Source organism: Sylvia atricapilla, chromosome 4, assembly GCF_009819655.1.
Source record: "Sylvia atricapilla isolate bSylAtr1 chromosome 4, bSylAtr1.pri, whole genome shotgun sequence".
Lineage (NCBI taxonomy): Eukaryota > Metazoa > Chordata > Aves > Passeriformes > Sylviidae > Sylvia > Sylvia atricapilla.
The window spans coordinates 39,875,061-39,944,117 of record NC_089143.1 but is presented as its reverse complement, the minus strand read 5'-3'; the positions used below and the strand labels follow the sequence as shown (position 1 = coordinate 39,944,117).

General features: G+C 37.2%; 1 long non-coding RNA gene across 1 annotated transcript; it reads left to right on the top strand.

Annotated features, from left to right (window-relative positions):
- Positions 1-8,494: 8,494 nt before the first annotated feature.
- LOC136359945 (uncharacterized) lies at positions 8,495-31,888 on the top strand. Its single transcript, XR_010743385.1, has 3 exons — positions 8,495-8,806; positions 9,330-9,369; positions 31,819-31,888. It is a non-coding gene; the product is annotated as an uncharacterized lncRNA (long non-coding RNA).
- The last annotated feature ends 37,169 nt before the right edge of the window (positions 31,889-69,057 follow it).

The window sequence follows — 69,057 nt, the reverse complement described above, 5'->3', positions numbered from 1 at the left end:
AGCAGTATAAAAATGAGATACTTAGAAACAACTGCTGTTTGCTTTTATTAACTGTGATAATAAGAGTATATTAATTGAGTTAAATGGGCTCACAATACTGATCTTTCTTCATCCCTCCTTATTTTACCTCTCCACCCCAGGCACTCTGTTTCAGCAATGACTTAAACACATCCAAATTAATGGTTAATAATCCATGTTATTTTATCTTGGTTCTCCTTTCATATTCAGTTAAGCCACTACAGATTTTTGTAATCACACATCCCCGTGCAAAGTGGAAATTTTCAAAGAGAGAAGCTGAAAAATTTGGCTGCTGCATTGGGAATGTAGAGGGAATTTGACATCTGGAAATGCATTGGAAGCAGTCTGGTGTTGTGAAATAAGTGGATTTTACAAGCCTTTTTTCTAATTATTCTTTAGTAAAGGCTGAATAGGGTTACATGGCTGTGAGATTCTAGGAGTGCAGTATGTCCATGCCTTTAGTGCTAAGGTAAAGCTACTCTGGAATGGTTCCTGTTATTACCAGACCTTCAAACCTAGAATCTGAGTAATCAGAACTATCTGCTGTCAGGGCTGCTCATTCTGCTTTAGCAGTTGTTTTCATCTTTTGTTGGAGAAAGATGTAAAATAATAAACAAGAAATGAAGTCTACTTTCACAATGTGAAAATTGGTTATGGAACAAAAGATTCATTGCAAGACACAAAGTAGAAATCATGGAGATGAGCTGGACCAGTCGCAACCTACAGCTCACTTAAGCCTTTGAACTGCTACTCAGTGAAACATAGGAAGGTAAATCTGGGTGCCTTTTTGCTACATTCATCCACTGAGAATGTGATCAGGGCCCTAATTTAGACACAAAACACAGAGCTAGATCGGCATCTCACCTGCCAGTAGCATGGCAGCAATACAGGGGTCCACACTGTAGCAACAGCATGCTGCAGTGGGAGATTCTAGTTCATGAGCTTAGCAGAGCATGAGCTCTGCAGTGTGCTGTGGTGCATGTGATGGTATCCAAGGGTGTAGATCCAACATCCTTCCACCATATTCTAGCACTCCTTGCACAAAAGGTAAATTAAACACATTTCAGAAACTATGGACAACACTCAAGAGAGGATTTGGTTGCCAGGAGCAGTACAAAATTATAATCTGACTTCCCTCCCTTCAGTTCACTAAATATCCGTTCACGTGGCTTTTCTTGGCTGCTTCCAATTCTCTCGCAGGGTGTGTCAAAAACTAGCCCAGCCTGTGAAGCTCAAGGATCACTTGTGCCAAGACCCATCAGGAGTGGATTACAGGGCTTTCTGGTGTCTACAAAAATCCCAAGTTTGCACTTAGAATTACAAAATCAAAAGGGTTTGTGTTGGAAGGACCTCAAAGATAGTGTAATTCCAACCCGTCTGCAATGGGCAGGGAACCTTCCACTCGACCAGGTTTCTCCAAGCCACATCCAGCCTGGCTTTGAACACTTCCAGAGGTGGGGCATTCAGCACTTCCTGTCTACTGTCTGCACCATAATTGGCACAACTATGAGTTTATTGGGGTGCTGCAGCTTGCTGTTCAGTCATGTGCCCTGGCGTGGCCTGGAATATTGGATCTTCTGGAATCCAGAACAGGGAACCCCCAGGAGCTTGCTTTTGGCCTGTGTGCTTGGGCTTCTTTCAGCAGAACACAGCTGCTACACTTTCCTGGTGGTATAAAAGGGATGAGCTGGCCCATGCCTGACTCCACACCAGAGTGTGGGAGGCATACATTAAGACTTGGAAGCTGGGAATTGTTCCTGGATTCCATAGGTTAGACATGATCAAGACATGGTTTCTGAGAAGTGTCTGAAGAAACTCAAATCTGAAAAGGAATATCAGCATATGTCATACCACCTATTTTCCCCGTCAGATTCAGGTAATATATTTGGAGGTTTATCATGTTACTCATATTTATCCCTGTATATGCATATATCAGCATATCTGCTTTGTTTCCTCTGGGGGAGGGAATGCTTTTCAGTTTAAAGAAGTTTTGGATAAAATACAGAGGCAGCTGCACACCATTTATTATGTGTGTTAATGTGTGGGAATGGAGGGCATTCACTCCAGTCCCAGTGCTACTAGGTTTCAATAGACATAAATAAAAGTTTTAGAGGTCCATTTTTGCACATATTTAATGCATAAAATCTTAAGACCCAGAAAGGTCTTACTGCAAAGGAAAGCAGTACTGCAAAGTACTTTATCTTTTGGATTCACTGTGTGCATGCATACATAAGTCTGTGTGAGAGCAGCACAAGAATGTACATCATCTTCCCTGGGCTATTTTAGTCATTTGACTGCCCAGAAATCCTTGAAGGCGCCTACTCGTTTGCCATAAAGGGCATGCAGGCTCCTTATTTTATGAATCGTGTTTAAATTAGACACCTATGGCAGGCAAGTGAACCCCAGGCTGACCCTTGTGTTAGGGGGCTGGGTGCTCCCAGAGGGCAAAGGAGGTGCTCCTGATTTGGGAGAGCCAGGCAGCCACCTCAGAAAAGGGGCTACAGAAGCCTGGGATCCAGCTAGTGCTTGCAGGAATGTTTTAAAATGGGTATCATAGAGCTCTGCTGTAGCCATGGCCATGTCAAAGTGTGTGGCTGCCCTGCATTGCCTCTGAGGCACCAGGTGCCTGTAATGCTCTGTGCTGATGCCTGTAGAGATGAATCTTCTACTGCATTTCGACCTAGAAATCTTACCAGCCGTTTTAGCAGGGTTTTTGCAAAAGAAACTTCTAAAAGAACTGCTTTCTTTTGCCTTCTGGAAACCGAAACACTACATGAAACTTCTTGTTATACCAGGACATGATAAATGCCCTTCCAAATAAATACAGATTCTGCCTTCAGCTTTTTATTTCCATGTATGTCTGACAGGACTCAGCATCAGATGCTTGTTAACGTATGTGTAACATGCAAGATGTTAAACATCTGCAAAATCTTCTGATCATTTTTGTAATGTCTGAAAAGTTAGACATAGCTTGCAGGGAATTTCCACTGAAAAGAAACAAAATTTGGAGGACATCCCAAGTTAAGTCATTCAATATTTGTTTGCCAATGCACTGGATGGTATTATAAGATGCCAAGATAAATTCAAATTAACATGAAAAATATGCAGTCATATTGGATGTGGGTTTACATAAGTCATTGGCACATTATGTTAAGAATTCACAGATAAATAGTTGCCAGGAAAACAAAGTTCAAATTAAAAAAATAACAATTATATATAATAGACTTGAACAAGTGGCACAGAAGAATGAAATTTTTCTTCAGTGGAATTTTTCTTCAACAAAGCACTTAAATATGGAGATGTATTCACACACTGTTCCAAAGCAATTAATCTCAAATCCCTTACTTAAAATTTAAGTAAATTTGGGCCAAAAATAGAAAACATTATGAATTCCAAAATAAAAATACAACAAATGCAAAATTTTTAAAATAGAAAAATATTGCAATGAATATTTATGTACCAAAATAATTCATTTATGATAAAGCCTCCTGTGCCTAGACTTCATAGATGCCTTTGGAAACTGGGTTGAAAAATAGTTTCAAAAAGAGTTATTGAAACATAAAGAGTAAAATTTTGAAAAACATACTATTTTGCTTCAACTTGATTCTTGCATTTATAAAAATGAAAATTCAGATTTTCTATATTTTACAGTATAATATTTACACTTAAAAGCATTTTTACTAGTTTCGTTTTTTTTAACGTAGCCACATAATTGAAACCACAGTCTAGCAAAGAAAGACTGAACAAGATCAAATAGTTGGCAGCTGAAACTAGGCAAACTTAGAAGCAGAACTAATGTTCAGTATTTTCTCAGTGAGGCTGATTTACCTTTGAGATAGCTCATGTTGCTGCGCAGTAGATTTTTCATCACAATAACTTTTTTTTTTAAAATCAGACCGTTGTCCTTTTAAAAAGCTGTTTAAATGCTTTTGTGTTCCTTGGCTGAGCTACTTTATTCTTCATGGAGTACACCCTTTCACTTGATTGTCCCACCTGGTTTAGTTGTTTCCTGAGACTTTAGATAATCACACATCCCTTTGAGCTTCTGCTTCATCAATCTAAGAACATTTTTGGATTCACTAATTACAGGGTTCTGAAAATTCAGGCTTGGATTCCATGGGCAATATCTGTATGCTGTTAAAAATATCTGGGTATTGATTTTCCGTGCTTGCTTTTGAGTTACTTCCCTTACTATCTATGATCTGAATGAAGCTGAGTGAGATTTTTTTAGCTTTGATTCTGAACTGAATTTTCAAACACAACAGAACCTGCTGAAGTGTTACAGAAATGTGCTTGATTTTCAGATCAATCAAAATGCTCCAAAGGGCTTTCTCTCCTCCTTCAGTCTTACATGTTTCTTGGTTTTCTTGGAATTACACTATCCTAGAATTTACTAATTAAAGACTGGCTTGCTGGCATGATATTTTTAATGTTAGCAGCTTCACTCCGGTAATATCCAAGAAAATATTTTATACTGCAAGTCTGCATTCCTCAGAACACATCTACTTCCATGGGGAGGGATGAGATGTCAAAGACATACTTATTTTTTTGCCCCACTTCAGTAGTTTGTATTTTTTATTTCTCCATACCCTCATTTTTTCACACTAAGACTCCCCCGAGATGGATGCTAAAATACTTATAAGACCTATGCACTGCAGAACGTGCTGATTTCCAAGCCAGGAAATGTGAAAAAGGTTTTGATACAAGGAAATCTATTACCTAAAAGGTGAAACTGCTTCTGGTAATAGAAAGTCATGGAGTCACAGAACATGCACAGCTTTATTACGTCTGTTGAACAACATCATTATTCTGGGCTTTTAGACAGAAATTGTTGAAGGCAATGAGTTCATATTCTATCAGATTTTCACTCAGGAATTATTCCTCTTGAAGATGAGACTAGAAAGGTGTGATCATAGAACATAGTTCAGTTCCTCATATTGTTAAGTCTCTTATATTAGACCAAACTATTCTACAACAACTTAAAATTTCTTTTAGACAAATGGCTCCTTAGATGGATGCTGTGCAAACCATGAAAAAGCAATCACAAAAAGGAAACAAGGACTTTTAAAGGGGTGCAAGACCCAGCAGTTTTCTTGGCACATGTTACAGTAACTTGTAGTTGATTCTCATGGCTTTATTCAATTTCTCATTTTGCCTTGCAAGGCATATTTTTTCTCCAAGAGAGGATGATCCATGAAATGACTTTGCTTGACCTACCCTAATCCCCACCACAACAATTTCAATACTTAATAAAATTACTCTTCCAAATAGTTGGAACTGCTGCTTTATTGTTTTACAGTCTTGGATTACGACCTGGATAGTCTTAATCTTAGAATCAAAACCATGCTTGGTAATGAGAGGAAGTATCAGGATAAGCTTCATTAACTGTAGGCGAGCAGCTATGAACACAAACATCCAGGAGCACGTCCTGTGAAACTCTTTCTTGCCTACAGCTGGAGCTGAGAACTGGAAGGCTGTGTGTTTTTGGAGACACTGAACGTACAGTGAAGGAGAAAAACAAAGTCACACCACACTTTATATTTTAAGCCATATAATTTTGTGCTGCTTCTTTGGGCACAATTGTACTGTAGATTTTCTCACCTGACTAGATAATAGGTGGGGAGGAAGGGAAGCTTAAAAAGGGGAGTCTGTTTGATTTACTCTTCTTTACACTTCTCTGTCATCAACTAAATAACTAAAACTCCTTAGCAGTATTTCCTGTAATAGCAGAGTCACTGCTTCTGTTACTTAGATTCTGCCAATCTCAGGCACATATTTTCATTTGAAGTTTTCCAGATATTTCTTCTAGAAATGAGATTGAAACCTTAAAACTTGATTATGCATTGGAATTTCAGAATACTGAGATTAGGCTGAAGGTCCACAATGGCCACCAGTGCTGTGAGGATGGTAGCAGTGATGTTCCAATATGTACCAGCCATGAGTCTGTGTTCTGTGCAGCCAAGCAGGAGCTTGCTGGAGTATTTTGAAGCAATAGTTCACATTCATTTTGCTTATACCAACAGTATAATTTCTACCTCTGTGTAATGTATATGCCCATAATATTTTGTTTACAATGAGGGTTTGAAGAGGCACCACGAAGAGATGCAATGGGAAATAGCTGTGGGGAGATGACAGGCCTTACCCGTAGAGTCTTTCAGCTCTCAGCTGTGTTCAAGTCCAAGGAATGTATCTCAATTATTTTCCTGTCATACTTTTCTAAAGAATGTTTTCCCTGTAGAAAGCTGCTGATCAAAATAACCAAAAGATAAAAATCAAATTGTGCAAACATTTCCTGTTACAGTTTCTTTTTCCCCCAAAGTCTTTAATATTTGAAAACCTTACTTTGAAAAACTAAAGCCAAACAAACTAAAGCTACAAACTCCCTTGGAACTTGGATTAAAAGTATGTGGAATATCTAATCATAAAATTAAGAACCATGTAAATCCCTAAATACCTCTTAATTATTAGTCGAAGAGCAGAACTAAAAGAGAATCTGGATATCTATGCTATTACGTTTCCACCTTGAAATTCTGAAGGGAGAAATGTGTTGTGTCCTCACCTGCTGTGCAGCATCCTGTGCTAGAGAGATGGGACAAATACAACTGGATGATACGATTATTCTCTGTATCACCCAAATTTAATGTTTGCAAGTCATCAAATCCAAGTATTTAAGCACCTGTTTGGCCCTTACCTTATCCTAGGTCTCCCTAGAGAGGAGGAGGGACTAAATATGTGCTGAACTGACTGTCTGCCTCCCATTGTGATTAAAAGGATGTAGCTGCCAGAGTCCATTTTACACTCTGGTTTTAAAACCATTGAGTTCAGTGGAATCACTCTGGATTATAAATGTCATCCTTGGGAGTAGAAAACGACCTTGTGCCCCTTTTCTTTCCACTACAAAGATCCTCTTTCCAGCTTTCCCGTATGGAGCAAGGACAGATTGGCACATGCTACTACTGCACATTTCCCTCCCAATTACCCATTTCCTCTCCTCTGTGCATTTTTGGAACAATGTGTCATGTTCTGAAACCTCACATACCTGAAGCATTTGGAAACACTGAGTTCTGGACACATCTGGTTATTAGATCGAGATGGCTGCCCCTTCTGTGAATAAAACCCTCTCAATTGCCATAGGAAATTCCATCAATTTTTTCCCTTCTATGTAAAAATTTTGCCTCAAATATTTTACTGCTTCACTTGTTAATAAATAAATTTAATAGTAATAATGAAAAACACAGCAGAAGCTTAAATGAAAAATGCTATTTTTAGGACAAGGATCTAAAATCCTCTTCCAGGTGAGAACATATATCACCCACAGCTAAATTCAGTGGTAGAGTTTGCCATCCACTGTGGCAAATGCTCAGTGACAGGCTATGGCCTTTGGGAAACATAACCATCTGCAGATGGAAAGAAATAATGTTTTTCTGTATACTTTTACTGCAAAAATTTGTGTGTGGCCATATGATTGGCAAACACTTTCTTGTAAAGTTATAGTGTGAACAGCTTGAGAAAGCTGTTGTTTGACTTCAGCCTGCTGATGTTTGACATCATACTGGCACACAGAAAGGCTCTTAGTACAAGCCTCATCCCCTCTTCTCAGGAATTAGCAGAATAGTGTCTTTAGAAATGTCTTGATTCTCCTTTGCTTGCTTAGAGTCACATTTTTCCCATGCCAGCAGCGTGTAAATGAGAGGCTGGCTGCAAACTTAAGTGCTGAGTAGCCTTGCTAGGGCTAGCAAACGTATTGAGGCTCATCAATTGTATGCCATTGAATTATCTGTGATCTTAGGCTTCTATCAAGAGGAGTTGTTTCTTCTCTGAATTTTAAACACCTGCTATTTCCACTTTGGATAAAAACCTCAACCAACTCATTAAATGTTATTAGAAAATGATCAAGCATCCACTTATATATAATCTCTTCTGTTAATAATAATATTTTTTGATTCCATTAACAGAATTTACTTTAAAAAAAATTAGGCAGATACTACAACTTATTATAAAAAGAATTACCTTCTTTTTACATCTTGCTCTCTGAAGAAAGTCTCTGTTTATTTTATTAATTCATTACGTAGTAAGCTGGTGATCAGGTAATAATTTGTATGTGCTTTTATTTCTGGTAAATGGGTGAGGAACTGAAGTCCTGTGACAGCAATGACAGCTTTTACTAACTACAAGTCAAAAGGCTAAGGGCATGTCTGAACTAACTTGGATGGTACTGTGTCTGCCTATGGCAAGATGCAAATTCACGGCTGAAATAAATTTAAGGATAGTGATAGAATGAGGAAAACAATCCACAGGAGGGGATGGAAGAGTTGGACTAAAATCTACTACTTCTGTACCTATAGATTATTACAGACTTTAATACTAAGACTTAGCTGAGTTTCTGTCCTGTTGAAGAGAATAGAAATATTTACATGGTTGGTGATTGTACAGTATCAGTATCTTGCTGAATTAGTGTTCAGCATATTTAGGAAAAAAAAGGAATTATTATCACCCTGGAAGTCTATTTACACTTGCTACCTTTTCTCATGGCCTAATGCCCAACAGCTGTACTAACAAGAGACATTATCAGCCCTAATTGTCCTTCACCTCCCCCCCTGCTGGAAGGGACCAATCTGCTGACAGAGGCAGTGTAGTGTTTCATTTTAAAGGGCATTGGTTAGCTAAAACAGTGGGGTTTTGCTAACTTGACTCTTTCAGGCTGAAATTAATTAGGGTGCTTGCCAACCTCCACCCTTTAGGCCAGCTGCTTCTGGGCTCCATGTGTGTTCACATCCCAGAGCACAAAGTAAGTAATATCTGTGGGTCAATAACAAACAAAAATTGAATTTGATAAAGGATATATTTTTTATTAAATATTTTTATTAAAGTAACAACAAATATAAGTGAGTAACACAGTGGCCAAAAAAAAGGCTAGAGTCTATTAAATGTGTTTTTTGTTTCTACACCCCCATGTGAAGTATCATGATAAGACCAGTAAAGTGAGCAAACATGTTAACAGGGAGTGCCAGTAATTTAAGCTCCAACAGCTAGCAAAAAAGAGGGTAAAATCTGATTTATTTATGCATAAATTATTATGTATTGAAATATCTTTATTTATGCATAAAATTAGGCCCTTGCTATATTGTTAAAATGGCAAGACATTGAAAAATACCAGCTGTAGTGAGTTCTCCTGTAACTTGATATTTGTAACTGGTATTGGGGCTTGAAGGAGCTTCCTCAGTTCCACAATGTGGAAGCTGGATTTTGAAAGCAGAGGCCACTTCCTTTTCTGCTAATAGTAAGAATTTTTTCCTGTTCTTTCTTTCTAGTGAAGAGCCTGTTTCTCTCTCGGGTGCATTGACAGATGGGGTGAGTGTGAAGCCATTTTTTCTTTATTTTGCACTTGGCAGTCACTGCAGCACACGGCAGCCAAGGGAGGAATGGGTGGAAGGTGACAGTGCTCGGTGGCCTCCTGGAGAGCTTGGTGGCCACGGCCTCTCATTTACTGTGCCAGAGCAATTTGTAGCTTTTCTTTGTAGCTTTCTCAGTCTTATAAGTTGTTAACCTTTGCATCCCGGACCTGGGTCAGTTTGTGTCTTGAAAGAACTCTTCCAGAAAAGATAACTCTTACCATAAATACTAGGGAAATGTGCTTCAGACGTCTAGGTCTGGGTGTCAAAGCTCAGACCCTTAAACTAGAGTGAGGCTGGAGTGTTCAAAGTTGCGGGGCATTGCTCAGCACTCAGTCGTTGTGACACTTCAAGATGGCCAAGCACCTAAATGTCTCCTGCTCTTAACCTCTCCTATACCACAAACAGAATGACTCACTCATTTGGTCTTAAGTGGAACTTGATAACCAAAAATCAGTTTGTTAAACTGATTATTAAACTGATTCTCCTGAATAGCCTGAAATTTATCTTCATACATTTGCTATGTACATACAAGCTGCTTGAAACTAGTAGTCAGGAAGAAATGGAAAAATCCATAGAATTTAAATCTGGTATTTTCTGTGTTTTATAATTTGGAAGCCTGATCTCTGCAGCTGTGAATAAATTTCTGTAGTATACTTTGGTAGCTTGTCTCTTCACAGGCCAAAAAATAGGTGGTATTCTTTTCCAGTAACCAAAAAGCTTGATCGTTTTGTGGTGCCGCTTCTGCATAACATGGTGTTACCTTCATGCAACACAACATGTGCCTCCAGCAGCAGTGTTCACAGCTGGGGAATTCAGCGACCATTACCAAGTAATGGAGGGAAGGATAGTGCTCAAAGTGGGAAATGTAGCTGCTAAAAGCTCACACAGAGTGGTGAGCTGCGGGAAACTCCAGTCTCCCAAACTTTGTCTCTTAGAACAGGACTGGGAAGCTGCCACGTGTCTGCCTGGAGCAGTGACTCGTGGCTTGGGGTGCATGGTAGGAACACCCTGCGACTGTGGGGTGCAACAGTGCTTTGCTTGCACCAAGTGGACTCTGCCATCCAAGGGCTTGTCAGTGCAGTTTAGCCCCTGTGCTTGTGTCGATAACAGTTTAATTAGTACTGAAAGTGGCATCAGAAAGACTGGCATTGTTCCCCTCTCCTCCTCACAGTGTTGCTCCAGAGCGGGGTAGCTGCGTTGCTGTCAGGGATGAGAGTCTATGTCCCCTCCAAGGGAGGACAATTGAATCCAAATCACCTGTTCCTGCATGAGAACGGTTGAAATTTCACTGTCAGTGGACGCACCTGCCAAAGACACTGTGATTCAGCAAGTGGCTGCTTCTGGAATAGTGCTTTTTAAAATGGTGCTGAATCTCTCATTGACACCAGTCGCAGGTTTCCTGGGATTGAGTAGTCTGGAGAAAATCTGTTCTGTTTCAAGATGAAATGCATTGAGGAAAGCCAGCTAAGGGGAAAATTCAGGTTCTTTATGTGATGTAAACCCTGGTAAAGTTACAATATATACTGCATACACTAGATGGCAATGTAATACCTGCATAAAGAGGTTACCCCCAAATTCAATAAAAAGTGCTTTCAGGTAGGTCTTAGGAGATCTTTCAAAGTAATAGCTTTACCTTAACACTTTTACAGTGAGCAAATATTCTAACAAGGAATAAAACACAGGACCAATTTAGATCAGTAAAAGAGCACTGCATTAGTGTCTTGCTTGTTCTCATTTGTTTAATACTTTTCAGGAGAGTGCATTTATTTATCACAGAGCTTAGTTATCATTTCAGAATGTAAACTCTGTCTACATGTAGTTAAACATGTAGTTTAACCTTTGTTAGGTTTTTCATCTCCTATCCCTGTTTGACCCTAGCTCAAATAGCTTTGAAACATCCTTCCCGTATATTCCCTATAGAATACTTTAGACATTGCAGATGTTCCCTTTTCATTTCCTCTTTTTTCGTCCGATGAACAAAAGCCTGTGTAATAACTTGATAATGTTTCTGGGACAAAAGGAAGCTCTGTTACATATATACCTCAGGTTCACCTCTTTGTCAGACTTTGCTGTGTCTTTCTGGATTTAACCCAGGCGTGGATAAACCTGTGATAGTATTTGGTTTAACATGTACTATTTTGTAGCTTTTCATGTCTTTAGGTGATTGCCTCATTCATGTAGAACCGGTGCTGAATATTCAGTAAGACTTTGTACTACAGGGAGAAGCTTTTTTCCAACTGTTTTGTGGGTTTGTTTGGGTTATTTGTTTAGTTTTCAAATGTTACTATTTATTTGTGTACTATTTAAATAAAATGTAAGGGGGAGAACTGTTCTCCTGATTCTAATTGATTCTTTTGTAGCACTGCTGTCATTAAAAATCGAACAAGGAAATTGTGTTGCAGCAAATATCGTTCATTATTTGAATGATAACAGAAAAAGCTGATATTGCAGTTCTAACACGTTGACCTTTTAATCTAAATTTAGATTCAGTTCATACCCTTTGCAGCTAGCTTTGTTGTGCAATCATGATTAAATGCTTCTTAGTAAAATTCTCAGTGTTACTTTCAGTCAATGAAATACTAGTGGGACACACCACGTGCTTTTCTTCGGTATTTGTGGTGTCTGTGCATGAAGAGCTCAGTAACAGAAGGCAACCATCAGTAATCCCATATCTCAAGAATCAACCATGTCAAAGATTAGTCTATATCCCAAATAGCTGCTCAACTTTGTTTTCCAGATTTTCATTTTCTATCTTCCCATGAATTCTAGTATTTCTCCCCAGAACAGTCCCTCTCTCTTTCTGCTTATTATTTCCATTATATCCACCCATTTGGCTTTTTTAGTTACCTTTTGCTTCCTCCTGTCTCACTGTATAGAATATACAGAGAACAGGGACTTGATATATTGGCTTAAAGGGAAGTAACAGAAATATTTAGGTTTGTTTTTTTAATCCTGTGATGGCATTGTTTGGTATTACTATTTCTTTATACAAATGCTTTGACCCTGTCACACCTTCAATTGTTTGTTTTCTCCACAGAGCAGATGAATGTAAACATACCCATTAAAATACAGAAATGTACGACACTGCATTTCATGCATGACTAATCGTTGTCTTGTATTTATCCTGACTGTACCTGTCATACCATCAAACAATGACTTGGGTTGGAAGGGGCCTTAAAGATCATTTAGTTCCAACCCTCCTGCTATGAGCAGGCACACCTGCCACTGGACTGTTTGCTTAAAGCTATGTTCAACCTGGCCTTGAAAGCTTCCAGGGATGGGGCATCTTCCTTCTTGTTGTCTAATGTGATGGAAGCTCCTGTGCAACGCTTCCTTCCTTAGCCACTTTTCCAGCAAAGACCTGCTCTCAAAGTCAAGGCTGACAATGGACCAATCTTTGAGCAGGGACCTCTAGTACAAACCAGAATGAGTTTGTGTTGTGCTGCAGCATTTCTTGCCTCAGGGTTTTCTTTTAGGGTGAAACAGAAAGCGAAAGTGAAAACTAAATTAATTCATTAATTTATGGAAAATGCCTTCCCTAGATTGGTAGTATGGCCTTAGATAAAAGTCAGTTGAAAATTCTCCATGAAATCCTTTTGGTGCTTTTGATTGCTGAAGGGGCCACAGAATAAATTCCTCGCTTCCTAATGCTGTGCATAGCATTGGGACTCTTTCATTGGAGACATTTTATTACTATCATATTGTCAGCAAGTGAAAAATACTAATTTTTAAAGCCTATTATGCATATGTTAAAAAATATTTGCTTTAACCACAGCTGGTTAAAGAATGTATTTTAGTGTCTGTTTTTCAATTTATGTTTTGATGTGACTCTGACACAAAGTTGTTTGTCCTTTTGGTTTCTGAGAGAGACATTCCTTTGGGGTATAATGTTAACAGCCTTGGGTAAAATAAATCTTCATACCTGCATATAGAGCAGAAGATTACTATATTAATGGGATTAATTTTACACAATTAAGTTTTTTACACAACTGAACAGCAGCCTTGGCTTAAGTGTAGAAAAGCAAGGCAACCTATACAAACTGATGGTTTCACTCTATAATTTTGGACCTATAATCTTAAGTCATCACAATATTCTATATCAGATAAATTTCCTTGCCTTATAAATTACTGCACAGTTTCAGGTGTTGAAAAAGAGCAGAAGCCATCCCATATGTTATTATATTTGAACATATAAAGAAGGTGTATTAGGTAACGACGTAAAGGTCAGTGTGATTGGTTTAGCCTCCAGACACAAATCTTATATATAACTAATTTTCACAGTTCTTACTAGCAAATTCTGCAAAGTGGTTTTCTTAAGGAAAAGGGGAAAAATTGCTTCACTAGTAAACTGATTTGATTCCAGAATTACTGACTTACTGAGATAAAAATGAAAACTTGTATATGTTGCTCTTTGATCAAACATTCTCAAGATAAATATAAATGAAATGCTAAATAACTCTTTTGCAGTGGAATGTCATCCTGTCTCTGTGGCACTTACGGAATCTCATCCCACTTAGTGCTTTACAATTTCCAGCTGAATTATTGTTTTCATTTTGCTGTTATTTACAGTTCTTTATGCGAAACATAATGAATGCAGCGTGATTTGTGTCCTTGTCTTTGTTGTTCAATTAGATAGTTAGACTCTGGTGATGATTGCAGGACCACGTATTTTTTTTCTGTTTAGATTGGATTTACATTGGCCCGTGAAATGTTAGGGTTGGTTGGTGATGTATTTTCCTTCCTTTAAGTTCAAAGCTTTCCCTATAATAGTTTTTATTTAATTATGAGGTCCTATTTCCTAAAATGAATATAGTTATAGAGATAATTCCCATTGCAAAACTTGTGCATCTTTGAGTTACAATACTCAGATTGGACAGCTTTCCCACCTGACTTTGTTTTCCAGAATAAAATGCATTAACTGTGGAGTGAGTTAAAAAACTAATCCTGACCAATTTAGCAAGAAATGCCCACAGTACTTACGGTGCTCTGCAGAGCTCTTAAATTGAGCTGATGCAGCAGCTGACTGAAATTCCTGGAGAGAAAAGCCACATGACTATTACCTTAAGAGCAAGACACGTTCCAAAAAAATCTAAGCAGTAATCATTTTCGTGTTCACATTTCCAATTATTTGACCTGTGTGTTTTGGAAAAAATCCTGCAACCCTTTGTTGAGCAATTGTTTTTTCAAGCATTTGCATTTGCCTTGACGTCTTGGCTTATTCAGGGAGCCTGCTTTGTGAATGAGCTCATCAAAAGCTAAGGTATCTGGAAGCCAGACTGCCATTAAATGTGCCTGAGGATACCACGTGGGCTGTGAAAAAGTATGCGGTTTCTTGAAGCTTTTTCCAAAACGATTCTTCAAAACCCACCTTATTGAGCCAATGGTGGTAATGCTCATGCTCTCAAACCGAAAGAGGCATTCAGGATTATCTTAAAAATCTCACTGAACAATCTTTGATCTTTATGCAGTAAACACTGGAGAGAAAAGGATGAAACAAAACAAACAACAACAACAAAAAAACCCCTCCTGCCCACCAACACAGAGAGAATACCTTTCTTTTTCTTCAGTGTACAAATATATGGCTATTTTCTTCAGTATAAAAATTCTTTAATGTTTCTGTATTTGTACCACATGGATATGTAGAAAAAAAAGTTTATTGAAAGTACATCATGTCTGTGTTGGCTGCTGAATTCCCTCTCCCTCATCCTAAGCAATGGCTGTTTATGCTGCACAAAAAAGGTCAGCTGGTCTCGTTCTGAAGAGGCACAGTCAGCGTGCGTGCTAATTCTGTCAGTGGAAGGAAATCAAAATGCAAAGGCAAAGGAGCAGAGGTGGAAAAAAATAAACAATAAAATATTTAATGTTGCTCAAATTATGATGTGCTGTGGATGTATTAAGTGAAAAGAGCAATTTTATCTTGCCTGCTTGTTTTCTTTTTGCTGTCTAAGAAGCCATATTTTGTGTTTGCTGGTAGCTGAAATATCTGTAGGATTATGAAAAATTTGAGAAAAAGTGGCAGAGATAATTTGAGTATTTGTAAAGCTCTAGGTAATTAAACTAGTTTCAGTCTGGTGAAAAAAGAGTAGTGAGTACTCAAACATTTCTCACTGCATTTCAGAACTGTCTTCTGGTACCTTGTACAGATTCATTGCAATAATTGGATGAGAAAGAAGCATTTGCCACCGCAGCCAACTACTGTTGAGAAATGAAACCAAAATCTGGGGAAGATGAAATGAAGGAGGACACTTGGGAAGGCAGCTCGGGTTTAGGAGGAAGTTTCTGGTGGGTCATAAGGGAGTGTTACTGCAGCTCAAGGAGAAGAAAAAAAAAAGTGTATGTTTAAGTTGGCAATGGATTATTACACGGGAAGGCTAAAGGCTAGGAGATAGTGAGAAGGGAACAGCAGTGATAGTGAGTTTAGCGGTGGAGGAGGTACTAGCTGAGGAGGGAAAATGGAGAGCGGCTTTTCAAGGCAGAGAGAGAACTTGGAAACATAGACCAAGAATCAATTCAAGATGAGTGGCAGCAGTGTTAGCGCAGCTCGGACAAGATGATGAAGGAAGAAAGGGGCAGCCTGTGCTCATTCTTTGTGCTGAGCTCTGCTGGCAAAACTGCCAGGCTGGTTTGGGAAGCAAAGCATGGTACATCGAGGGTTTAGGGATGGGGAGGTGTCAGCTCCTGGTACCCTGCTACCCCAAAGAATGCAGTCACGATTTTAGCTTATAACTTCTGTAATTCTGAAGGTCTGTATGCGGCAGGCAAACTCGGGAAGAAGCCAGGGTGGCAAAGCCCCTCAGGCAGCAAAGTGCAGAGCCGCCTAACTCAAGCAAAGACATCTTCAGTCAGGTCTTGTTTGCACTTCAGCTGGTTTCTGATGCTGCTCGAGGCTGTATGCTGCTGAACCTGAGTGGCATAAGGCAAAAAAGTGGAAAATCTCCCATTCAGAGTGCAGAGAGAGCGTTTACAGGAAGCGGTTAATGGGAGAGCAAGGTCTGGTGATTAAAAAGCTTGCTGCAGCCTCCTGTCTTTGATCTTACCACGGTGCTTGTCCCATCGATCATTCCAATTTATTGCCCTATCTATGCACATTTGCTCTTTGTGGGACTATTTACACAGTCCATCCTCATCAGATTATCAGGTGATTTACTCCCTGTCTACATAAAACCGATTCACAATGGGTGATCCCATTGATGTGCAAGTGGGTTTTATACAATTCAGTTGACACTGAAGTAATTGCACTGCCATAAACTCACAGGTTTATAGTGTGTGTATGTGCACAAATGTGGATTAAGGGGTTGGCAGATATCAATTAGACTGATGTTGATTGCTGTACAGAACAAACTTTTAAAATAGAAGGAAACTTAGATAAGAAATATTCCAAGTATTATTTTGCAGCATGGTGACCCAGATTAAAACCTACCCTGAAGCAGATCATTGCATGGTTTAAAAACATCTAAATCTGAATCTTTTTGAGTTGTTAAAAAAGAAAAGGGGAGGGAGCAGGGAATAAAAAGCTAAGAAAGCTGTTTAACATTTGAAGTACTGACTTTCTCCCAACTTATAAATAGGGGGAAAAACACCTAAAAATATATTCTTTTTCTATAAAGGAATTATTTGAATGAAACAGCACAGTAAAAACATGGTTCCTACTCTCTGTACCCATAAAATAACTTGAATACTGCTAACATACTTCTAAATTTCCCAAGAGCTTAAACTACTATTCAATTTTAAGCATATTGGTTACTGAAAAGAATCAAGGCCTAAGAGAGGACTGAAAAGAGGAATTGCTGATAGAAATAAGATGAGAAAATAAAAAAAAAACAACCCACAGACCAACCCATGTAGTCACCTCCGGGCATCTGCAGTGAATTTTGCCCCAGTCTGGACTTTGAGGAATGAATAGCAGCTCTGGAGGCCAGAGAGTGGTGATGGGAATCACTGTGGAAGCAGTAGTATCTCTTTTGTCTCTCTAGTGTGTTTGTGCTGCTCAGGAGAAAATTTTATTTTCTGTGATTGAGGGAGGTGCTTCTATACTTTGTGTTTATATCTATCTGGAAGTTGAAAAGAATCTCCCGACCTGATTTTCTGTTTATATGGATAATGCTGTTTAAACCTTGGGCTCTGGTTCAAGTGTTTTAAAGCTACTTTGATTCTTTTAATCTTGAGTCTTATCTTCAAAAGAAGGAGAAATAATGATTAAAAACAAATTATAGTACACTGAAAGCAGCAAGATTGGAGGGTGATTTCTTTGACAGAAGGGCTCAGGTTACTTTAGCAGACACCCCAGCAACCTGGTGCTGATGTTGGGTTGGACTAATCTGATTGATTCTGTATTTAGGAATTAATGATAAAGATGTATAAATCAGCTCCAATGGTACTATTATGAAATATTCTCTGTCATTACCTCCCTTAGGCACTGTCCTGACTGCTTAAAAAAGCAGGGAGTGAGCTACAGGCATTTAACAGTTGCACTCTGAACTGCGTGTGTTTACCTAGATTTTGAATGAAAGTACAATATTTTGCTCTTTACTTAGTACTGTAGCTGCTCATTTTTTTCCCCAGAAAAATATGAGAGGGTAAAAAACCAGCATCTTAGAAACTACCAGGGGTAGAAGCTTGGCTTTCACAGAGCAGTTTCCAGTAGGAGAAAATAAATTTTCTGATAATGGCATTGCACTTTGTTTCTGTAGACAGCGAATTCAAAGACCACTTAGAGTAAATATCTAGCCATACAATATATCTCTTGGGGTAGACATTAATTTGATTCCTGAATGATGTATCACTCTAATAAAGTCAAAGTCAGACAGAACTGAATAAAGGATGTCCTTCACCTGCTGCTTGGCCTGTCGCACATGTTGGAGATCAAGTAGTGGATTACATTCACACAGCTAGAGAAAGGTCTTAACAAATGAGAGAATATGCTAAAGAGACTGGGCAATAGGTCTTGCTTCAATAAGAAACCAGCTGTTCCCAAAGTGCTATTTTTTTTTGTCCCTTCCCCCCATGAATAAGCTGTATTTGAAACTGTTGACCCGAGTGATCATTCCCAAATGATCGTCTTTGCCTCCCCTCTGCTTAGTCACTATTATTCTAAAGCTGAGGCTCTGTGCTTTCCTAAGACTGTTCCACTTGTTCTGCTTGTCTCAATAGGTGTTTTTAGAAGACATGTGTTTAATTAAGCTCTAGAGGAGCTAAACTAAAAATTCCAGGAAGGGATTTAACACAAAGAATGAAGAACTGCTAAAGTTTAAATGTTGAAACATTTTGGCAGAAGTAATAAAGTATGTTCATTACATTTGCTAGGAAGGGGAGACTGGAATTCCACACGCTGAACAATTGCAAAGGTTTAACACTTGGGTATAAGAACATTTTAGAAATAAATGTATAGGGTGGTGATTTTCCAAGTGGGACTGAAAGTTAAATTAAAATCAGATCAAGATGCATGAAAAGGTATTGCATACCATTTTACATGGGTGTTCTGTGATACACTGACATTATTTTGGCAATATGAAAAGTAGCACTTTTATAAGTGAGTTCACACTGCCCTAGTAATTTCAGCCACAGAGCTACAACAACATAACTGGTGAAGAAAGATGAATGTGATTGATTGGATAGAGTGCATGGATTAATAAGTGTCAGAGCAGAGAAAAAATGTGCAATGAAGAGAAATGGGGCATGGGAGGAGAAGGAAAACAGGTGTTGTGGCTTACTAGAAAGTTTATGGAATTTGGCACAGAGTATTATCCCATATTTAGTGAAGCTGATGGCAAAGCTCCCATTAACTTTAATCATGCAGAATCCAGACATTTCCCAGGGTATCCAGAAAAAAAAAAAAAAGAAAAAAAGATTGTGGAGGGGTAAAATAATAATGAAAATATGGGAACTTGGACAACAGCAACAATGAACAATACAAGCTTGTCAGGAGCTGGCCAACAGGAAGCAGTGATATATTAATAATAATCTTATTCTATCTTATTGACCAACTGAATGCAACTACAAATGGAGGTAGAACTGCTTTAAAGAATTCCTGTTGTGTCCTCTGCACCAATCTAAAAAAAAGTCCAAATTTTACCTCTTGTGAGTTACCATGGCTCAGAGCAGTATGTCTGTTACTTGTCAGTTGACTGTGATGGTTGAGAAAACTCTCAGTTATTCCGTGTAGATGCTTCCAGCAATGATGAATGTGAGACAGTAGTCACTTCTTCCTCCTCAGGGAAGAATAGCTCATGAGACAGATGCACACTCTGATTTTTTTCTCTTCAGCCTATTTGTGTCCTCAAATTTAGTTAATACACTTTCCTCTAAAGATGGTCTTTTAAAGCTCTTTAGAAGGACATCTAAAGAGAATTTGTGGAGTTTACTACAGCATATCTATTTTGAGTGCTACCATTTCAGTAGGAGAATAACTTCAGTTTTCATGCTCAAACCACAGTTCTCTGTCTGCTCATGGAGTCTATCTTAAGCTGTTCAATTTGCCACATATTGGTGAATAGGTCTTCAAGATAGTTTCAGCCTCTGAGGTATGTTTGAGATAAGTGTCTGTAAATAAGCTATGTACATTATGCAGAAGGGAGGAAATATCAAAAACAGGTTCAAAAGGAGCCAACCTGATTGGTACTTGAATTATCACTCTAGTTTTTTTTAGTAGAAAAATCTGGATCACAATAAAAATGGAAATAAAAAGTGTTCTGATTTGGAGGTTATGAAACAAGTTGCTAGATGTCATCTTGAGATATGGGACTACTTAAATGAAGGCTTTATTATAGTGAAGGGAGTGGTGTGGTCTTTATTGTTATTATGTAGTATAATCATATTTGTGGTATATACCATTTTCTTTATTGGATTGTATGATTCTGGATTCAGTGATCTATGGTCAGAAAAGGTCTTGGATTAGCTTACTTCTGAAATTCAACTGTCCATAGTCACAATACTATGAACTGTTTATAATTATATTTAAGAAGTGCTTGGACATAGGAAACAAGAATTTTTTACTGAATGGATTTTTAATTCTGAGCAGCAGCTCCCAGGGTTATTTTCATGGGCTGCAGCTAACAGTCTGGATTTTGAATAAGGGCCTTATAATAAAAATAATTTGTGCCATAGTAACTTTTTGTTCCGAGTCCATTACAGGTTGTTTGTATGCAAGGGAGAATCCAGCACCATTACTGAATAAATCATTGAGAGGGACTAATGCAGCTGAGTTTTCTAACAATTATTTCAGGCAATGTAACTTTCTGTCTCTGGCACCTGGTTTTGCTCTCCATCAGAGCAGTCAGATGCCAGGCCTAGTCAGTAAATCCTGTTTCAGAATACATGTGGGAAGAACTTTCCTGTGCAGTTACTGTCACAGCTAGACACTGCTGTCTGGGATGGCATCAACAGCCCTGGCCTCCCTCTTTTTAGTCAGAGAGATGGCCACTGGGCTGTCTTGACTGGCTGTTCTTGGTTTGCAGGTCATGCATCAGGCAGAATATCTGTTATCTCTGTTAGCAGCCCTGGGAGGGAATTGGTGGCTGCAGCAGCTGTGGTAAGCAGCAGGTTCTGCTGACGTCCACCACAACTGAAAAGTTCATGTACAAACACCATAACAAGAATTTGAAGGTTGCAGTTATGGCAACCTCGGCTTTCCAGTAGCATTTCAGTAGAGACTGTTGAGTGTTAATTATGATTTATTTTTTTCTTAGAGCTTTCAGTGTAGTAAGATGACTTGAGCCAGCTTGAGGAGCAAGAAAACTGCAGTATTAATCATTATACAAGTGCATATATTTTGCATTAATATGTGTTCAGGATCAACGATTATATATGCTTGTCTAATTATAATAGTTACTATCCAGTTATTTCTCTGCGTCTCGAGAACTGGTACCTTTTGGCTTAGGTGTTGAAAGTCAAAATTCTCCAGTTACCATGGCCTTTAAAATGGGTTAATTGCATATGCTTCTGTCTTGGTCTCTCCTTGGCTTTTACATGCCCATCCACATAAATTCTTTATGTTAAATGCTCATTATTAGGCATAGATTTTATAGGCTCTTTTCATATAGGGAGATGATGTATTTATGCAACAAAGGAGCAATGAAAAGCAAAGGATGTAAGCAGCTGCCCACATGAAGCTTGTTGAAGTTGTATTTGCAAAGAGGATGACAAGCTCTGGGAATGGGAGGATCTGCTGGTAGCCAAGCAGAGCACTGAGTTTGTGAGAAAGTGGGCACTGGAGTAGAGTGATATCCTGAAGAGCAAACTTGTTAACAGAGATGATTATTTTTACATTAATGAAAGTCTTATTTGGTGCTATTCTATTAATTTCTCAGAACTTTTCTCTTTTTCCAATTCAATATGAACAACATAGGTCTACAATTTAGATAGATACTTCTGTCTTTAAATGTCCTTAAATGTTACGTTCCTGTCTGTTACGTTTGTTAAGAACTTGACTTCATTAATGCTGACAGAGACTTGAGCTAGCTGAGTGTATGCCAGAACTGACAAGAGATGGATCATGAACTTTCCTGGGATTTGAATGAGACCTAAATCATGGATCATAAAGGCATGGATCTTATTGTCAGTGTCTGAGATTGTATGTCTGGATGTCTGATTATAAAGCTGACTGTCCTCAGCATATTCTATGGTCTAGCACTGGAAAGCTCAACATGAAGAATAAGACAGTTGCAGAATTCTGCAAAATCCAATCAAGTATGGATTATGAGTTTAATTCCATGTTCCATTTTAACTGTGTCTGATTTAAATACGTACGTCTGTAGCACTTAACTTATGAAAGTTTCTGTGATGAAATATCATTAATCTGCAGCACCCAGAATAGGTATGTGAATATAGGTTTTAATTTAGTGCTGGGAGGAAAAGTCTTTTGAATGTAGTGGAGCAGTGACTTTCATGGGATTTTAAATAACGCTTTCAAGTATTTCTGAATAACTTACTGACAAAATTGATAAAAAAGCTTCAGAAAGTTTGTCTCATTCTAAAATGTCACATGGATATTGATGTCTACACATATGGAACCAAAGTAGTTTTCTCTCTCTCTAGTAAATAAAAAGGTTAAACACTGACATAACACTCTTTTAAAAATGGCTTAATAAAGATGCTTCTGACATAAAGCATGTAAGTGATTTGGGGCAGTGTACTATCTTCCCTTGCTCATTAACACATTTGAAAATGTGCTGATGGCAGGTGTAACAATCTGCTATTTACGAAGTGCTGCTCAAACACTGTCTTGTCTCTACTTCTCTATTTCTGAGCAAATGTGCTGTTCCTTCTCTGCTTGCCTCAGACCTCATTTAGCTGATCATAGTTGAAAAACAGCATCCAATAGCCTAAAATGGCATTAAAGGGTGATACCTGTTGCTCTGAAGTGGCAGTAATTGTACCTTGTACATGCCAGGGCAAACTTGTTCATCAACCTCAAATTCAGGGAACTATTTAAATCTTTGGTATGAATGTCTATAATCGAAAAACATTTTTGTTTTATGTTACCTACAATGCCTCGTTTCATCCTGTTGTAAGGATAAACATGTAACATCTGCATTCAGGGAATTATTTAATGAAATTGCAGGTTGTTCCGTGTGGAATTACCAGTGTTCATATAGAAATGTTAAATATGGGTCCCTGTGTGTTGTAATTGTGCTCAACTCTGAGCTCTTTTTCTTTTGCTGTACAACTATCTGCTAGCAAATGATAGGTTTAAAAACATGTTAGAATTATGATTCCTAAAGTCTTCAGTTTAGATATAGGATCTTTTATTCTAGGAGAAGCCAGTATAGCAGAAAATGCAGTCTTCAAGGGAGTGAAATACACAAGTCACCAAAAAGCAGAAGGGTGAAAGTAATATTATTCTAATCTCAGTATTAAGTACATAAAGAACCAATCTACTGAACCTGAATGACTTGCCTCAATGTAATGCAAATTTCTTTGCAATAAAGCCAAGAAGATAATTTTGATTTCCCTAATGCTTAACCCCACCCTTCCTTCACAATATTCATTATTTTAAAGCAATCCCTAAATCCTGTTCGTATCAAGTGAGAACAAAAGAAATCTTTGCCTCTTGACAGGGACGTGCTATTAGTTTGCAAAGAATGCCCAAAGGCTTGACAGTATAAATCCTGCAATACCTGGTAGCATATTGATGTGTTCCTTGCCCCCAGGGTCTTTGATACAGGGATTAAAGTTGGGGTTTTTTTAATTCTTCTTTTACCTACATGTAGAATGCTATCTATATGTTAAAATGTTCAATCTGCTTACTCATTATTGGCAAGAGAAACTTCTTCTGGCACATCTCCATCCCTAAATCTGCTGCACATAGCTCTTCTAACGTTTCCTTTTTCCTCCAGTCACTCTTTGTCCTCTACAGAGCAGATCAGTGCACAGGGAAATCTCATCTCAGCTCCAGTACAACTTGGCTCCTGTGGTGTTTCAGTACTTTATTCTGGCCATCTGTGTCTTACTGCTTTAGCAAGTTTCCTCTTAGTATTGTCATTAAGCATTTTCTGCACGCAGACTTTGCACTTGGAAATGAGCAATGTTGTGTTAATCTAATTCTAGTGAATCAGCTAGACTGTGTAAATTTGCAGGGACATGTTGTTAGGACCAAAATACATATTCCCCCCCCAATATTTCCCATTTTCCTTTCTTTTTTTCTTCTTGCTACTAATATCCTAGTCACTTTCTATCCAGATATCTGTCCTACTGCCCATTACTAGTTACTTTTCTCTGAAAAGAAACCCTGCCTTCCTCAGGAATATAGTGCCTCTTTATAATTGAAAATTGTTCGTCAGGCCTTCTTGATGTGAAGGCATGATGCAAAGACATTTAGGCAGAAGGAAAGGTTCACAAAGCAGTTCAATTTTTGGTGTTGATCTTGGTTTTCTGTCACCTGCTGAATATTATATACATAATGTCCAGTGATGTAAGAATATAAATGTGCTCTTGAAGAAGATAAGGGAGTTTCTTTTCTAGAGACTTTTCTACTGCCATTCTGCAAAGGTGTGCTGTTTTTCTCATTAGAGATCTTTTAAACAAAACACAAAAGCAACACAAACTGAAGGAAAAGCCAGCAATATATTCTCTATTTAAAAAAAAAGGAGAGCCACGTTTCATCTTTCTAATTAATAGTGAGTAACAATCACATCTGTTAGTGATGGGATGCCTGTTTCATTAGCTATTCTTCACAGCAAACAGATGCTTCCTACCATAAAACATTTAACATCTAAATAGATGATGAAAAATGAGCAGATATGGTAGTCAGAAAACACAAAAACTTTTTGAGCAGCTGTAAAAGTGGAGAAAGATGAAGTGCATAGTTCAGTAAAGACAACTGACAGCTTCTGCACAGACTGAAGTATCAACTGGATCAGGCTGACAAGTGCAACTGATAACAGAGGGCTTTTGGGCACAGTACCTTTACGTTTGCAGTGCTAGAGGGTCCTGGAACTTGCTCCAAATGCAAAATACACCCACTTCTGGAAAGCCAATGTTCCATTTTCATATTATACAAAATGTTTTCCTCTGTTTATTGCCTTTGAGGGGGCCTTAACAATTCAGGAACCATAAATCCATCTCTTTTTGAGCTTGTGAAGCCTGGTTCAAGGAAAAGCACCATAATGAATGGGTTCAGACATTTTTTTTCCCCTTGGCTCTGGAGCACACTGTATTTTGCAGGATGACTGCAGAAAAGCAGAGCAAGTGGCCCACTGCCACTTGCTGCAAGGACAGGTGGAGTCATCCCAGAGATGATCATGATGGTTGCTGTCGTAGAGTCCTGCTGTTACATGGGTGTTCCCAGCAGCTGGCTGGGCTGCCAGCTGTAGTTTTGTGTCTGTTTATCACTAATACAGTTCCAGATGCTTGTTTCATGGTTACTTAAGAAAAAAGGTTTTGTTGCTATCTGTTGTCTTTTCTTGTCTTACTGACAGCTTTCCACTGCTCAGTTGTATGGATAGGTTTGTCAGCTGCACACTTTTTATTTGTACACATTTCTTGCAGACACATGTTAATTCAAGCTAAATGTTCACTGCGAGTTTTTGACTGCTGGTGGTGCACAGATACGGCTCATTTATTATTACCTTTTTGTAGCTGGTGATGACAAAGACCTCTTTAGTAGGCAGCAAATAAGTCTTAGCCTTATTTAGTATCTCCAACATGTAATAGGCTATACAGTCCTACTGAGTAGAAAAATTACGTGCTTAACAAAAATAAAGGGAAAGAAATGGCATCATGAGAAGGCTGTTCATAATGACCTGCATGAGATTTGCACAGCAGTGTTTTAATCTGAACAAGACTGTCCCTAATAAAATAAAAAATCCTCTTGGATGAGTGGAAGAATCCTCCCTGATCCCACTACATGTTGTATGAGGACTTTTGTAGATGAAACTTCTTTATAAAGTTGTACCTTGAACATTCTTTGAATCTCCCAGAATAAGAATTGAATTTTTTTTTTAATTATTATTTTTCATGTTGGATGAATTTGCCTTTTTTTTTTTTTTTTTTTTTTACTCTAAGGTTGAATGTAAGTGTCAGAAAACTAAATTTGTGGTAATGGGTGCTCCACAGCAGCTGAAAGTCCTTGGGTGAAGGACTCCAACTGCTGGCTTGTGCTGTGGTCTGGCACCTGTGAGCCAAGTGTGGTGAGAGCCTTGGATAATGAGAGAGGTTGATGAATGTAGGATAGTTTGACAGCTTTTTTTTTTCTCATAACAGCACAGCAGTTCTGAAAATATACAAATGCATTCTAAATGTTTGGCTCAGGTTGTCAGATTTATTATTCTTTTTGGTTATTGCAGATGGCAAACTCTTTTTAATCTTGCTTTTTAATGTTCTGTACATTTGTTTGTAAATTCCTTTACTTTAGGAACATCTGTATTTTGTTTTCCCAAGTATTATTAAAGTTGCATCAGATTTGCTCTCAGAGTATCATTATGTGCAGCAGTGCCACTAGATTAAAGAGATTATCGTGATTATAAACTACCCATACATTCAGTTCTGTGCCAGTCTGTGAGCTGGCTGAGTGGATCTGATTTGAAGCACGGCTGTTTTCTACAATATGCAGATGATTAAGGCCTATAATTAACTAATGATTTATGCAGCAATTTGACAAAATCTCTTTGCTCTCATTGTCTGCTCCTGACAGAAACGTTTCTTTAGCTACAGAGAAATTTCCTCTCCTGTCTCCTCTAAACCTCATCCTTTAATTTATAAAGGAACTTAGCATTCCTCTTTGTAGTGGTGGAGATGGCTGTGCAAACTTCACAGCTTAGCATGGAGCTTGAGGGGAAACACAAACTTTAAAAACCACTAGGTCAAAGAAGAGCTTTTTGCAGCTATCCTCCAAGCGCAGCCAGCAGCAGTGGCAGCCAGCCATCCTCTGCAATGGGTAAAGCTATAAACATGGCTTTTGAGAGCAGAACAACCCATCATTTCTGAAGTAACTGTACGTGTAACATCTCCTTTAAGTGACAACCTGAAACAATAATAGTGTTTAGGAACAATGCCTTGATGAGGGTAAGTGATGCTGGAACAAGGGGACCGTAGCCGCCCTTGACTTTCTGACAGCCTGGGAGCCAGTGAGGAAGTGCAGATGGAGCCAGTCTGCATCAGCCTCTTCACACTCAGTTCTTTTTCATTTCAAACGGCAGGAAAATACTGAACAGTGCCAAAGTCCAAATGAGCCATTCCGCATACAATAGGAAAAATCATAGAACACTGAAGACCACCTTAGATGTGAGTTCAAAAGAAAAATGTATATACACATCTTGCATGTATTGCTGATCTTCTTCCTTTAAATCCCCACCATGAATTTTCCAGGAAAACGTGACAAACAACAAAGAGAGAGTTCTCTGATTTATGTTCTATTCTAGAATGGAAGAAGAGAATTTTGGAAAATATTCAGCTTGTTGTTTAAAAATATGGGGGCGCATCTCAGGGAATTTAGAGCCCTACCAGTCTCATATTTTAATCAGTGGCAAACTTCCAAGTGGCTTCAGAGAAAGATTCAGCATTGAGAAAACAGACTATAAGCATATTTTTTAGCTTATTCTGTCCACCTCCCCTTTTAAATGACTGAAAACATAAACCACATTTTTATGCAAATTATTCTCACTGGTATATGTGAAATGCATCCAGTGGTGTTGTAACTACTTTGACAATACCAGGAGTTACAGTACCCAACCCCCCTAAGTTATAATAACTATGAGGAACAACTTTCAACCATTAGAAGTAAAAAAGAAAGCTTGTATCTTCAGTTAGAGGAAAGGCCTGGAAGAAAAACTGATTATGGTGAAACAGTTTAAAGGGCAAAAAAACCGAGGTTAAAACCAAACACCATCTGTGCGAATGGAAAATACCTGAAGAATATCCAGTTTTCTTGCGGCAAATACATTTTTTTAAAATCCAAGGAGATGTTTTCAGTGGCTTTGAATTCAGGCTTTAAACTGGATTGAAATGGTTATGCCAGAATGCCTATAGCAGTAAAGGTCTAAAATTAAGTTTTTGCAAGTTGGCGGCATGCTGTGTGTGAGGAAGTAAGGGGGAAGTCAACAAATCAGAAGGTTGTATTTTTCCTGTATGTTGAATTATATTTTATATTTTAGTCTTCAGACTGTTTTGTCATACCTTTGTTCTCCCTTAGCATTGGCTGAAAAGATATTCATCATTCTTAACAGTTGGGCAAAAACTGAATTCCATCTGTTTCTTCCTCAGTAAGTAACAGGAATGAAGGTCTTAACAAAGAACTCCCCCTTCTAAACACCACATCAATGCTATTTGTGGTTTTATGTCTGAAGTTCTAGTGTAATTTATTTGGGCAAAGAAAAACTGCTTTCCTATGCAGAAGTCCATATGATCAGACAGCAGTGACAGCTGATCATCCAATCTGGTAAAAAAACACAGCCATTTCTGCTGTGTAACAGCTTTGGGATTTTTTACTGGTGCATCAAGGCAATTTTAGTAGGATAATAGTTTTATGTGGAAAGTTGTATGAATGAGAATTCCAGATCTCTCTGATGAGCAGTTTGTGACACAGTCATCCAGAAATCTCTATAGGTTTATTAAAATGTTTCTCATTCTTTCATAGATTAGACTCTTTCAGGTTTTTCTATACAGCCTTTTTTTTTTTTTTTTTTAATTATTATTTTGTTTTACATTGTGCTTACTCAAATCTGCAAGACAAGTAAAAAATAATGTTTTCTGCAAGGACCTAAATGTTAGCATTTGGATGTTGAAGCCCATCTGTTATTACAAACTTGGGTGTATCATTTGGGTGATACACAAAATAAACTCAGAGAAACTCAGTTGTAGGCATTTAATACCCACAGCTCTAGTGACCCCTGGGGCTGGGGAAGTGGAAGATCTGGTGTGTATCAGAGTAAAGACAAAGGAAATGGGAAGTGGATATTGTACTAAAATATTTTTGTCTGTCTGATATAACTGGAGAGAATGTGAGCTGAATCTTAAATGACGTTGCATTTCAGCCACCTTACATCTGCTTATTCTCCCAAGTTATTGAAGCTTATTCCCTGACTTACGAAAAAATTGGAATGAATTCCCTGACAGTTGGTTCTGAGTGGTTCTAGGAATGGATGTACAGTCCATAAGTATCTGAAAGCAAGCACTGACTGCCCCTTTTGACACAGAACCCACCAGTGCAGTTCTTGTATCCCAGTCATTCCCCAATCATTGCCAGAGATACACAGCTATATCCAGGAGCAAATAACTGTGCTGCTAGAGGAGATGTTTGTCATTACCACGGATAAAACAGAAACTTGAGCTGAATATAGTTGTTCCTGACTAAAGGAACTAAAAGGTGGAGTCCAAGAGCTCTGCACTATGCTGGTTTATTCTTTTCCTGAGAAAATAATGGGTTGGAAACAATCACGTATTAATCGTTTTCATCATACTTCCTTTCCATGTCCCTCTTATATGTCCTTTCTGCCTAGTTTATGACTTCACATGCAATTACAGTCTCCAAGTGCAGGTCACCATGTTCAAAATGTTACACCCGTTTCTGGCAACATCCTCATAAATAGCCTGGAGCTTATGCTTCCTGTATCATCCCCTTCTCTTAGGAACAGAGGCTGTTACTGCTGATAACAGATCAGCTCCTTGGTGATTCACTGGAATTAAAAGCCAGTACAACCTGAAACATTCCTATCTCCCCTTGCCTTATGAGCTGATACTGTGTCCTTGCTCAGGACTTCCTAGAATGGTGTGGTCACCACCTCCTGATGCTCTTTGGCATGAGCAAAGTCTTCAATGCCCTTGGGTAAAATGACTTTACTTTTTGGAACAGAATTTTATTTTCTACATCAGTGGTTTTCACCGATTCCATGGAAACTACTTGCAAGACCTTGTCTATTTTTCACTTGCATTTAGGGGCTATTTGCCATTCAGAATTGGGATTATTTTTGCATTCAGATGCATTTTTTCTGTGTGACTGTGCATTAAAAAAATAAATTAATAAACTGACCTCTAAAAGTCAGAGAGGTGATCAAAAAATAGACTCTTCTCAAGACTTAGATCCTCTGCTGCAGTCTGCTACTTGGATAAATTGCTTTGGAGATCAAGAGTAGTGAAGGAAAGTGCTGTATTTAGAACATTTGAAGCTCATGGAACATGAAGGGCTCATTGACTGAGCTAGCAAATGCTTTTTCATTTATGTCAGTTCTGCACAGTGTGTTTTTGGATCCTTCACAGTTGGAACTGGGTATTACAACAAAAATTTCTTTTAACTTTTTTCACAATCTCTCACATTCAGGGCAAGCAACCTTTTAAAGCCACTTTTGTTACAACAAGAACTTAATAGTGCAAAACAACCCAAATTTCAGCCTAAAGCATATTGCAGGTCTGTTTTTCTCCTATAAAGCTGTATTGTTTAAAACTATGCCCTACTTGCACAAAGAAAAAAAGAAAAGCAAAAAGACCTGAATGACCAACTATGAGTTTGATCTTGAAAAGGTACAAAAGACAAAAAACCCTAACAAAAGTATAATCAGAAAATTATTTTAATACTGTGCTTAAAAACATCCTTTAAGTGCCTCTCCCTTTAGAGCCAACCTAGATATTAATTTTGAGAATCTACTGTATCATTAATTGTGATTTTCAAGTAGAACTGGTACAATATCCCTGCATTTCTCAGTTGATTTAATTGAATGATCAGCCTCACCTTCTGAAATCCAAGGATCACTTCACAGCATGTTGCCAGGATGGTTTCTATTTAAAACTCTCTCTCTGTATATATATATATGTATATGTGTATTTTAAAGCAAATTAGACTGAAAAGTAAAACTTCAGTGAAGGCAATGTTTGAAAGGTCTGGACTAGATGTTCTGGAATTGTTTGTAGTACATATTTTTTGTAGCTGATTTGTCCGGGTTTTTCTCCCATTCTCAAAAGCACATTTGAGTAATTGTCTGCCTACTCTGGACTTGTAAAAGTATATATTGCAAACTCCAGGAGAAACAGGTTGAATCTGAAATTGTGTAGCTTTTAAATCAAAAATGTCTTATCATCACTAAATTTGCTGTGTCTAAGAAAATATCTGTGCCTGAGATGCAAAGTCACTCTTTGCTATCTCTTCCCATGTCTTTTGGATTTGATTTTATTTAAAGTTGTCTGCGGAATGGAAAAAAATCAAAACCAAAACAGCCCAGGAAACTCAGCAATGAAGTAATTGAGTTTGTTGGTGACTACTATCACATTCTCAGTGTTTTGCTGATTAATTAAAAGATCTCAGTGTGTTCAATGACACAATAAATTTAGACAATCTAGGAATGACTTTCTGAGTAGGATATGCTAATGTCAGGGTTATTTTCTACCTTTCTGTAATAGTGATCCTATGTGCTGCATTATTTTTAGAATGTAGTCTGTTGATAAAAAGCTCACTAAGTAAGGATGGCCTTTAAAGAAGCCAGGATGATTCTTTTCCCCTCACATAACAGACTGCCTGCCCTAATTCAAAGCAGGCATTCCTGCCCCTTTAATATCAAGGGTGCTATTTCACAAGCAGAGAAGTCACTATCTGACTCAATACCATAATTTTTGACTTCCTACTGATTATAGGAAACATTACATGTATGTCTTTGTAGGGTATTTTCCCACTGTTTTCTTTGTCCAAATGGTTTTTTGTTCTTTTCTGACAAGAAAGCTGATTTCCCTACACTGGTGCTTCTGGGATAGGGAATAATAAAGCCTGGAGTGCCCTCTCTTCACTTAATTTAAAAGTAAGCTTTAAAGAAACAAAAATAACCAGGAGGCTTTCTGCGGTGCATTAGTGACACTACTTGCTTGTTTATTTAATGTCTGTTTAAATACCTTCTCTGATAACCTGCAGTGGGAGGTATTTGAAGCCCTACCTCAACATCTGTCAAGCTGCCTAGTGGGACAATGCAACGTTTTTCCTTCCTCTGTACAGAGAGGAAGAGGAGTGGAAGTGTCTGGCTGTTGGGAAGAGCTCCTAGTCCATGGGCTGTCAGACCAGCAGGGTGGGGCAGGCAGGAGGAGCTGGCACAGCCCACGGTTGCACTGTAAATCACGGCAGGAGGAATCTGGTGTGTGGCTGCTGGGGTGAAATAGGCTCTGTGGAGCAGCCCTGCAGCTGCCTAGTAACTAAGGAGAGTAAGACAGGAAGATGACTTGGCAATTGCCATTCAGTCTGATCCTGAAAGAATCTATTTGTGCAAGTTAGTTAGTTCAAGCTCTCCACAAGATGCATGAGCATTTAGCACCTTAACCTGTCAGGACCAAAAATGGGAAGAAAAGGGAAATGATTGCTCCTTATGACTGCCAAATCTCTTTATTTGTACAAATCTGGCACTTAATAAATAGCAGGTTATGTCCTTGTAACTGTTAATAAACTATAAACATTCATTTAAATGTTTTCTAATCTACATGTGATGATTAGTTGTTGGTTTGTGGTTTTTGTTTTTCTTTTAAAAATGTAACACATTCATTTGTTAAAATCTTGATGGAAGTAGAGAACTGTTTATGCTTATGTCCCATGGGAAATTGGCCCATCAATTTTCAGCTCCTATAAAAGGATAGAGGAGAGTTCCCAAGGACTAGACTTGAGCAGATTGTGGCAGTCCATCCCATCCTACTTAATGTAGTTCAGATGTAGGAGTTTCCACCTACTCTTAAAGATGATTAGCTTCTAGTGATTTTCCATCACTAGCATAATTTTTAATGCTGTGCAAGGTCTGTCTGCAGTCAAACGGTTCTGGTGAAGGCACTGACACAGATCGTATATACTAGTGTATGTGTGCACTAAAAATTTATTTCTATCTCTATCTTGACCTCCCTCCTCCAGAACTGAATTTCCAGCCACACCCAAGTTCACACAGATCCTTAAAAACACCCAAGCAATTATATTTAAAGGAATCCAGAAAAGCTGTTCTATTTTTATCTGTCTCTTTGTCAGAGACTGTGGGGGTAATAGGCTTTGAGGAACTGTGGTGTGAGTCATTCCAGTAAGAAGATTTGTAATCACAGGCTGTGTATCTTGTTAGTTAATTTGGAGTACAGAAAAAAGTTTCATCAAAAGTTTGTTGCAGAAAAGTGATTTGTCTCCTTCAGACACCCAGCTCAGGAGAATCTGAAACTGGAGAGGGTATACAGTGCATCTGTCAGTCCCCAAAGCATTTGTTTGCCTCCCTGTGCTTACTATGTAAAGTCACCACAGATCTGTTACCTTAAATTGATTGTAAAATATTGCCATCATAGAATTTTGGGATTTCTTTACAATGTTTCCAATATGCTAGTTCATATGACTTTACCGTAATTTAATCTCCAATTTCTTTGGATCTAATGATGTTCCTGTATTATTAATTTTTTTTCAGATCCAACATATCTTCTCAAAGAGAATTTTCTGGTAACCCTCTCCTTTCACTTCATTTTGGTTTGTGTTTGGGAGTATAAGAGTTAGACTGTGTTGGTTTGCCACTGTAAGCACTCCAAAATCCATATAGCTCCATGGCAGATTCCTGTCCAGTGTATAGATCCCCTGTGCTGAATCATGTGTTCCCAAACTTGGACATGTATCCTGGGGCAGAGTTCTGTTCTCTGGAATGACTGGGGGTTTGGCCTGGCCAGCTGGTGCACAGCTCCTAATTCACTTAGAGCATCTTCCTTTGTGCTAGGATGAGAGGATGAGGTGTCAAGCTCTGAGCGAGCCAGTGCTGTGCAGCACACAGTGTGCTCTTCCCTGGCAGCTCTGACTCTGTGCTCAAGTGGCATGGTGACTGCTGCCATGGGAACTGCTGCCATCATGACCAGTGTCCTAACTCCCCTGTTTTGGCAGCAAGCCTTTCGACTTGCAGAACACCCAATCACAAATTTGCCTCAATGACTAGGACAATATGAGAAAGTTGCTAAAGGAAGTTCTGTTGGAAAAATGTGAATGTCTTTTTCTTTCAACGTACATTAAATTAATTTCACCATTTCTATATTTTTTAAATCTCTGTAATGTTCAGTTTTGCAAGTAGTCTCCCAAGTACTGTGTTAACATCCATCTGAAAAGCTTCTGGCAGTGCCGTTGAAGACTACTCCCCCAGCTCCTCTGTGAGTCCTCAGTACTGAATCTGAACACTGAAGGTGGTAGAGATAGAAAATAGAGAAGGGAGAATGTGAATATGTAAGAATTGATAAAATGAGCATTGTCCAAGTCCTCTGTGGAATGCCAAAGGGAAGAGGCTTGGTAGATATGAGGACTGAGAGGTTCCTTTTAGTTTTTATCCTTTGTGATACTTCTGCTGATGTCACTCTGAGGTATCTTGGGGAAGCCTCTGTGTAATTCAGGACCAGGGAAACTGATGGAGTGACCAGCCACTTCACTGGCTTGCTGTGTGACCTTTAACTGTATTACTTCTGTGCCACAATATTCTTCCCTCCCTAGAGTTTGCTTAAAAATAAAATTTTAGTAAAGATTCCTGAACTATTGCTAACATTTGCAAAGGATTTTGCTTCACACAAAAAAAGCAATATAACAGCACCATGACATGACACTTATTACTTGGCTTTGTGCAGTTATTATTTTTCCACAAATAGCTTTTTGGCTCAACCAAAAGAGTGCTGGATGAAAAAGTTCAGTGTCAGCAACTTCATATCCTCTCTATTGCTTTATTTACTTCTTTCTTGAAAAATCTCACTTGTGTTCTTAATTTTACTGGGCAGTTGCTGATCAGTTTTCTCATCACAGCAAGACAAATTGTTCTCTGCAGACATTATTTTCACATTCGTTGGTGGCAGGGGAGGAACCATGTCAGTTTATCAGATTGGCAGATGTGATCTAGGAGAGCTTTAGTTTAACTTCACAATCTCTATTTTCCAATTACTGTTTTATGTTTTCTTAACTGGTCTTTTAAAGAGCTGGATTCTGTCTTGTCTTGTTTATTTATAGAATAAGTAAAACCAAGAGAAAAAGAATCTGGCATAAGACTCTGCTCTGCTTGATGCTGTGGCTGTATCAAGCAGTGAGGATGGTACAGTGCTATCTGAGCAGCCCTCAGACAGGGTGCTGTATCCTATTGCCTCTAGGACACAGAGACACTCTGCAAAAGTCATCAGATGATCCTCAAAGTATCAACAGCAAGGTCATTGAAGACCTGCCAAGTGCAATGGCTGTTGGACTGTAGAAAACAAAACACTATTTCAGGACTAATGGAAATTTCCACGAAACAGGCGGGATGTGAAAAAAAGCCTCACACCCACCCAACCCTTAAAATTGCAGGTTATACAGTAAATGTATTAGTAATATTTTGTTGATCTATAGGAAACTTTCCACAAAAAGAGTATAAGATGATGTCACAGTATGTGATGCCTGAAATATAGAAAAGACTTGGGTTTTCTTATGCACAATTATATTTACATATTTATGTCAAGTTTCTATTGCATGTCATGCTTCAAGTGTAAATTGGACTGTCTCCTTCACTTCAGATAAGAATTTCCTTTATTTAAAATATTGCAGCAGCAAAGAAAAAAGTAAGAAAAAACACAGGGCTTGGTTCTTCAGTAGAAAAACATTTTGTAAACCAATAGTTGTCCTTTGCTAAACGAGAAGCTAAGCAGAATATTTTTGTCAGCTCTGCTGCTGCAAGGGATTCAGAAGCACTGTGTGGCCAAGAAACGCAAGGAAGAGTGGCCTTGGTATCTTGAAAAATTTCTTTGTTTTCCTTGTCTGTTTTGGTGAAGCTGTGGTAATTTGGGGAATTTGTCTTATTGTGATCCAGTTGATAAATAATGTACTAGCCAAAGCTGCAAAAGAGAAATGAAATAGTTTTGAAGTTCAAATTATTTTTAATACAGTTTGGAACATTTTTCTCAGTGGTTTTACCCTAAAGAATAAACCTTGAACATGATTAAGCTGAAGACCCACTTTAAATCAGATTCAGTGGCATATTGTTTGTTCTACTTACTCTCATCTGTCTTTGTCTTTGGTTGGTTTTTGTTGTTTGCTTTGGGTTTGTTGGGACTTTTTTCTTTTTTTTTTAATGCTGATCTTTTTCCTGTTTTCTTCTTCTATCTTACAGATTTATCCCTCTTTCACAATATTCATTCTTTTCTTAATTTCATTTTACCTGGGAACTCTTAAAACATAGCTATTGCCATTGCTTTACCTTTTAAACTCTCTCTAAAAATATTTTATTAATGTGTAGCTATGTAGAATATATAGAATTATACCCATATATCTAATTCTGATTTAAATGGGAAATTAAATATTTTTTTTTAACATTATCTAACAGAACAGGAAGAGCTAATTGGCATATTGTAAGAGATTCAAGCAGAGGAGTTGCTAATACTTGCAATTTGCCTAGTGGAAAAACTGTAGGGTTTTTTTTTATATCAGCGGCATTTGATATTACTCCAGCAGGACCTCTCCTCTCTCGTGACCAGTGACTGGAGTTTAGGGAATGGAGTGACACTGAGTCAGGGGAGGGTTAAGTTAGGTATCAGGAGAAACTTTTCGTGCAGAGGATGGTTGGGCTCCCCAGGGAAGTGGTCACAGTGCCAAGTCTGTCTGAGTTGAAGAAGTGTTTGGACAAGGGCCTCAGGCACATGGTGTGACTCTTGGGGATGGTGCTGAGCAGTTGGACTCAACGATCCTGATGCATCCCTTCCGACTCCACATATTCTGTGAAAATGGTAACGCTAGTGTCTCCCTTTAAGTGGACTGAACAAGAGTCTTTACTGATGAGTCAGCTTTGCTTCAATGCATGGAAAAATGCTGCAACTAAAAATTAAGCTAGATATTTGTAGGTACTTAGGAAAAGGAGAGTAATGAAAGGAGGTAAGTTGTAGTCAACACAGACCTCTTAAAAATGCATTAAATCTAATTAATTTCCACTCAGGACTGGCCAATACCCCTTGTCAGTAGACAAAAGGTATTAAGTATTGTTACATTAGGGCTGTGGATATTTTCATAAGCAAAGGAGATACAGTCTGGACACGATATGAATCATAGAGGATGAATTCAGACTCAAGGATTATACTCAGCAGTTTTGTGCAGTCCACTATCAATCCATTTAATTAGCTATCTGGATAGCAGGTTAGAGAGTGTTCTTATTATCTTTGTGAGCAGCATCCTCCTGCTGCAGCAAGCCCTTTCAGGCAGTGTTGGACCTGGAGATAAGCTCTGGCCTTGGGGGAACCATGGTGTTGCCCCTCAGGCACAGGACAGAGCTTCTGTTTTTCACAGGAGCCCAGTTTGGCCGGCAGTGACCACAGATGAGCCTGGCTCACACTAAAGTCACACTGAGATCTGTCAATGGGCAGTGCTGGAGGTGTGACAGGGCACACAACCATTTCCAAGCCTTGGAAATGGTTTTTGGGCCTTGGGATACCACTCTTCCTGCAGGGATTTGCTCTTGGAGATGGTCAGTGGCTGAGCAACTGAAATTATCAGATCCTGTGAAACTTGGAAAGCATTGATGAATCTAGAGGAGACAAGAAGGCAGCATCTTAAGTCTTCAAATATGTAAAATGCTTCCACTATATCTGGGTAACGCAAGAAGAAATTAATTAACTGTGCCATGAAAGATTTCTGTTAGATTTTAGAGATGGCTACTTATAAGGTTAAATAAGTACTGGAGTAGATTTTTGGAAAAGGTTTTCATTACTAAGGGCCTGAACAGTCAAGTTAGAGAAGTATCTATTTGCTCTCTGACATGCACTGTGATCCTGCTTGGTGGAGGTAAAGAGCTTAATAAATGACCTTTTGTTTCCCCTCCAGCTTTGTGTTTTAAGATTTTATGATAAGAAAAAAGATTCCAGAGCAAAAAGATAGCTTTATATTTCAGTCAGTCGAGAATGCTCTGAAGAGCCAAAAATCACATATTGAAAGTAGGCACATGTGAAATTTATTTGACAAGATCCAAGAAAATTTAAAGATGGGCCCATGCAACCTTTAGGAGACCTCCATCTCGTTTTCTCTAATATGCTAGCAATTAGGGTGACTCTTCTCCATAATACCATAGCATTCTCTGATTTGTGGAGTGGCTGATGTTTTCCAAAGATCTTTCCCCCATCTTCATCTATAGAAATGGCTCCCTTGGAGGTTTTTGATTAACATGGAACAAATATTATTTCACTCATGAGGATATTTTTGCGGTACTAGAAATATTCTCAAGACTGTGAACTTTATGGGGAGTGTTTAGCAACATAGATTCCACCTATTTTCCCACATTTGCTTTGTAATATCAAGTCTGAGCTTAAAAAAACTTAAGCATTTCCACTGAACTTTTTCTCTAGCAAAACCCTATTAAAACCATATTTCTGAAACAAAAATTACAGTATGACCAAAACAGTTGGAATGTTCCCACTAAGGCGTATCTGCCCTACTTGATAGTTATTGGCATTTTAGATTTATGAAGGGCCAGCAGTGAGACATTCACAAAACAGAACTTTTGATTTATTTTTTATTAATATTAAGCAGAATTTTGCATTGAAAACAAATTGCACAATGTGACGAGCTAAGGAAATGAGTAAATTTCTTGGGCCAAACATGTAATTGCACATTTGCATAATGAATTCATTTGCTCATAAGTAGTCAGAAAAAGGCCCATCTTCCATGTACAAAACATTCCATGGTCTGATTTTTTAAAAATGTTTGTGTGATGAATAAACATGATGAAACTGCATTTAAGCATATATGAGAAATAAGTTTTCTTGGTTGCTAGTAAACTGCTGTCAGAAAGCCATCAACTTATCCATGTGATCTTTAGCTTTGAAAAACATATTATGGTTCTTTTCTCAGATATGCACAGCTAATTATTGTATAATTGTTTACAGAACTAGCAGGGGAACTACTGAAATTCATCCTGTTTTTCAAGACAACTTGCCAGCTCAGACACAGATATTGACACCCATCCAGTTTCCCACTCATAGGGAGTTTCCTTTCATTTTATCAGTGGTATTTACTTCTATCAAGTATCAATCTGACTCTTCCCTCAGATTTATCTAGAAGTTTAGCAATACTGTTTTAACAAATCATAGTTTCAGTCTCTTTTCTAATACATCTTTTGTTAGGATGAAAGGTTGCAGAATCTGATAATGTACTTGTGATAGGCAAGGGAAGATGTTATTGCTGGCAGTGTAATAGAGCATGTAATAATGCAATATAATAAATTTAATAATATAATACATTTAATAGTTTATTAAATATGTGTAATCCAGTTCTTTTAGGGAGGAGCCATTTGAAAGACCAAAGCACTCACACATTTCTGGTTTCAGATTCACCTAAGTGCTCTTTATCGAAAGAGAAGGTATATCTGATCTAGTGCAATTCTACCAAATTGCCAGGGGCCCAAACCAGAAAATATTGAACCTGAAAAATAGATTCCATTGTTTGACTGTAGTTTAAATTCTGAGGCAATAGATATAAAAACTCCTCAGCATGTTTAAACACCACAAGTTATATGAACAATAGAACTGGACTATATATTCAAAATGTCTAGTTTTTAGAATACAGTGTTCAATACTGTGATATCACAGAATCAGTTAATGATTGCAAATTTGGTAATTAATAATAATTGATGTAGACCTGCAGTAGGATTTAAAACAGTACTATTTTCTGCAGGAACTTACTTCAAACAGTAGTAAGTCTTCTTTTTTACCATTGCTGTCCAATGACATTTTCTTAATCTTTTGTTACTCTCCTGGTTGAATTTTAGATTAGAAAGTAGGAGCCATGGTGGTATTGCTTACGTTAATGACATGGCTCTCTTTGATGTCAATAAATCCATACTACATTATCCTTACGTTTCTATTTCAGGTCCCATGGGTATGTATGGTATTGCATAGGTAGTAATCTCAGGTCTATTCTATGTTTGTTACCTATGGAAATGTAAATTTAGAGTACAAAATCAGCTTAGAGTAAAAAAATTATATAAAATAAAAAAAATACCTATTTGAAAAAAGTAAATTAGAAATATAATTGACAGCATCCTCTTTCCAAAATCAGTAATCTAATATGGCTTTCTACATTTGAAACTGCAGAATGAGCAAAAGAGTGAAGCAGTGCTCATTTTGACTCATGTTCAGAACTATTTCAGTGAATGAAATGCACTTGTTGAGATCAGTGACCTTTGGCTCACACTCTGCCTCATGCCTATAGGGGTTGAGATATGAAAAATAGATGAATATATACTTGATGGGCCACCAGGTTAGAGAAACATCATCCTGCATGATTATCAACCAGCTATCAAGTTCTCACTTATGTGGTCTTTACGTCTCTAAAACCCTCATGGATGTGGCATGAAAGCTGCAGAGCTTTCCTTTCTGAGTGTTTCAGCAAAATGCTTAAATTGGGTAAAGCTGCAAAATAGTATCTGACAGTTTTGAAGCCCATTTGAAAATATGTATGAATTTTTTTATTGATTTGCATGACAGCAGTCAAGGCTGTTTGCTGTAACACAGACAGAAAAGTCAAAATTCATTTAAAAATGAAAGCTGACTCTTCAATAAAGCAGGTAAAGAAGTAAATTAATCTCTATAGAATACTTTTAGTAAGAACTCCTGAAATTAAAATGAACAGAAGAGTCATAAACATTTTAGTTTTGCCTGGTTTTCAAAATTAGGTGTCCCTGATTTTTTTGGAAAATGTACCGGGAATACTCTAGTGAAATTCATGTTCCTATTTCAGGATTAATTTTTAATGTCTTTCTTACATGCTAAGTCCTTAATGTAAAGTGCTGAACATACTTTCTTTCATCTACCAAACCTCTGAACTTCTTATTTAACAGTGAACAAATCAAGATGTAATATCTGATAGGATCGAGAATTTCCTGACAGCTCACTTGTCTGTCAATAAGAAAATCTGATCTTTCTAATAAAGGCCAGATTCTACACTGTGGATAAAATAAAAATAAAAACCATGTGATGATGTTGGCTTTTCAAGGATAAAATAATGATCAAAATCCTGACAGATATTTATTACAATAAGCTTTCTATCCTGAAGCAATATTAATAGTTGCATGAATCAGAGTTATTTGTCTTAAAAAGGATCTGGTCTGCTTCCACCTCCGTTGAGATTTTTGGCAAGTTAAACATGCCTCTCTCTTGCTATTTTTCTTCATTCCCTGTCTTGGAAGAAACTGCTCTCAAACAGGTCTGTACTTTCTCTGCTAGAAGAAGAAGAATATACTGGGAACATCTTGAGGTATTTGGAAATGCACCTTTGTAGACTCACTTCATTCTTGGTGAAAAATAGCTTGATGCAAACTTCTTGTTTGGATATTATGGTAACCTACTATAAGATAAAATACAATAGCAATACATGATCACCTTATATATACTAAAAGTATAGTTAAAAATCTTGTTCTGATAGGTAACAAAGCGAAAGGAAACCCCACTGTTATGATCTACCTAGTTACAGATCAAACCAAAGAATCTATCTCAGGAGTTCTGGTTCTCTGCGAGCTGCTTTCTGGCTGTGTAAGGTTGCAATTCTCTCTGTGATTCCTTTCCACAGAAGTATCCCACTCCCTGTGAAATGTGCTTGCTTTTATAGCCAAATTCTTTCTTGGAGCCTTCCAGGGATTCCATTCAGATCAAGATTTTCTTTTGTATTTATCTCTAAATTTTTGGTGGAAAATTTTGATATATTTCCCATTAAATTTCTAGGAGTTTGTCCTTCCTTTGTATGTAGGATTCATGTCTGCAGACCTGCCTTCATCCCATTTGTTTGACTAGCTTGGAGGTGACTGTGATTTGAAGAAAGGCCTGATGATCTTGTCAGTGTCTGAAGGTACCCTCTCAAGGAAACTCTGATGTGAGAGGCTCTGGTTGGTTACTGGAATCATTCAGATAGGACTTTGACTTTGCTATCATCTCAGTTGTGGTTGCAGCTTTTTGTGTGGATATAAAACAGATCCACAAAATAGTTCAGGTTAAGAGTAAACTCCTCAAGGTCTTATTATTCAACAGTATAATTTCTTTATAAAGTGTGTGTGTTCAGTGCAAGAGGCTGCCATCCTTTGAAACTTGTAATGGAAAATACAAAAAATTGTGAAGAACACTTCATATGCATGTCTAGGTGAGGTTAATGTATACCACCACAACATGCTGTTAACTGAGCCTAATCATATCAGTAATTAAACATTACAGGATTATACCATGTGTGAGGCAAATACAGTTAGAATCTATATTGGAAAAAAATATTCTTGGAAAATAGTCTTTGCAAGTAAACACTAACAGTGATTATCTCTGTGCTGTAAATCTAAGATCTCTGAATATAAAATAGACAAAATATCAAATAAATATGCATAAAATATAAATAATAAGAGGTTCTTATTAATTTAGTTCTTTTCTGTTTGTTTTTGAGCATCGATGGGCCTTTGATCTGGGTATATAAATAAGAGAAAGAATTAAATCAATATGATTAAGTTGGGTTTTGTCTGGTTTTGAGCATCAATGGTCTTTTCATCTGGATATATAAATAAAAGAATGAAATCAATATACTGATAAGAAATCCACTATCAAATTGCTTTCAGAGCCTGGGTAAGCTTTCTGCATTGCTTTGGAGTGGATGGGAGGTTTGGTTGGTTTTTGGGTTTTTTTTTTGTTGTTTTTTTTTCTCCTGGTACACGCACATATCTAGTTCTGTCCAGCTTCCAAATCTTGTGCAGTCTCAGAATAACCACAAATCAATACGCATCCAATACTCTTGCTTTTGCCTCAACAGAAAAAAAGCTAATGGTGCTGACAGTCTTTGAAAAGCTTTCCAGTTAGTTCAATATGGAATAAATTATCCTGAAAAAGAAGTAGAGGTCTTTTCCAGCTATGCTGTTGTTGTAGCACATTCCATCAACAGTACCTATAAGTGTTTAATAATACATTACAGCATTACAGGCTAATGGGGGATACTACCTTTATTACAGAAAAACTGGTACATTGCATCTTTTCTTTTTTTCCCTGAGAAAATTACTTCTCAAAGCAGGAACTGTGAATTTTCTATTGCAGCTTCAAACATCGAGCCTTTAACAAATTAACAAATTTAGTGTACAATGTGTGGGTAATTTCTGTAGGAACCAATTTAGGAAAAATAAGGAAAATAGCATTATGTTTTATTTTCTTAGCATAGGTGCTAGCTGTGACTTTTTTCCAAGAGGATTCTTAAGCATGTGTTTCATTTTAATTCTGTATATCTATAGATGCTGATATGACTTCTCATGTATGAGCATGACACACACATGTGCTAAGTGATGCTCTTTTGCCATAAAAGGAGAAAAAAAAATCTCATCTTGTGTGTCTTGTTTCTTTTTCCCTGTTCTATTTCTTGTTTGTGAATGTTCTTGATTTTTATCCTCTTCCTCGCAGATTCGACTTCTTATCCTCTGCCCTTCTGGTAGTTATCTATCCATTTACTTCTCCAGGCAGGTCATCACAGACATTTTGGTGATCAGTGATAACAGATGCAATACAAGGTTGGCCAGTATCTATTACCTCATTAGTGTCCACAACCCTTCTGTGTTGTTGCCTCCTCGGCAGTTCAGACACACTTGTTTGTAGAGTTGTGTAGTAAAAAAACTCGGGGTGAAAAAGATTTAATAGGTGTTATTTAATGAATTCTGTTCTGAGGTTACTGATCTGGTTCAGCTGTGGCTGGTGTGCACAACCGAGTCACAGTAGCTGCAATTGAGCACTACAGAGCAGTGGAAATCAAGGGCAGTCACTGCAAGGGGCAGGGATGTCATTGGGCAATACTTAAGGTGGTATTTCTGCCAGTGCTTCATATCTCAGATAAGGCCTGAGGACAATCCTGCTTTAAGAAATGAACACACCCTGATTTCCAGATGAGTAGTTGAAAAGACCGTGGGATAACTAGTGATGTAACTGAGGACAGCTTGACCTTTTCATTTTAGGAGGAAATTGTCTGTACAGCAGTCAAAATTCAAAAGGTTGTGTCTACTGATGACCGTAAATGGTCTAAAAATATTATTAAATTCATAAGAATGAAATCTGTAAACAATTGGAGTTTGCTTGTTTATAACGTCTTTAAACTTTTGCCTATAAAATGTTGAGATGCATGCTGTACTCACAAAACACTTTTTGAGATTCCATGTAAAGTCAAGCCTTGATGCTGTGATTCCAAGCTACAGAATTGCACTGAAAAATCTGAGGGGCTGACAGAGATATTGTAGATCTCATACACAAGGGACACTATCATGTTATGTGATTCTTTAAACATGCAGATTTTTTTCCTTTTCTTTCTGATGATATCATGAGTGCATCTGTGTGTGCCTAAAGGAATTCACCTGAAGCTTTTGCTAGTAGTACTGTCAGCACTGGAGCAAGATGAAAATTTCTTAAGTCTAACATTTTAGAATGAAACTCCCCCGATAGTTATGTAAAAAAATATAAAAAGGAATTGTTACTGTTAAGAATCAGAAACTTTTCCCACCGTATATATGATAATTTTTTAACAGAAGAGGAATTTTATTAGTTGCATGTTATCAGCAAAATAATTATTTTCAAACTTGTATTTAGTTTGGATGTTTAGAAAGGAAAACAAATAGTCACTGGATCAAGTATTTATTCTGGCTAATTTTCAGCCAACATTATTCCCTATACTTTTTCTTATTTAAAAAAGATTTTTGTAGATATTGTGTTTTGTGTTTTTATGTGCTCTTGGCAGGAAGGATAGGTATAGAAAAGACATTCTGCATGGAGCTGTTTGCTCTCAGATTTTACCATTTATTCTCAAGAGCTAGGTATACAGATTGGGAGTGCAAAAAGAATGGAAGGAAATAAACCAAAACCCCCTACAGACACACAACAAAAATGCCCTAACAAGATTGTTTGTGGGGATTGTAAATCACATGACAGACTGTGATTAGCACAGGGCTATTCTGTATCAGTTAGTGGAGGGAAAACATTTAATTTTCATTTATCTAACATTGCTTTACTTTCAGTTTGTGACCCAGCCATGGCTATACTTGACAAGATTAAAACTCACCTGAGTAATTGCAGCCTATTAGCAAGGCTAAAAGAGCAATGTGAAGGAAAGAGATTTGGAGAAAAAAAAGCATCAGTGATGTTTTAATCCCAAGAAGGGATGGAAAACCGCAATAAATTTACAGTGAAACTGGAGTATAGCCAGGAAGAGGAGGATGATATTCTTTTTCTTTCCCCTTATCTAGGGTAAATATAATTATTTTTTTCCCAGATGCTTTTTTCTTCATTTTAGGAAATTCTTATTTGCTGCACAAACCGCCACAGAACTATTGAATATCTTATACCAGCTAATTTAATTTCAATATTATCCTGTATAGTATTATACACTGGTATATGCCATACTCCTACATTACAAGTGACTGGTACACCTAAGACCTCAGAGCAAAAGAAGTCAATAATTTTCTTAATGTCAAATATGAAAACCTTGGTTCTTTGGTATTTTGGTAAAAGGGCCTTTCCAGATCCTTGAGAGTTTTTGATTGATTTGGCCCTTCTTGCTATGAAACCCAACTCTGGGACTAATACTGCATTAGGAACGAATGACTGTGATGGCAGACATTAGTAGAAGAAAACAGAAATAGATAATGGGGAGGTGTTTTTTAGGGTTCCCATTGCTATGGTTATATATTATTATCACATAAAGAGAATCATCACAGTGCAGAGCTTACTTTGGTTCTGTGTCTATGTTGCAGCTAGAGTCTATTGTTTGTAGATTAGTGACCCAAATAATTGTGAACACAGAGCAGATTCTGTAAGATGCCCAGTCCTTTTGGCATGCAAAAAAGGTGGCTCCTTTAATCAGTAAACTCTAGTTATACCCAAGTTTCAGGGCAAAAAGACTGCTAGCTGAGATGCATAGAGGTCCATAAAATAGAAGAATAGAAGATTTTAGCTCTGTGATGAATCAATTTTAAAATTAACATATTTGACATTTTCAAGTTTGGAACTAAATTTTGTCCTATCTTTGGATTTATGAAGAGTTCTATTTCTACCAAGTGTATCTGCATAATTTCTCCTGAAGAACATAAGTTTGCTTCAATAAGCTAGCTATCCCTTAATAGGAAAATGTATCTGTTTCCCTGCACCATTTCTAGTTTTTCTCATTGTCCTAAAATTTGCCAAAAATTTACATCATCTTAGAGGTGATGACATTAAAGACAGAAAGTATTTCTGTTGTGTTGTGATTTACTTATCCATTCTACAATTTCCATAGTTCAGGAATATACTGTTTATTCTTCTTGATGGCAAATGCATCCATTTATTATTTACTGGGGATGATGGTTTACAGCAAGGATGCGTGAAATTGAAAAGATTGACATCTAAGGGAAGATTAGCTGTACCTATTTGATTATCAGCTTGGAAATGGCTGGAGCTGTTTATAATTTGTTGAAATACTTGGGAAAATTTCTGTTCAACCTTTTTTCTTATTATTGTGTGTGGAAAAAGCACCAAACCAAACAAGCGACTTTTGACTAGAAACAAAAAACCAGTGATGAATTAGAAATAGGAAAAGAGAAGGAAATATAACTGGAGACCTGGAAGCAAAGAGCTGGAAAACCTGGAATAGAAGCAGTCTCTGAATGTTCTTGTGAAATTCTCTCAGTTCCAGCTTTCCACCCAGCTATGTAGCAGAAATGTGATCACATTGTATTTGCTAGGACATATGCTTGCTATTTTCCCTCATCCTTTTTATCTGCCGAACTGTTGATAGGAAGTACAACCACTGTATTTGGTGCTAAAGTGAAGTTGCAGATCTAGCTGATATTGTTTAGTTTGGTGCTGATGGCTGCCTTCCATTTCCCCCAATGAGAGTTCTCACTGTTCTGATAAATTATAGTTGTTGCCAATGGACCTTTTCCTTCCCTTTCTTCAGCACTGCAATCCAGCTGTCTACTGAGTACAGCTGACTGCCCAAGGTTAAAGCAAGGACATTTTTCTCTTGCTGGAAAGCTGACAGTGAGCAGAATAACTCTGCCTGAAGAAAAGGACTTACCCAAAACACTCTTATTAAATAATCTTTTCATTCCACTTGACATTCATGCATCTACTGGTGGTAGGTATTGAAAAGCTAAATCCAAGGCAACCAGTTTAAATCAAAATAACTCTAGTGGAAACTCAGAATTTTCTGACATTTTGGACATGCTTTAAGGCATGTGCTTGCCTTTACCAGCAGGCTGTTAGACACCGTTTTGTTTCAGGGAAGAAAATTTCTGTTTAAGATGTGCATAATCAAGTATCTCCTATATAATTTTTATGTCACCTTAAAGGCAAATCTGTGATTGATGCTGTTGAAATAATTCTGAAGTTTGATTCCTAGCCTATCATCTAATCTGTACTCAGCTGGAAGAACTTGTCATGAAAGGTCAAACCTCAGTGTACCAGAAATTCAGTTTAACACTGACTGGCAACCCTATTAGATACGGAACACTAAAACTTCAGTATCTCAAGACAGTGACAAGTATCTTGTGAGTAGTAAGAAAGTCTGTAAAAAAAAAATTTAAGTAGGAAAGAAAATTAAAGGGTTACTTTATAATTGTCCAGTGTTATTTCTGTTGGTGTTATTTTCTGGATCCTAAGCACTTGCTATAGGTATTGTCAATCTTTGAGTTTTGTGAAGAAAGTGGTAAATATCCTTTAAATGTCAGAGCAGTCAAGAGTCAAAGGAAAGACTCCAGCTGATTCCTCACACAGCTGAAAGTAAGAATAGCCTCTCTTTGTGCTACTGGTTCAGCTATACCCTGCTGCTGGTCAGCTTAATATAAGTTTGAGCTTCATTGATCTGCAGTCAGAACTTTCTGCTGAAGGTGAAAAGAGCCAAGAAAGATTAAATTTCCAACATTGTCATAAAGTTTTTCTGCATCAGACATATGGAAGCAAGTTGCTTTAAAATTGTTGGTTGTGTTAACGACCTTCCAAGGAGTTTTTCATCTGAGATTTAAAACATCTGCCAGAGCCCAACCACAAGTGTTCACAATCTCACACGGCATTTTCAGTTCTCTTAATAAAAATGCCAGAATGAAATAACATCTTAGCTGAACTTCACTAGTGTAATATGCAGAAAGCAGGTGAAAATTCAGAAAGCGAAAAGCATAAGTGTAAAAAAAAAAAAAAATTAGCATGGGATTCAAAAGTATGTCATTATTGAAAAAAGGTATCAATATGGAAACAAGGCCAGAGCAATTCTGGCCTTGTAGTTTTTTGTAGTGGCTTAGCATGAAGTTTTTTGTAGTGGCTTAGCAAGAATTAAAGATTAGCATCCACATCAAATTGAAATTTGACCCTTAACTTATTACTGAACTGATGTCTGTGGTGTTTACTTGGTAGTGCTGGACCTGAATTCAATTCCAAGTGACAAAATATTTTTAAAGGCACTCCAGAAAATACAATATTTGAAAGGTAATTCACAAATTTAGAAAGTAAATCAAAATAGCTGACCAGTATAATTTTCTGTGTGATTGAATTATTCTCAGACTACACCTTGCTGAATTTGAAGGATGACGAAGGTGATGGAAGACTGGCTGCTACCCTTACATTGAACAATAAATGTTTCTTTTACAGATTGAATTCTAGTCTTATAGGACTTCAAATTCTTGCCAGAGGGTAAAACACTAACCTATGTGTCTCACGCAGAACTGACATTTACTCATATTTTTAAATTGAAGCTGGTTGTTCAAAAATCTCTAAACAATCCTCTGTACACAGGGATTGTGTTATGAGCGAGTTTTCTGCAGAGAAGTATTGGTTTTTCTCATGCTCTTGACATTATTTGGGACTGACTCTTCATCAGGGATATATTTTTGTAATCTCAGTTCAGCTTCTATTAAGAATTTAAAAATTGTTAAGTATTTTTATCCTCCAGTTTCAGTGAACTTTGGGCTAAGCACTTAGAGTTGTTACACTTGCCATAGATGATGTTGGATCATACTCAGGTTTCCTTCTAATTTGAAATAGTAAATCCAAAAAATATAACAGAGTACAAGCCTTATAATTAAGAAGGAGTTCCTGTTGTATCTCATTATCATATTTTGAGTTTTTAAAAGATAAACCAGTTTAAGTCAGATCAGGTTAAAGACTAAACTCCTCTACCAGAAGAGCTGTATATGACTCGGCAATAGGATGCTTTATTTTGCCCCATAGCTATCTGTCTCCATTTTAATTACCTGACACCAAATACATACCGTTCACATTTGTTACCATGAAAACATGAATAAATCTTGAGTATTGCTTTATTTCCATCCCTTGCTTCAGGCTCAGCAGCATATCACATTGCCACATGCCACTTTTCCTGACCTTGTATCCTGGAGAACTTTGAACATCCTAATGGTTAAGCATGAATGATATGTAGCAAAAAGAAGTTAGTCAAGAATCAAATGATTCTGAAAATAAACCTGTTATGGACAGTGAATTATCTTCATTTAGTACGATTGCTACTGATTTTCTGTAAACCAGCTGTTGCCAGTTTTACATGATCAAAGATTTCTGAGGAATGGGCATGCTAATGGAGTTGAGCACATAGCAAAATTGCTATATTTCAGAAATGCAATTACAGAATAATTATGATGAATCCTTAGATCATGATGGAGGCATGAAATACTAGTGAGTCTGGCTGCTGGCAGTGAGTTGTGACCCATGAACAGATAGATCTGGGCTTGAATGTTGGTAACTAGCTTAAAACTTGAATTTCAGCCTAAGAATTTAAAAACTCAGTTGGTGATTTCTGTCTTCTAGAGAAATAATAGGAAGACCTTCTTATTATAATATCATAAGAAAGCCTTTAGCATTTTAAATGTGGAATCACAGAGGACAAATTTTCTTGTCTGTTTTCTACCTGTGAGAGAATCTCTTTCCTTTTCCTGGGAAAAGCTCAGTGGAAAGAATATGTTAAAGAAATTATGGTTTTAGCCATTTCTCCTTGCAGCCTTCCTAAAAATTAAAGCACTTAGTATTAAGTAGTGTTGCTGTGAAGTACATCTTTTCAGCAGGATTAGTTGTTATAGAATCATAGAATAATTTAGATTGGAAAAGACCACTAACATGAGCAAGTCCAACAGTTAATTGATGTGAAGTGTAAATTTTTTACATTAAATTCTTACATTATGTAAGATACTAAATAAATTAGATTAGCAAATCACACTGGCTTTGAGTAACATTTTGCTGTATATTGACTTGCATTCACTGCATAAAGAAACAAATGTTTCTTGAATGTACTTGCTGTTTCTGCAATTAAATTCTCTAATTACCTTCTCCTAATATGTTTATGAGAAAGGTATATTTTTGGTATCTTTTTCTACCTTTATCCTTCCATGTGAATTTAAGTGAAATTAAGTTAATTTAAATTAAGGAACTTTAAATTAAAGTTCCTTAAGAAACCCAAGATTGTAAAAAAAGAACCAGTTACTCAGTGATGCATTTTGTATTTCTTATCTTTATTCAGTACAAGGCAATAAAAGGGCTTATGAAATGCCTTTTTCATTTTTAAGTCCCAGACAGTGTATAAAAAATAGAACAATTGAACATGTTGGAACTTAGATTTTGGCAAGTCAACTTATTTTCACTTTAAAAAAAATTGCATTTAGATTTGATCAAATATTCTGGCTCACTTAAAAAACATAGCAGTATTTATATACTTTGTCATGTAAAGAAATCCAGTATTTATCAAAGGCATCTGTATGGATAAATTCAGCAATTTTATTGTTAAGACTGTTCTGTTAAGACAGAAATCTCAAGTCAAAAATGTTAAATGAGTTTGTGCTTCCTATTCAAATACCTTTTCCAAAGCTTTTTGTGATGTTTATGCAGCTTTACTCTGGACCTTAAGGCTGCTGCTTGTGCCTTAGCTTTATTTAGCCTCTTCAAAAGAAGCGAGGGGAGAAGGATCAGACTTTTCTGCTGAGAGTATAGGCTTTTTTTATCTTGCTACCTTTCACAGAACTCACAGGAAGAATTCAAGCTGGTGAGGGAAAACTGCTTTTGAAACTTCTGGATAATATCTCCTGTTGTCTGTCTTGTTCTTTCATCCCAGGCACTTTTATTTTCAACATGAATAACTGTCACAATAAATAATCTTCACTGGTTTCAGAGAGTGTTATTTGCTCTGTTGATTCTTCTCAATGATTTTGACTCAAATATCAACAGCTCTTCACAGAGGGGGAAAAACCTTTTCATTCCCAAGCCAGGAAAATGATTTTGCTGGTACAGCAATTGAGCCAGCTTTGCTATAGAAAAGAATGCAGTTCTTCCCTTGCTATGTTGGAAAAAAAAAATATTACAAGTAATTTCTGCTGTCATTCTTGTGTCTGTGGTTTCTTCTCCACGGTTCTGTTTCAATCTCTGTGACCTTGCAGCTGCTTCAGCCATGTTGCTTTGTCTCAGCAATGGGGCCTTAGCATTCTTTTCCTTTATGCTGCGAAGACCGTGACCCATTGACTTGTTATGATTTTTTAAAAGCTCTCCATAGAATTTAATCCAGTTGTTCACATCTGGAAAGTAGAAACATAACTGCCTGAATTTTTAGGGTTTTTTTTCAGTGGGGGAAAGGAGGAGGGGAGGAGAGGTAAAGGAAAGGATCAGGATTTGAATTTTAACTACTTCTACTTCTTGCTGAACTAGCTTTATTGATTTGTGAAAATCGAATCTACACAGAAAGAGAGGCCCAGTTTTATTCTTCAGACAGTCAAAGTCTAACTTTACTGTAAAAAAGTCTTCATAGCAACATGGAATTATATGACTGCCAGCTAAAGAAAATGCTTTCACATTGAAACATGCCTTCATCCAGATTAAACACAACTTTTCCAGGTTACTACAGGTTTCTGTTCGTTGGAATAGGCTCTACAGGTGGTTGCATTCCAGTCAGTCAGATTCTTCCATCTTACTCAGAATGGATTCAGACAGGTAGCAGAAAAAAAAAGTCTGATGTTTCTGAGGGGGAGTAGTGATTTTTTTTTCCTTTCTTTTTGGTTGTTGGTTCTAGTTTAATTTTTTTTTTTAAATTCATTCATCTAGCACTTTTCCAGCCTGTTCTCTAAACTCAGCACACATTTCTTGTGAGGGAGAATTAGTTGTGGTGGGAGCTGGTGACCTGAACAGCAAGCTCACATATTTTACCATCTGAATATTTTCATTGTGCTAATTTGAATATAAGACTTGTGAATGCATGGCTGCTTATCTGTGTGTAGCAGTACATGACACCACCACATACTTCTCTCAGTATTGCAAAAAACAAAAACAGGAGAGAAAAATGGTTAACAAAGGAGAAATCTTTGTTTCCTAATGCCACCTGTAAGCCAAAGCAGATCTACAATGTTGACAAAAGTTTATTTATTACTGGACAGTCAGTGAAACTAACAATGACCTGGGCATTATTTTTCTTACTGGGACAGTAAGAAAATTAGGTGCTTTTACTGGCAAAAACCTGGAGCATTAGGGAATTATACAATGAGATCTGGGAAATTTAACATTTTCTTGATAGTGTAGAGGTGGTGGAGCTAGTCTGAGAAAATGCAAAACAACATAAACTTTTCTAGTGAAAGAAAAATTTGTGATACAACGTAGAGATTAGTGCCCATACATGGCCTGAACTTTGACCTGTGACAGAAAGAGACAGCTGCAATGATGGTATTCATTTCTGTGTGATTAAATGTGATAATAGCTACAGGAATACGTTTGGTTCTGAACTCCAGTAAAGAGGAAGAATGCTTGAGAAATACCTTAACAAGTAAAGGCAATGGTGAAATCTAAGGGTATTTGTAAAGACAGTTAGGTGTCAGGTAAGTTAACATCAGTACAGCTGCATGAAGAATGCCATAGCAAAACAGAGAATATTGTCTTCCATTATACTATTGACATTTTCATCATCAGGTTCATTGTGAGTTTTCCTCATCATCCTAATTCTATGAACTAGTTGTGGTATTTCTTAGCAATAATAAAGTGCCATAACTTAAAGACAAAATTAACTGCAGGAAAAAAGGCAATATTTTCAAAGGTTTTGGCAAATGAATAAATGGCATGATTACAAGCGCCTTTGAACAACTGGATGTGCATCAAGTAAATCAAGCTGTTTTTATTTGAGTATTTTGGCAATTTAATAATTGCAATAATTTCACAAGCCGGTCTTCTTGACTTTTTTACACTTTTGAGGTAAGATTACTCAACACATTTTTGACTTGATGGTCTATATAACAAGCCCTGACCCTGAAATCATCTACTCATTTTACATTGTAGGCATAATAAAATGAATCATTATGAAATATAATGCTTAAACATTATCCTGATGTATGTCATAATGGCCAATTCTAACTCTTTCTATAAAACTAGTTCTACATATATTTAATTAATTCTTAATATTTTATCATCTGATTATTTCCAAGACTTCTCTCCTATTAATCAATTAATTCTGAAGATAAGAAAAATTATGCGAAATGTGGGGTTGCTCTTAGGAAAAGAAAGTACTATATAAAACCTATTTTAAGGGCCAGACACTTTGATCATATGCCGATTGTGTCTGAGCTCTAAATAAAGAAATATGTAGGTTCAGTCTTTATTCAGGAAATCCAAATCTTATTACTATAAAGGAGAAATAGAAAAAAATTTGAAAAGAAAATTAAAGTAAATGGAAGGGAATTAAAAGCCAAAGGGGACTTTTTTTGTTTTTAATTTTTTTTCTCTTGCTTGTAAAATGAATGTGCATAAATTTCATATCAACCAGTGTGTTCTACATGTTAACATTGCTAGGTATTAATATCCAATCTATTTGGACAAGAAAAGCTCAGAAATTATATTTCTAACCTGACATTTCAAAATCATATAAGTTTTTTGTAGATATTTTTGTTCTGGCACAGTTCACCTTTTCCAGTAAGTTAGACATCAAAAGTACTGTAGCTGCATAATCATGAGACGTATAAGGAAAATATTTTCATTTACTTTAAAAGGTATCAATAAAAAGTGGGTTATGGATATGTTTGGATATATCTTAGCAAGTTTGAGATATGCTTGAATATACGTTAGTGGGAATATGGATTAATTTGCGAGCACAACATTTCTCAAGTGTAACATCTGTTATTTTTAGATTGTGCTTTTATTAATGGGAAATTTGCTGAGTGAAGTTTTTTAACAGAGCTTATATAGAATAGTCAAAGGGGATCCCTATCCATTTACCAGTGGTGTAAGTAGCAGGTTTAATCTTTTGGGGTTGATTTGCTTTGGTTTCTTTTTCTTCCCTGGCTGGATCAGCTCTTATTTGTGAGGTGTAAAGTAATGCTACAAAACTATAGGTGTGGTCAGAGGTGTTTTTGAGATGCCAGATGGTTTTTATTCAGATAGGAGTAAATTTCTCAGTATTAAAGGTAGAAGTATTTCCCCTAGAGCCAAGTTTGTGAATAGCCATTGTATCCTCAGTGGTTTGAATACTTCAAACTTTGAAGGAAATGAAAAACATTATCAGAATTTGATGTCTTGGTTTAGCAGTACTTTTTCATAACAGCAAATTCACATTTAGTAAACTCATTTCTTGGAAATCATCTACATAATATCTGAGTCAGGAGGATAAGAGTGAGCTGTGCTGCCCATTGCAAAAGCTGTGAATTTGCTTTGTGTGCATTTGGTGCACAAACAACTAAAGTTTAGTGTCATATCTGTGATATGATCATGAGCAATTCTGCTTATTTCAGGTAGGTCTAGGCTATTACTCCCTAAATAGAAAAGGGCATTGTAATTTTATTGGTATGAAGTTAGGGAAATTCAGTTGTCTGGGAAAGCATTCTATGCTGCATTTGGTTCTTCTCAAAAATAGTAGTAACCAATTCTAAAAGGAAAGGGTGTGTATTCTTTTATCCAGGCCTGTAATGTGAAAAAAAAGTTAATAAAGGAGTAAGTTAATAAGTGCTTTATTCAATAAAAAATTATAAAGTTAAAAATTAAATTCTAATCTAAAGTCTATAAAAGCAAGCAGACATCAGAGATTCAGTCTTACAGATGTAAGTTGTTATCACTGAAGCGAACAAAACTGAAATAATTATTGCTAGCATTGTGGCAGCTTTTCACCCTTTTGCGGTTTCTAAAATTGTGCAACTTGTGCAACAATTTTTTGTATAAAACTCTAACCACACTTTAAAAGATGCTCATGACTCACACCGACCTTTTAATCTCATCCGTGTTATAACTGTGACTTAGATGAACAAACTCAGATATATTATCTGAGTGAATAATAGTGGAAGAGGCCAGAAAGACAGGGGCTTGAACCATCAGTGCAACTTGTGTCTTTCTGTCACTTTTCAAGGAAGATCGATTTTGAATTTGAGCGTGTCACAGCCCCTTCAGAATGATCCAGCTTGCTTTAAAAACCAAAGAGCTTTACTGTAAAAGTATTATATTGTCTTTACTGTCTCCTGGTTTTTTATCAGTTTTGTTTCTAGATTTTTAACTATGAAGTCTAGGACTGGCAAGGGTTGGGGAGTGGTTAATTTTCCTTTGTTTGATTTTAAAATAAAATCTCCGGCTTTGAAAGCACACTTTCTGAAGATGCTTGCAAAATACCAATCACTATTGCAACATGGCAACTAACAGATGGAAACCCTCTGCTGTGAGGACCCTGCAGCCAGAGAAGGTGCTGAGCACTATCTAGACCTTTTCTCTGGCTGGGAATGGAAGTGCTCCTGCAGCACAGAAACAGGGGGAATATTCCTTTTAATAGATGGGAGAACTTGCAGGAAACAAAATGACATCTGCGTCTTTTCGGTACTGCTGTTGCATATACAACAGTTGACAGTCCTCCAGAAAGTGAAGCAAATGTTTCACAAGTCTCACTGTAAATTTTATCTGCTCATTTATGGATGGAACATGAATTAAATGAAGTGAGTCCTTCCAGTCTGTGGTTTTCCCATGACTAGATAAATAACAATAAAAGAATTAAAAGCAGTGTTGCCCTGGGGACAGTAAGTCTCTCAAGAGTACTAGTTTGAATTTTTACTGTGTCAGCAAGGATGTAGATTTGTAAATATCCCAGACTACCCAAAAGGGCAATAAGTTATTCCCCTTTTGTTGTTTACTTACGTAATATACTTCCTTATTTTCATAGAGGAGGAAATATAATGCTGAGAACCAGTGCTAGAAGTTGCCTACTCAGAGTCTTTCTCATAAATATGAGTGAGTCAGAAGTTGCCAATTTGTCCAGGAAAAGCTATGTAATACCAGCACACAGAGATGAAAGAAATGTATTTTCTAAAGGATGCCTTGTACTACTAGAGTTTTAAAGGCTGATTAATTATAAAGGTCAGAAGTTAATCTTTGTTTTCAGGATAAAAACTCTGCTTTGGGAAAAAGCTTGAGTCATTTACTGTCAGCAGTGAATGCTTGGATTACATTAATTTATAGTTTGCATTCTGCCATACATTGTTGTGGAAAATGCCTCTGAGGTGCTATTATATTGAAATGTCAGTGTCATAGGAAAGCACGAGTAACAAAGTCTGTGCTAAAGGATGTAGGTGTAATTCTGGAGTCATTAAGGTCAAAAGCATTCTACTGTTAATCTCAGTGAAGGTATCATTTCCCCCCACCTATCTCTAGACCACTGCCAGTCTTAAAATCACCGATTGGGTTGTGGTTTCCAATAAAATCTTTCTCAAGCTAAATTCATTCTTTGTGTGTCTTGTTTCTGCCATCATGTTAGCCGTTAATATCTAGGAAGGTTTCCAACTGACTGGCTGCTGAAATGCTTCTTCAGCATCTCTGGGACTTGGTGGACTCTGTTTCACTGCCTAAACTTCCCTATTTAGGTGCCATATGGAGTGCTGTGCTGTATGTGAAGCATTTGTGCAAGAGATATCGAGAGAAGATGAAAGAATACATGAGAATTTAGATCAGTGATCCCTTGGTTACACTATGGCTAGTTTATGAGGATTTTAAAACACCATCCCACAAAAAAGAAGCAATTTCAAAAAAGCCTTTGTATTTTATTCTGTCTTTTTCTGATTTAGCATCTTTGAAGTATTTGTTTTGAAAGTACCATTTTCTTTTAAAACGAACACTAATTATTGCGAATAAAATGGGACTTAAATCCTATACATAATATTGAAGTTAATGGAGACAAATCCTGATTTTTATTTTTTAAAAGTTAACTTCAAAAAATATTCACTTGGTTTCAATCTGACCACATCTCCCACACTGTATTCTTTAGTTCAGAGCCTGAATTAATATAAATTCACCCTTTCTTCAGCCCTTGACTTTCCCACAAAAATAATATAGCAGGATTTCTCTCGGAGTAATTATCTTACAACTTCTTGCAGTCTGAAGGGGTAGTGGGGTGTAAACCACCCTGTTTTCCTCTGTGTCTTGTCAAGTTGGAAGGCCATAGTTTGAGCCGGAGCACTGGCCCATGGTGTTGTCAGACCTCTGAATCCTACCCAGTCTTATATTACTGATCTGGGCCTCTGGCAAGGTGGTGTGCATTCCAGGGCCTGCCAGGTAGTTGAATACTAAAACCAAATCCTCAAGACATATTGAAGCTCTCATCTTCAACATTAGCTTCCACTCAACTCTGAGTGCTTGGGCTTTAACTAGGTGGATGAGTCCTCTTGTCAGGAAGTGAATGGCATGCCAGAGTAGGTCTGCTCTGGATAATGGCACTCCCTCACATTTTGTGGCCTTGGTGTGAAGTTCTGATGTCATTTAGTAATAATTTTGCCTTCAACTGAACAGACTCTAGATTTGGTCTTATTTTTTTGTCTCAAAACTGGAGTTACATCAGGTTTTCCATATTGTTCATATAGAAACTTTTTTGTCAGCCCTTTGCTAAGATAAATAATTCTCTTAGGGAACATAAATTGAAATGTTTTCATCTCATCTGACTCTAAATGATCTAATGATCAATTTTATAATCAGCCTATTTTCTTTCTTATCTCTTATGTTGACATCTGAATTTTCATTTGTTAGGTGACAGATTAAACTTTAAAAACCTGCCCTCTAACTCTTCAATATTCTCTCAAACTTCCCTCTCTGTTTCTAACCTTCAAGAGATGTTTCGACAGTAGACTTTAAAATGATCCCAGAATGACTTATATTATTTTTAAATTCAGACTTCAGTCTTCAAAACTAATGCCCATTTTGAGGGAAATCTCTCTCTCCAGTAAATATCTCTAAATAGTCAAGTTACATTTTGATCAGTGCTTTCAGCTGGTGATACTATTTTGTAGAAGTGCCAGCATTATTAAATGTTGTATCCAGGTATTTATAGTTAAAATCACTCTCCTTATCAATTTTATTTGCAAAAGTCAGAAATAAAGCTCTCAAATCAGTCTTGGGGTGGGTGAAACAAAGTTATAAATTCACACAAAAACCAAAACAGAAGGAAAAGCAGAAAATTTTACAGTAAAAACATTGTTTTCTCAGTGTAGTTCTATTACGTGTTATTCATACTTTGTCAACTTAATGGGCATCAACTGAAGTGATCTGGAGTTATTGTCCAACAGATACAATTGTTTCTATTGTCTATTTCTTTACTGTGTGGGTTTTTAAATTTATTTATTAGTTTAGACATGTTAGATTCCTGCTTTCTGACTACTTTGCTGTGCCCTATGTGAGTCACTTGTAGGATTGTCCCCCTACAGGTCACTCACATAGGTAAGCACAGTTTAATCCTTAAGTGTGATAATCCCATTGTATTCAAAAGTTTTCTGCCTTTGTGGCCTTTTTCTGTTTTTATTTTTCTGAAGAGGTAAGATATCCTCATGACAAAGGATAGTTCTGTGATTGAGAATGGTGTACTGTAAACCACTGTGACTGGCCTAACCTCCGTAATGTGTTCTTACATTATCCCCAGAAAATTTGTTTGGGTTGTTTGGTTGTTTGGTTTTTGTTTGTTTTTGGTTGTGGGGTTTTTTTTATTATTATTAGGAAGCAGATCTGATTAGATAGAGAAAAGGTAAGGGCTTTATATTCTTTTTTTCTGCAGTTTTCTATGACATCTCTGTGGGATTCCATATATCTTGCCCCCTAGTCCCTCAGAAAAGGAGAAATCAACTTACTGAGGCAGTGGTAGAAACTTAAAAGAATGAATCTCTAGTACAATTTAATTGAGAACTTTATTCATGCATTAAGTAGTTCAGTTGTGGCCCGGATATTGGCATCTGTATTTACTGTTCTTACTGTGCCTGTGTATTTTTCCTATGTAAAATGGAACAAGTAGTATGTGCAGGATTCATGTTAGTAAAAGATCATGGGATGTAAAAGATGCCATGGAGCTAAAAATTGTTTTGAGTATATTTAAGTGCTGATATTTATTTTTTTCCCCTTGGATATGGCTCAATTTCCCTACTAGACTGAAACTAGGTCAATGAGCAGATAATTTATTCACATAACTACAAGTATTTTTTAGAGTTGTTGGTTTCACTGTTTTTCTTGTTTATCATGATATATATTAATGAGATTTTGATATGTTCAGCCAATTTCCATTGACTATTAGATTTGCACAGTTATCTACCACGTGTACAGAAAAGGAGCAGGTCTTGCAAGGTGCTGTATAGTGTAAAATTTCCTTGACACCAGTAAAGTTCAGCATTTTCATTGCCTCCCAGGACTGTAATGGAATATATGAAAATATTTTATTGCTCCATTTTAATATTTATGGTTTTGCCTTTCATGCAGTGGGATTTGAAACCACACTACCAAGCGACAATGAAATGTGAAACTTTCAAGAAGCAGATTTTTGATTTGAAGGCATTGTAGTGTTCTTGTTGAAAAAAGTGGTAATGGACTCCAATTAGTATATGGGCTGCAGAGAAGAAACAGAATTGTTCTTCTGAATCCAGAATACTCATAAAAAATACACAGTCTGAAGAGTTTTTATTGGTTGGTGGCCATGAACTTAATTTTGCCCTGGATCAGATCTATGCTGGCTTTTTGGCATTTTTTTCTTAATAGTCTTTAACAGTTCAGCTTAATCTAATTTTGGTGTTTAAAATTCCTTTGTTTAAAAAGTATCTCATTTTAAGAAAAATATTTTAAAGAGTATAATTGCACTCTCAGGTTTACGTTAACATCTTGTGAAATAAGATATATGTTAAATTAATACTGGTCAGAAATTAACTATTGCCATGTTTCCTCATGTTTAACAGCTAAAATGGCGAAACTTGAGACTATATCTAACTTCTACCTCTTCTTAACAACACAGAATGTGTAACACAGTCAGCCAACCTGATGCCATTTCAACAAAAACTGAAGAGAAATGCTGTGTTTACTGCAGTTATTAGCAGATTGAAATAATCTCCTGTAGAAAAGCTACTCATGAAAGCAGATTCCATCTTCAAAAGCACTGAATCAAATGCCCTTCTGTCCAGCTCATAGGATTTCTTCCTGGAATCTCACTGCACCATATGATAAAATTCTAAAGACAGAGATATCATATGAAGTTTTTTGCCTGGTCACTTTACTCTGGGACCACTAAGTTATCCATTAGCTTATTTGTTACTGGCTATATATTTACATTTAGAGCATAGCATAAGATCATAGAATAGTTTAGGTTGGAAGGGCCCTTTAATGGTCCAAAACCCCTGCAGTAAGCAGGGCCATCTTCAGCTACATCAGGTTGCCCAGAGCGCTGTCCAGACTGACCTTGACTGTTTCCGGGGATGGACATCTACCTACCGCTTCTCTGGGCAACCTATTCAAGTGTTTCATCACCCTCACTGTAGAAAAATGTATTCTAAAGCAACCCCTCTTCATTTTAAAATTATCCTTTGTCCTATTTTGGCAGACCTTGCTAAATGTTTCATTCCCTTAGTAATTTAATAATATTTTATTCAGAAGCTGATCGAACCTTACTTGCCAAACCTGCCTTCTTCCTTCCCATGCCCTAAACTAGAGTAATGCTTTTCCAGGAGATTATAAAATATTTCTGTTATTGGAGAAGAGTTTCGATGTACAATCAAAACCAAACAGAAAATATTGGAACTACTTTAACTTTGTCCAACAGATGCCTGAAATCACAAAGGAACTTAGGTGCCATTCACAAGGTGAGGCATAGGGCATAAGACGTGTGTATATCCTTTAAATTCTTAGGCAGTATAGAGACCAAAGTAGATTTCTTAATAAAAGTGTGAGGAAGGTGTTCCAATTTCCAGATTTGCAGTAATAAGACATTGCTGTTTCTTCTATTAATAGTAGTTCTCCACTACACAGCGATTTAGATTGTGAATTTACTTTCTGAGAATATTATCTTTCAATAGTCTAACTGCTTCAATTCAAACCTGAGTTAATGATGAATGCTGTACCCTTTCCACAGGCTATGTTGCTCAAGAAAAAGAAACATTATCCTGCCCTTTATCCTCTCCTAATTTTTCAGGGGAAAGGAATCACACTAATCTGTGCCTTTGTATATTCACAGCAAAATAGAAAGATGATGCAATCTGGGATCTCTTTTGTATATACACTAAATACACTCAGTATTTTCTTTATACATTGTGGGAAAAGTAGATGGCTTATGAGGAAAATTGTCTGCAATTTTCTATGAAATAAGTACTTTCAAATAAAGTTGTATTTTTTTTTATCTCATGTATGTGATATTATATGCTTTAAATTGAAGAAAGAAAGGTAACAGCAAACTCAATGTGTTATGCAAACCAGGCCTTTTAAACATACGGAACAATAGTAGAAGGATCCTATACTTTTTATTTGAGCTTATTGAAGACATCAATATTTATAAAGTGGACTAAATTCTCCTGTGGCAAGAACAATTTTGCCTTTATTTTTGGCTTCTCGTTTCATTAACTGGTATCAGTCCTTGAAGGTGCATCTTTAATAACTCTTCTCCACTGGAGCTCAAGGCAGTTCACAAGTACTGCAGTATTTCAGTGAGGGCTGAAATTGATGGGTGGGAATAGTGTTCAAAAGACCTGGATAACCCCCAAGGGATTATGTGTCATATTCTGCCGTGGGATGCAGGCCTCTCAAACCCAGCCCTGCTCCTTAGCCACAGATCAAGGAACAGGCAAGAAGAGAGAAGGTGTTATAATGCATTTAGGGTTGGGGTCTGTAGGTCATAGGATGTTATATATATCAGAGTTAAGTGTAAGTTTTGTAGTTTCATAGGGGTGTCTTCAACACTTTGACTTATGGTATTAGCATTTTAGAATTATTCCATGTGGCTAATATTTTATTCTGCTTTCTAATTTACAACTTCCTATCAGTCTCCTGACGAAGGCATGTTTAGACCTTATTTCTTTAGCTGAGAAGCATAAGCAGGTACTTAAGCCTTGTACTGACACAGAAGTATGGAAGGACATTAGTATTAATGTTTTAGAGATAAAAATCACTGAATTCTTTCATATCTATCTGATTTGCTCAATAGAACATGTCACACAGACCAAAATACTAATTTTCATCATTACCTTTATGAAGTAATTTCTCACTTTAAAAAAACTTCCTTAAACAACGCTGCTTTTAAGTATTATTGACTCAAACAAATGTGTGAAAATGAAATTGTCATGAATACTCTCTTGCTAAACAGACTAAGCTTTTGGTGAGTTCAAAGGCTAAACTATTGCCAGCATGAAATTTAAACTTGTCTCTGCTAAACATCTGTTCTCTCAGAGTTACCAGTGATGTGTCCCTTTGACCTGTTTCATTTGAACTTTGCTGGAAATGAATTTTCAAACTACTAAATCTAACTTCAGGGTGTGAATCACTACTGGGTGATGATAGGTAATTGGATAGTGAACTCATAAGGGGCATGAGAGTACCGGAGCTCATATGTTCTCAAATGAAAGAACAAAAAATGTTAGGGTTGCAAGTTAGGGGTGAGTGAGGGTGGAGTTTCTCTATTCTAAAGAAAGAAAGTAGATTTTGCAGTGTCTTTGTTTTATGGCAGTTAATTTTTATATCAACAGGTGAAGTTTTTTGTGTATCATATATTTATATAATTGGTGATAACACAGAAACATATTGGGTGGATGAAACATTCTTATTTATAGCAGGCAAATTAACCTCTCAGAGTAGATTTTCTGAGTGGAACATGCATGGACTTATTCTGCTTTTGCAGGGCTTGTAACATTCAAGAATCCTTAGGACTTCTGGATGGCCTGACCTGGGAGGGGGTAATCCTTGCCTACAGACTACTCGACAGCTCATCAGTTACTGTGTACTGTAGTGGTGAAAATAGCGGAGTGTGGGATAGACTATGTGATATACACACACTCATCTTGAAAAGATGAGTTCTACTAGTTCTGCTGCTTTTATTTCCATGTGAAAGAGGGAGAATTTGTCTGTGTGCTGATGAAATCTGCTTGTAAAATCATTCTTACTAGAACCATCCAGTTCTACTAATGAAATAGGTTTCTCCTGTATTTTCTGAAACTTGGAAAAACTCATCAGTTATGGGTTTCCCCAAGGTTATTGTAATTGTGTCAAGTTCTCCTCCTGGTAGCAGTCCTATCTACAGAGTGTGTTTGCTGGTGTTTTGAAAGAGACAACCTATCTGCTGTATGTGTTTGCAATCTTGTTTCCATCTAAAATGACTTGTGTTAGTTATTTTTTGCCTGATACGATTGCCAGTCTTCTGCTGGGAATGCTTTCATTATCAGTGTAGATGTAGGTTCTTAAGCAAAGTGTGTATTGCTCCATGGGGAGCCAGACGGGTGAGAAGCGGGTGAGGTTTATTGTTGCAGTGAACTATCCTAATGGGGATTCAAAACATAGCGGAAAAGGACACTTTGGGATTCATTCAACAACATGCATAACCTTGGCACAGATCCCAGTGTATCGGTGTTGAACTGAATAAAACAAATATTGGATTGCTGAACAGTGCTTTCTGAAGTGTCTTGCATGTGTTTCTGCTTTACATGGTAAATATTTGTAGATCTGTTTTTAGTTAATATTATTGACACAGATTAGGTGAGGAAAAGAGATCCAAACACAAAAAGCATTCAGAAGCTTGCTTAAACTATTAGTTTATCCCTTCTAATGCTCTGTGATACTACTTCAGTATGTATTTATTTCTGTGGAAATACCAGAGTGTCTGATATGTGTTTCCTAACCATACCATGTTTAATAGCCGTTCTGAGAGAAAAGCTTACTATATGATTGATATCATATTTTTGCTGAAGACAAAATGAAAAGCAAGAAAGAAAAGGTATGAAAACCCTTAGTACAACTTTGAATCTTATTTCTTTAATGTTGTATTGCATTATTAGAAGAAAAGGAGCATGAGCAACTATTTCTTGTCTTCTAATTAAAAAAAAATCTAAACGTTGCACTGAACCTCCTTTTTAGAACTTTTCTTTCCCCCTACCCCCCTGAAGTAGTCCACTGCACGCTGGTCCCTAAATATTAAGGTCAGTGCAGGTTTTCCCATTATGGAATCCCATCTGTACAAATTTTCAACCAGTAAATGTGTTCTTTCCTAACCAAGGCAAAATGGCTTCAGCAGTGCCTCCCTCTTCATTACCTTCTCCCACACAGGCACGCTGGGCTGCAATAGCATTTGGCACTTTTTTTCAGATGTTTCTTCATAATTGCTTGTGCCTGTTTTCTTTCTCATGTTAGCCTCTGTGAGAATGGCTTACAAATGTTTAAAGGAACAATGCTTTGTAGAAAAGACCCAAAAATAACACAGATGTTATATCACAAATTTATTAGCTTCTATTGTGAATTTGGAGGTAGAGTTTTATTAGGAGCACTTGTGCAAATAGTCATGGTTCATAATATGAGGCCTGAAGCACAGTGTCTTCAAAGCCCTTAAATATAAATGGCACTGGTCAGCCTGTCATTGCAAACTGTCCTTGGTAGCCTTGACAGCACAAGGATTTCAAAACCTCCTTATCATGGACATTAATTGAAACACTCCAGCCTTTCCACAATGGCAGAAGAGAATTACCTCAAGCACTGAGCAGAGACCAACAATTAGTGTGTCCTGCCCTACTTTCCTCAGCAGCCTCTGCGCAGCCGTGGGACTAACACTGTTGGAGTGGTGGTCCTCCTGGACACCAGTGCCAGTACACAGTTCACAGGGAGTTTTTCAGAACACAGAAGTAGACACCCCTTCTCTGTCTCTGGGCTCTCTCTGCAGCAGCTGCTGTTGATAAGAAATTCCTGTGTTCTTGGAGGTCGAGCAAGCATTACAGGTGGTGGGTGGATGTCTCCGGAGGGATATACAGAGGAGTGCAGTTGAAACATGACCCCTCCATTACAACACCTTCTGTCTGAGAGTCTAACAGTAATCCCTTTCCAATCTTATTTTCAAACATGCAATCAATTAATGAGTGAGCTGCCAGTCTATGTTTCTTTTCAACTGTGTCCTTACATCTAAGAAAAGAAAATCAAAACCCATCTAATTTTATGAGAAATCAAGGCCATCTTCTTTGAACACACTTCTTTCTCTACTGAGATTATCAAGACAAATGTAAGGTAGAAGGAAGCTATATTAGAAGGTGCTCATATGAGAGTAAATATTGAACATAAATCATATTTCTCTTTCCCCTTTTCCATAGCTGATAATGAGAAACATCTGCTAAGCTGCCTAGATATTGCATTTAGAATTCTTTGTTCTATATCCATACTTGGTAAATGCTGCGTTCTGAGGTTTAGAATCTAGAAACCTAGTGTCCTGGGAGAAGTGTAGGTTTCTGGAACACAACAGAAGCAGTAAATCACAGGAAAGTGTGACTCTGAAGTGGAAGAAGATAAGCTTATGAGGAGAAACAAACACATAAGGTCGGCACATGTGGAAATCTGTACACATTCAAAACACCTGACCTTGTCAAACTGTGCTCTCTTTAGCAGAAAAGTTGCTGAAACGAACACTAATTTTAAACTTCAGTTAAATGTGTGTGATACTGCACCTTTAAAAGATGAATATTTACTGTTTTGTAAGTTGATTAGTCTTTTAATGTCCTTTCAGTGCATCAGACAGGGCATAGTAATGGTTTCTAGCCCTACTCAAGCTGTTATTACTGGCATATTCTTTCACCAGTATGTAATAATTTTGACCAACTAGAGTGTGGTCAATAGTGATTCTGGATGATGGGTGTAGAAAAAGTTCATTTGTTAGCTAAATCCTGGCGAAATTTCCTTTACACATTATTTGGCTGGTAGGGTTTTAAAAATTGCTCTGTAATGGTTCTTTTGCACTAAGCCATGCATAACTATTGTGTTATTTAAAATTAAAACCAAGTCATTTGGGATCTGAAATACAATGTTTCCTGATTCAACTTATATTTGTACCTACACCAGTCTGATTTTTATTATTTTTTGTATTTTATAGATACATGTTTTGGTTTTGATTGAAATTTGATTGTCTAAAATCCATTCCCTGGAAGAGGGAGTAATACTGATTTTCCTATTTGTTTTTTCTTCTTCTATAGAACAAAACTCAAAATAGTTGTTAAAATCAAATGCAAAACCTTAATAAATTTAATCTCCAAGTCAATGAGGAGGCCATTCATAGAAAAGTGTTAGTCAAACAGAAATTATGAGAATAAAGATTTCTCATTGTAGTACGATGAGCTTCATAAGGGACAACAGCACACAGTGAAAAGCAGTATCCTTTTGTATGATAAGCAAGAAATACACCCTGTCCTTTCCTGGTTCCTGTGGTCACAGAGATCCTCATCTGCACGTCAGCAGGGCCAGGACCGAGCAGTGCTTGCCTTCAGTGAGCTGACCAGGAGAGTGAGAGCTCAACGATGTGTTTGAGGTGTGTATCTTCAGGTGCTGCTCCCTGCAGAGACTGACGAGGGTTTTGTGGGAGAGCCCAGGGAGTCTCTCATTTTATCAAGCACAGCATCCAGCCGTATTGTCTCTGGTGCTTTTGGCCATCAGCTCTCTCATAAATTGTTTCAGAGGAGTGGAATGACAGGAAGGCGGTTTTATACAAATGTAAAATTTATTTTCTCATTCAGTGGTGAAATACCCAGACAGCTCTGTCTTCCAGGCCCTGATGTTGGCACATGGACCTCTAGCCTCAACATAAATGCTCATAGATTATGACAAGCTGCATCTCTACCACTGGAATTCTTGGAAATTTTGAACTGTATCTCACTGCTGACTGACATCCCTTGGCCTGCATGTGGCTTTCAACTTCAGACTTGCACTGGTGTTGTTGGAGTTGTCTGAGTGTGTCAGCTCTGCTGATGTTTTCTCATTTTGCAACTTAGAAATGTTCCTAAAAGGAAACCTACAGATGCAGGTAGGGCCCATTGTGCAGGATTCTGGTCTCTAGCAGTCATCATACCCAGTGTGTGTGAGGGGAAGGAGTCTGGTGGCTGGCTCTTTTGGTTGTGTTCTGTTGCACTGGGACGTGAAGGACACAGCATTTTAATGACACGCTGACATATTGATTTGGGCAGGCTGGGAGAAAAGAAATTGCAGCAGGTTGTGTTGACACCTTCTGTATGTTTCAGATACCAGAATTGTTAGCACCTGCATTTCCTTACTGCGCTACCTCTGTATTTCCCTTAGAGTGGACTCTAGACAAAAAGGAATACAAACACTTTGAGTGGCTATGGAGGTGGGCAAATAATACTCTACTGTGGGAGTGTAAATGCAGCTCAAATCTACTATAGCAGTTCAACAAACATAGGCAGCAACTGAACAGTGGTTCAGGTCAGCACTTGCAGGATTCTGCCTAGTTCTTTTTGTTTTGCATCAGATGCTTAGGAATGTTTCATAGTTATCAGGTTACTGAACTGATTTTCACCTGCTATCTTGTCTTAAACTGGAACAAACTGGAAAAAATATCATGGAAATCATTCAGTAATTTGGTCCCCCAGCATTGCACAACCATTTAGCAATGTCAGTGGGAAGTCAGCAGGAACACCAGAATACACTCCCAGTACCAAAATGGCTCAGAGAATCATACAGCATTGTGCAGAGCATTGAGAGATATACTCAAGTATCCAGGCCGGGGCAGACAGTCCCACGTCCAGTGTTTAGTAAATCTGTCCCTCTAGGTTTTGACCAGTGCAAAAGTGCTTAAATGCTGTAAGTCTTTCGGGGTTTATTGAAATGGTTAATTTTGTAAAGTGTGCTCATTGAAGGCAGATTTTGCTGTCATCGCTACAGATGCAGTTCTCATCACCACATCACTGAAGGTTGCTCCTGGGAATCGTATCTGAATGCTTTGTCCTTGCATTCCTAAACAGAGGCAAGAGGTTTCAAAACCCCTCATTCACATCTTAATGTCTTTAGACTCTTTGCTACCACATTTTTAATGATTTCACATATAAAATAAATACTCTGTGACACTTTCTGTATTTGTGCATTCACAGGCTTTGAATGCTCTTGGAGCTAACCTTGTACTTCAGTATTCAATCTGTCTATATATAACATAAAAATATATATTTCACAGTCTTATTTCTCTTCATCAGAAACATCTAGCTACTGCTTGAGGCATTTATAAATTATTCATAGAAGCACATACAAAAATTATATTGGATCAATATTCACAAACCAGGAAGGTTTCAAATAACATGTAGGCATTTTACTCTAAGCTATTAAAGTCTGTTCCAGTTTTGAAAGAACTATTACTTTTAAATCCTTATAAATCTGTGGGAAATGATAATATTGATCCTTTTATTTTTGTCTTGCTGCACATTCAGTTTATATCCTACAGAGTGCACTATATAACTTTTCCTGAAATAAACAGGACATGATCATCTATAAGGAAAAGAGCTGTTGTATTTTGCACATATAAAATACTTTTATAGTTGGACAATGATTAAAAATAAAATGTGCATTGAACCAATCTCATATTTGTGTTCCTACACGCTGTCAAGAATCCCTAAGAAATGCTCTTATCGAAAATTGATAGAGTATTATGCAAACATTGACTTTTTATTGCAACTTCAGTCTGGATTTATGCCTGAAAACCTCTGCTATATTGTTATTTTGAGTAATGAGAGGCATTTATAATGCACTGAAGCATGAACAAATTTTGAAGGCAACTTTTATATCTCTCTGAGGTCTTTAGCATGCTGAGAGCCTGCAGTTGAAATCTTCCAGGCCCAAGGATTTTTATGACAGCTGCATTTCAGATTTTTTAACATATGAATTAGGGTGGATTTTTTTCACTATCATATGTTAAGCACTCCCAGTCATTTTGAGAATGGCCTAGGATTCCAGGTTAATTCAGATCCAGAATCACAGTTTCCTGAATTATACACATATGAGCAAAAAATTCTTCTCATGCTGAATGGTGATATAATGTGGTGACAGTTCACTAAGA